Source organism: Acinonyx jubatus, chromosome E4, assembly GCF_027475565.1.
Source record: "Acinonyx jubatus isolate Ajub_Pintada_27869175 chromosome E4, VMU_Ajub_asm_v1.0, whole genome shotgun sequence".
Taxonomy (NCBI): domain Eukaryota; kingdom Metazoa; phylum Chordata; class Mammalia; order Carnivora; family Felidae; genus Acinonyx; species Acinonyx jubatus.
In genome coordinates, this window is record NC_069395.1 from 25159620 (window position 1) to 25229209 (window position 69590).

A 69590-nucleotide genomic window follows, 5' to 3' on the forward strand; every position below is an offset into this window, starting at 1 on the left:
ACTGTACCCAGATGCCCCAGCCCCCCTACCCCACATAAATGCTGACAGCAGAGATGGGTATGTGTACAAAAAGCCTCCTTTGCCAAATACCTGGGCGAACCGAGTTCTCAGCCTGCGTGGAGAAGTGGGGGGGTGGTGACTGCAGGTTCCAAGAAGGATAGAAGAGGTGGGAGCCGGTAAGATGGCCCAGAGGCATCTTAAGAGTTAGAACGGTGGCCGCATGCCTCCTGGAGAGAATATAGCATAGCAGTTAGCTGCTGCTGAATGCATGTTAGTGCTTAAAAGGGCTCGTTAAAGCCAGTCTCGCTTTGAGGGTTGGAAAGACCTCTGAAATTATCCTTCCACTCAGAAATGGAATTCTATTCATGGCATTGCTCAGCCTAAGCTTTAGCACGTCCAGGCTTGGGGTCGAGTGTGAGATGTGTGTTAAAACTGAGCCTTGGTTTCCTCCTCTCTAAAATGGGGAGAACAGGGGCGCCCGGCTGGCTCAGCCGGTAGAGCATGGGACTCTTGACCTCAGAGCTGTGTGTTCAAGCCCCATGTTGGGTGTAGAGATTACTTAAAAAAAAAAAAAAATAAATAAAGCAGGAAGAATCATGTCTCCCTTACTGTGAGAAAATGTAGACGGAGTGCAACACAGGAGGTGTAGATATTAAGAATCTGGTATAGCAGATTCTCAATAAGTTCTCCTCCTCCTCCTTCCTCACTGCAACAGCACAAACTGCTCTATGGTTTTTTACACGAATACAGTGGCTAGCAAAATATGACCAGCAGCATCAGTATGTCCTGGGAAGCGGCTAGACGCGAAGATTCTCTAGGGGCGCCTGGCTGACCCAGTTGGCAGAGCATGTGACTCTTGATCTCGGGGTTGTAAGTTTGAGCTCCCCGTTGGGGTGCGAGATGACTTAAGAGCAAAATCTTAAAGAAACGGAAAGGCAGATTCTCACTCCTGCTCCAGACTGGATCAGAAAGTCTGGGGGTGCGGCTCAGTCATCTGTTTTAATAACTGCCCCCCCACCCCAGGGTATTCAGATGTGGCTACAGTCTGAGAATTAGTGCTCTCGAGTCACAGAGGAAGAGTCTAATTCCCATTCTACAGCGAGCCATTCACTATTGAAGACATCCTTCACGTTCTTCCTAAGTTTCACTGTCCCCAGCAGCATCCTCTCAACTTCCTTCAGCCATCGGTCGTTGGCCATGTATTCCAGACCCCTCGCCAGGCTTCTTTCCCTTCATGCCATGCTCTGATTGTTAGTGACCCTCATAAAAATGGGGGCTCGTTGCACTACAGTCAGGGCTCCCGCGTGGTCTCAGCTGCACACAGCGTGACGGGTTTGCCGCCTCCTCCTCTCTAGAAACTTTGACAGCAATATATTGAGTGCCCACTCTGTGCCAAGCACGTGACATATAATAACTTGTTGTTTACTCTTTTTAAAGTAGGCTCTAGGCCCAAAGTGGGGCTCAAACTCATGGCTCTGAGATCAGAGTCCCGTGCTCTACCCACTGAGCCAGCCAGGCACCCCTTGTTTACTTTTTTTTTTTTTATTGAGGTTAAACTTACGTACATTAAAATGCACAAATCTTTTTTTTTTAAGTTTATTTATTTTGAGGGAGGAGAGGGGCCAAGAGAGAGAGAGGGAGAGAGAGAGAGAATCCCAAGCAGTCTCCGTGCTGTCAGCTCAGACGTGAGATCATGTGCTCAGACGTGAGATCGTGTGATCAGACATGAGATCAACTGTGAGATCATGACCAGAGCCAAAATCAAGAGTCACAGGCTTAACTGACTGAGTCACCCAGGCACCCCTAAAATGCACAAGCCTTAAGTGAACAGAGTGAATTTTTATATGTATACATACTTTGGTGACCACTACCCAGATCGAGATATAGAATATTTCCAGCACTCACCCCAGAAACAATAGCGTGCTTGCTCAATATTGTGTCTGTGAGAGCCTAAGTTCGTTATTGTTCTTTCTTTAAAAAAAAATTTTTTTAATGTTTATTTTTGAGAGAGAGTGTGAGCAGGGGAGGGGGGCAGACAAAGAGAGAGGGAGACAGAATCCAAAGCAGGCTCCAGGCCCTGAGCTGGCAGCACAGAGCCTGACGCGGGGCTCAATCCACGGGCTACGAGATCATGACCTGAGCCGAAATCAGACGCGTAACTGACTGAGCCCCCCAGGCACCCCTATGTGCGGCTGGTTTACTGAAGTCCTATACAGTACAGCACACATGAATAACGGGAACGTGGGAGCAGGACAGACCTGCACTGGGTTCTGGCCCTGCCCTTGACGGTGTCGGCTCAGGGCTCGACATTATAAGCCTGATTTTCTTCAACTGTAGCGTATCACGTTCTTGCTGGGTTGTGGCGGAACGACATGAGAACACATTCGGGCCTCTGGTAGATCACCGAGGCCGGCGCTGTCTACACCTCCCGGTTGCCTTCCTCTACCCTGAGTCTCATTTGCTTTCAGTGCGGGTTCCTCTTCCCTGCGGGCACACTTTGGGTCCCAACTCAGTCATTCAGCGGAAGGGCAATCCCTCCAGCTGTTCCGGGGTAAGGATGACACCTCACATTCACTCATAAAGTGTGGTTACTAATTGTCATCCAAATCACCGAGAGGCATACTGAACGCTGACCGCCCCCCGCCCCACTAATTCACCTTTCGTTTCGGAGCTCAGGCGAGCTGCTTATCCCGCGGGGAGCTTCCCACCCACCCACTGCTACCCCGGGGACCTGTGTTCTCTCCGTCTCCACTTACCACCCTTCCTGTGATCACCAGCTGGGGTGTCCTTAACGCGGATCAACTGTCAGCTCCCCGAGGACGGAGGCTGGGTCACACATGAACCCTTCTGTTCTCAGGGGCACAGCACAGCACCTGCCTGGTACACAGCAGACATTCAGAAAATGCCAGTACACGAATTTAAAGTTTACGATAAGCTTGACTTTATGAATAAACTCTGAGACAAGCGATCACATTCCTGGGGGATTTCATGAGGGATGTACCATTCATCTACTTAATTAGCAATTCTCAGACTTGTCTATATATTGGAATCACCTGGAAGCTGAAGAAAGTCGGACTCTCTTGTGGGTGGAGTCCCGGGTTGGTATTTTGCAAAAGCTCCCCAGGGCTTTCTAAGGTGCAGCCAAGGTCGGAAACCACTGCTCTCCGGAGAATCTACATTTTACCACCAAAGGCTTGTCTGCATATCCTGGCACACCTTTTAGGCCCCTCATTAAAGTGGCCTCATTGAATTGTGTTTGGGCTTTATGCCTCGCTTGAGGGCCCTCAGGATATGTTAACGGAGTTATGTTTGGTAGGGATGTTGTTGCCGACGGAGCCCTAGATGCAGATGCACAGGAGAGAGTTCTGCTGGGCGTCAGCACCAAGAAAAGCTGTGATTCACCCGAACATTCAGTTCTTTTTTATCGTACGGATGCTGGGAGTCATTTAATTAACACTAGTTCTAAGCTGGTAGTAGCTGCTGGAAAGCTCATGGCCAAGGGCATGGTCCACCTCGGTCACCTATACAGAATTTTATGGTATATGTATTGCGTACTGACCTGGTTCCTTTTTATTGTCCGTCCTTTTATTCTCCTTTCCCCATTTTTTCCATGGTTTTTTTTTTTTAGTTGAGACATAATTCCCATACCATAAAATTCACTCTTAAAGCGTACGAGTCAGTGGTTTTTAGTATATTCACAAGATTGTGTGACCTACACCACTACCTAATTCCAGAATGTTTTCATTATCTCAGAAAGAAACTCTATCCCCGTTGCAGTCACTCTCCCTTCCCCCTGTTCTCAGCCTTTGGCAACCACTGTCTACCTTCTTTCCTTATAGACTTACTTCTTCTGGACAATTCGTATAAACGAAATCATATAACGTGTGGCCTTTATGTCTAGCTTCGTTCATTTAGCGTGTGTTCCAGGCTCTTGCATGCTGTGACGTGCCTCAGTACCCAGCCCGTTTTGTGACTGAGCAGTATTCCATTGTACGGATACACCATATTTTGCTTTTCCGTTCATCGGTTGATGGATATTTGGGTTTCCACTTTTGGGGTATCATGGATAATGCCGCTACGAACATTCAGGTACAAGTTTCTATGTGATCCTACTTCGGTTCTCTCGGGCGTCTACCTACCAGTGCATTTGCTGAGCTCACATAGCAACGCTCTGGTTAACTACTTGAGAATCTTTTCTCACATAATTTTTTTTTTTTTAATCTTGTTGTACTGTATACGTCTCTGTAAGCCTTTACAAATCCTCCCTTTTGGAACGAGGCAGAGTACAAATAAATAAATAAATCCCAAAGCACTCCCAAGCCATCTGTTTAATAATCTGTGCTAGAATTCTGCCAGGATTCTATACTGAGCCGTTTGGTCTATGGTTTCCAGAAATACCTTCTGGCTCTTTGTGAAAATCAGAACGCTTTCTCATCTCCAACGTTGTCGACGTTTATCCTGGTCATTTTTCAGTCTTACCTGCAAGGTACTTCATGACGCAGGTGTCTAATTCCCTTGAATCTGGCCTCTGGCACTCATGTGCTGGCACACAAGCTCTCAGTGCCCGCCTTCTCATTTATCCCGTGATGCAATTAAATTTTTATATCCAAGTACTTCATGCGTAGGGTTGAAAACACAGTTGAACAGAGGAGCCTACGGTGCACAGCCCTACCTCATCCCTCCTCCCCCCTAACTTCGCCCCCCAGAGGCGACCACTTCTACCTCTGCTGTTCTGGGAGTGATTTCCATGTCTCTAAATAATACGCCTATGCTGCTGTTTCTGGATTTCTCCATTTGAGATATCCTCTATTGATTTGTAACTAGGAAGGATAGGGAGGTAGTTCACATATATCATCCATACAACCCTCTTCCCTGCCTCCTCCCAACAGGGCTAGACAGCTGTTTTTATTCAGTTCCTCTAAATAAAATGAAAATAAATCTGTCGACTACCTTTGCTGCTTCAAGTAACACATTTATTTCTCATGCCGTCGGCTATTGCCAGTTTGGACTCACTATTTTGTGGGATACGGATACCGTCTCTCCTGTGTTTCCCCTGTGGCTCTCCTTCCCACCTTCTGTCTTCTGAGCATTTACTTGAAATGCTCACATGTTGCTGACAGGATATTCTAACTTTCTAGCCATAATCAGGTCTTCCTGCTTTGCCTATAGGTTGGTTTTAATGGTTTGAATCCAGTCAATGATGTGTGCATTTGTGACCATGTAAATATTGTCCGTGGCAAGGGCCAGCAATGCCTTGTAATTGCATTTCCCTTTATTTGTTTTAGTTTATCCTAGAGTCTCATGTTGACTTCCTTCTTCTTCTCATTGCCCTTCCCTTCTTCTCTTCACTCAACAGTATCATTTTCTTGAGTTTGTTTTACAACTCTGAGATCACGAGTCATTTGCTCTTCTAAAGAGACAGCCAAGCGCCCCTGGGTGAATTGCTTCTCCGTCACACAGCTGTCTGTCTCTTCCCTGGGACTCCTTCCCTTCACTGATGCCCTGGCCTGGTCCCACTGGTTTCCCCTCCCTTCCACCTTCCCTCTCTTGCCTCCTCTTCTCTCTCTCTCCCTTCCTCCTTCCCTCCTTCTCTTTTTTTCTTGTTTACACTATCATTTTCCCGTACCCCACCTTCAAGTCATTTCTTAAGAAGGGGTGATTTTCTGAGTCCCTCATTTCTACAAGTGGCCTGGCTCCGCCCTCACACTTGAATGGTAATCTGGATTGATATAGACTTCTGCATTAAGAATTGCTTTTTTTTAGGCACCTGAGTGGCTCAGTCGGTTGAGCGCCAGACTCTTGGTTTTGACTCAGGTCATGATCTCACTGTTCATGGGATCAAGCCCTTAGATGGGACTCTGTGCTGACAGTGAAGAACCTGCTTGGGAGTCTCTCACTTCCTCTTTCTGCCTCCCCTCAAAATAAATAAACTCAAAAAAAAAAAAAAAGAATTGTTTTTTCACACGATGTTGAGGGCATTGCTGTAGCCTTAGTTAATGGGAATCCTGAAGCTAGTCTGATTCTTTTTTTTCAAGATTTATTTTTAAGGGCTGCTTGGGTGGCTCAGTCAGTTAAACATCTGACTTTGGCTTAGGTCGTGGCTCGTGAGTTCGAGTCCCATGTCTGCCTCTGTTCTGACAGCTCAGAGCCTGGAGCCTGCTTCGGATTCTGTATCTCCCTCTCTCTGTCCTCCCCTACTCACACACTGTCTCTCTCTCTCTCTCTCTCTCTCAAAAATAAATACATATTTTAAAAAATAGATTTATTTTTAAGTACTTTCTATACCCAATGTGAGGCTCGAACTTACAACCCCGAGATCAAGAGTCACATGCTCTACCTGTGAGCCAGCCAGGTACCCTTAATTCTTGTATTTTTAGAGACAAACTTTTTCCCCCTCTAGGGAAACTTTTAGGATCTTGTGTTTGTCATTGCTATTTTAAAATTTCACCATGACAGATGTGTGGATCTCTTATTCATTTGTGATTCTTGGTGTCCCCTTTACATTTGAAAATTCTTTGGTTTTGGGGAATTACTTTGGTTTTTTTTTTTTTCTTTTTTTTCTAAGTAGGCTCCTTGCCCAACGTGGGGCTTGAACTCATGACCCTGAGATCAAGAGTTAGATACTCTAGGGGTGCCTGGGTGGCTCAGTTGGTTAAGTGTCCGATTTGGCTCAGATCATGATCTCACAGTTCGTGGGTTTGAGCCCTACATTGGGCTCTGTGCTGACAGCTCGGAGCCTGGAGCCTGCTTCAGATTCCATGTCTCTCGCTGTTTCTACCCCTCCCCCACTAATGCTCTGTCTCTCTCTGTCCCAAAAAATAAATAAACATTAAATAAAAAGTTGGATACTCTACCGACTGAGCCAACCAAGCGCCCTGTTTTGTTTTCTTATTTGAGAATTTTTTTCCTTTCCATCTTCTTTGTACTTTTTTTCTGGATAGACTTTTATCCAGATATAAGAGTAATTCTCTAATTCTCTACCTTCCAACACCTTTTACTGAAATATTTATTTCCATAATCCTATTTTTATTTTTTTAATGTTTATTTCTTTATTTTGAGGGGGAGGGGAGAACGTGAGCAGGGGAGGGGCAGAGAGAGAGGGAGAGAGAGAATCCCAAGCAGGCTCCTCACTGTCAGAGCAAAGCCCAATGAGGGGCTCAAACTCACGAACCTCAAGATCATGACCTGAGCTGAAGTCAGAAGTCAGATGCTTACCCGACTGAGCCACCCAGACACCCCTCCATAATCCTATCTTTAATTTCTAGTAGCTCACGTTTATTTTCTGGTTGCTTCTTTCATCGCATCTTGTCCTTGTTTAGGGATGCAACAGGTCCTCAAATCCACTTGAAAATACCTGTCAGTTATTGAAAGCTTTCTTGTGTTTCTGTTTCCCAAGTTACTTCTCTTTCTTATGGAGCATCCTCCCTGCCCCTAATTATTAACTTTTGTTTCCTTTTCATATCTGAGACTTTTGTCAAATGTCTGATGATCTTTGTCTTTCTGTATTTAAGAGTGAGGCTCGGCTGGCCAGTTGGCAGGTTTCCTTTCTTTTGGGAAGGGAGCCTGGGTCACACGGGGGGATTCCAAGTAGCAGAAGTGGAAGGCCCTCCTTTGTGGTCACTGAACCTTCCAGTTGGGGATGGAACCCTGCTGCCCTATGTGTTGCTTAGGAATCGGGTCTTCCTAGACTGTTGGCCAATCCTTCTCTTTTCAGCCATGGCTGGGTCTCCTGACTCCCCTGGGCCGTCCAACCCCACGGCCTCTCTGAGGCCTGAACTCCCCTGTTGTCCTGCTGGGACGATGTGGGGTTCCTCGCCTTTGCCAGCAACCACTCTTCTCCCGGTCCGCTCCCATACACCCGCGGAGAATGTTCACCTGTGCTGGCCTTCCTCCTGTTCTCTTCCTCATTAGGAGAATGTGCTTTTCGTCACTGCTTTATTGTCATTTTGGTGTTGGGGGGGTGGTCACAGGAGGGACAACGCACATGTGTGGCCAGTAGTCTGTCTTTAAACAGAAATCTTCAATTCCCTCTTTTTCCGCTTTTGGTTATTTATTTTTTTAAAGTAAACTCCTACCCCCAATGTGGGGCTTGAACTCATGACCCTGAGATCAAGAGTCACATGCTCCACCAACTGAGCCAGCCAGGCACCCCTTCAATTCTCTCTTAATGTGTCCGTTTTATGGTTTTCAGACTGAGGGTCACTCTGTCTTTTTTTAAAAAAAAATTTAAAAATGTTTATTTATTCTTGACAGAGAGAGAGATAGAGAATGAGTGGTGGAGGGGCAGAGAGACAGAGAGAGAGAGAGAGAGAGGAAGACACAGAATCTGAAGCAGACTCCAGTCTCCAAGCTGTCAGCACAGAGCCCGACGCAGGGCTCGAACTCACGAACCTCGAGATCGTGACCTGAGCCAAAGTCAGATACTTAACCGATTGAGCCACCAGGTGCCCCTAGAGAGGTGTTCTTATGCAAAATGACATATGTGCAAAGTTATTTATCGCAGCACTGTTCACTTACGCAAAACATGGTGGAAAGCCCAAATGACTGAGTAGAGACATAAATTAGAGACAGCCATATAATGGAATATCATGTAGTCACAAACATGAGAACACTTTATGTATTGATAGGAAATGGTATCTAAGATATATTTAGTAAAAACTGGGGGATGCAGAATAAGTGGCTAACACTCTTGTGACATTTGTGTAAAGGGGAAAAAATAAGATGTGTTTGTGTTGTCTATGAATAAATTCCCTTGAGGTTTACAGCAACAATCACATCTCTAAGGAGGGGAACTAGCTGCTGGGAGATGGGGTGAAAGGGACACTTTTTTTTTTAAATTATTATTATTATTATTATTAATGCGTATTTATTTTTGAGAGACAGAGACAGAGCATGAGTGAGGGAGGGGCAGAGAGGGAGGCAAACACAGAATCTGACACAGGGCTCGAACCCATGAACCGTGAGATCATGACCTGCGCTGAAGTCGGACACTCAGCCGACTGAGTCGCCCAGGCTCCCCAAGGGACACTTTCACTATAAATGCTCTTGGACCTTTTAAATTATGGAGCACACAGATGTGTTGTCTATTAAATATAAATAAATTAAATTTAAAACTCCCCTTTGTACCATCTCAATTTAGTTTTTTAAAAAGCACACATACTAAATTATTATAAAATAATTGTTAATCTATATTCTCTGAATTCAGATTATGTTCTAATGTAACATAACCCTTTAATATGAAATATGTATTTTGCTATATAATATGCCTGTATATTACATATTGTATTTATCATACTTATCCTCTTTTTAAAGTTCTCTTTATAAAAAAAGAATCTGAAGGGAAAACATCAACATGTTAACAGTGGTTATTTCTGGGTAGCTGGCAGATGAGTGATTTTAATTTTCTTCTCTCTTCTTTTTCTGTTTCTCCCCTCACTTATTTTAAATTTTTAAAAATTTATTTATTTTGAGGGGTGCCTGGGTGGCTCAGTCGGTTGAGCATCCGACTTTGGCTCAGGTCATGATCTCCCAGCTCGTGGGTTCGAGCCCCGCGTCGGGATCTGTGCTGACGGCTCAGAGCCTGGATCCTGCTTCGGATTCTGTGTCTCCCTCTCTCTCTCCCCTTAACCCACTTGTATTCTGTCTCTGTCTCTCTCAAAAATAAACATAAAAATTTTTTTTTAATTTATTTATTTTTGAGACAGAGACAGCAAGAGTGGGGGAAGGGCAGAGAGAGAGAGAGAGAGAGAGAGAGAGAGAGAGAGAATCCCAAGCAGGCTCCGTGCTGCCAGTGCTGAGCCCGACGCAGGGCTCAATCTCAAGAACCTTGAGATCATGACCTGCGCTGAAACCAAGAATCGGGCACTTAACTGAGCCACCCAGGAACCCCTGCCCCAATTTTTAATGATAAAGATATATTCCTTCTAATGATCAGGAAAAAGCCATGTATGTTCCCCCTCCCCACTGTTTGCAGGAATCCCTTCAATGTGCACGTTGAGGCCCCTGTTGCATTTGCATCCTCCTCTGTGGTTCCCCGTCCCTCCCCCCCACCCCGCACCCCTGGGAGGGTTTATGACCCGTGAACACGGCCCCTTGGCTGTTCTCCCCTGTCCTGCAGTAATGCGACCCAGTCTGTCCAGCTCAAATATCCCCCCTCCCAGATAGAATCAGGGGCACCCTCCTTTGTGGCCGGGTAACCCACCATCCCCCTCTGCACCGGCTTCCTCATGTGTGTGGCCCTTGTCTTATGAGTCACCGTGCTTCCTGGTGCAGCGCAGGCCCTGACTCACCCCGAGTGCCAGGAAAGTGTGGGCCTAACGGCTGTTCCCTCATGGCTTCTTCCACCTTCTGCAAGATGGAGGTACTGAGAGAATTACTATTGGCCACAGTCTCTGCTTTGGTGTCTCCTTTCTGCGTGTCAGAGTTTCTAGGGTGTGAACTTGGTGTTCTGCCTGACCTGGCCGCAGTCCTTGTTCCCCTCCTCGCGGGGCCCCCCTACCCAAGTGGCATTCTTCAAACGGGGACGCATCTTCCAAACCAACAAGGGGTGCTGGACCCACTCCCAGTGGTCCGGTGTGAGGAGACAGGGCTCTCCCGGGGTGGCTCGTCTGAGGAAGTAGAAGAGTCCCCTTCTTCATGTGCCTGGAGAACACGGGGCTGGGAGGCGAGGTGACATTTGCGGCAGAGACTTGTCCACGGACCCCCCCACCCCCTGCCCTCCAGGAGCCTTCCAGTCTTCCTGCCCGCCCCTATCTGGAGGGATGCTGGCCAGAAGGGATGGGGTGGGAGCCGGAGGGGTGACTGGAGCAGGGCCCTGCTGCCCGTCTCCCTGCCTGGAGGACCTGAATTTTCTTTCCGTTTTGCAGAAGAAAGTTGCTGCCAGAGAATCCCACTCCTTCCCGGTTTCCCAGAGTCCAGAGACCCAGTGGTTCATAAACTGCGCCCCCGCCCCTGTGCCCCCCATCTCTCACCAAGCCCTGCCCCCAGTTCACAGGGGAGCTGAACCTAAAGGAAATGACAGCGGAGAAGATGTCAAGTTCCTCTCCCGTCCATTTTTGCCCTGGCTTCAGGGATGCTATTTGAGACCTTGCCCCTAATCTGGCCACTGTTGTTCTCACCCTTCTTCCCCAGATTTCCCAAGAGACTGAGTCTCGGCCTGAGAGTCTGGACACTGGCTCCTTTTGCAGCATCGCCCTCGGATGAGAGCGCCACGAAGGCTGGAGGCGGGGCGCACATGGCCCTGGGTGGACACGGGCAGTTACTGATGGAGTCCAGACCATTAACGGTCTCCTGTGTCCGAAACCCTTCCATTAATAGGCGCTAATGGCTGATATTTACCGAGGACCTGGTACGTCCCAGACATGTTCTGAGTGCTCTCCTGCGTTAAGGAAATGGATTCGTTGACCACATCTCTGTTTTGCATACAAGGAAACTGAGGCACAGAGAGGTAAAGCAGGTGACCCAAGGTGAATGGTCTAGCCAGGATCTGAACCCTTTGGCTCCAGAGCCTGTGCCCTTAACTGCAAGGCCAAGCTGCCAGGGGAGAGGCCGTCTGCCAGCCCTGCTCTGCCTCCTTCCTGCAGCTTCTTGTGAAGCGCACACGTTCCCGGCGAGGGCCCAAGGACGCTTCGTCCACCTCCTGGGTGTGAATTAGTTTAGCAGGTCCTTCCCCCACCACAAGGAGTTGGCTGCGGGCCTAAGGATAACCCTGGGCTTCTCGCGGGGTGGGTGGGGAATGGAGCCTCAAAAGAGGGCATGCGGGTCAAGAAAGAGCAGGCAGCGTCCTCAGAGCCGCTGAGGGTGGTGGAGAGGGGGAACGGTTAGGTCCCCCAGCTCGGTAGGGACAACAGCAGGGAGACAAGAGGAGGAACAGTGAGGGTAGAGTGAGGAAGGGCCTGAGCTGGCCCCTCAGAGCCAATGTGTTTAGTGTGACCTCCTGGAGAGGAGCAAAGGGGCTTGGAGGCGGATGGACAGGGGAGTGGACAGACAGACAGGGCAGTGGAGGGGTGGCAACAGCCCTCGAGGCCTGATCTGGGTGTCAGGGTCCTGCGGGCCATAGCCTGAGCCCTGACCTTCCAAGGATGCCCCGGGCCACTCCATCAGAGTCCAGAGTCATGATTCTGAATTTGAACCCCCCACACTCAGCCCAGCTCTTGGCTCCCCAGGGGCATGAAGTGTGTCTGTGCCAGCTGGAGGCCAGATGCGGCCAGGATCCTTCTGTTGGAATTGCCTAAAAACCTAGAATAAACTTGTGCCACCACACCCGTGCTGTGGACCATTCAGGGCCTACAGCATGCCCCCTGGTCTTCATGGTGATGCGGGGAGGTGGCCCAGACTATCCTCATCTAGCCTGTGAGCACTTGTGCTCAGGGAGGTTGCCACTCGCTCGGGATCCAAACCCAGAATTGCACACACCGAACGTGACGCTCCTTCCACTAACCCACAGCTGCCCCGCCGGGGCTCCCAGCCAATGCTGTAGCTATGGGGCCTTCCTGGGATCCCCGCAGGAATTCCTTGCCTTCCAGACCCTTTGCGCACTGCTTCCCAAACCTCTGTTTGCTTCAGAATCGCCCGGGGAGGGTATTTAAGAGGCAGATTTCCAGAGTTCACCCGGCTCCGAGATTCTGACTGTGGAGTCTGGGTTGGGGCCCAGGGTTCTGAATTCACAGCACACAGCAAATAATTCTAAAGCAGGAGGTTCCTGGAGGCACCCAGCTCTGAGAAACCTGTACTATTTGCCAGCTCAGGATCTCAGCTGTCTGTCCCAAACCCTTTCCCATGGCAGAGGTCCATAAACATCCAAGGGATGAACGAGGACCCCTTTATCCCTGATTTTGTCACTCAGGTTTCTCTTGTGGGCTTAACATGTTGTAAAGGGCGACGGGAGACTTTTCTAGGCTGCAGATTGGTCATCCTCATAGGCTCCAGGCTGCTTCTCCTGGGTTTCACTCCTCAGGCAAGGGACATGTGCGTGAGGTGAGGCCACCATGAGGTCGTGGCAGGGGCATCGTGCTGCACCCACATTTTCAGACCGGGTTGGTGCTCTCTTTGGCTAACGTCACAGAAGGCAGTCCAGACCCCAAGGCAGTGTTTCTCTGATTGTGCCCCAGCAACTTCAGAGTCACCTGTGTTGTCTGGCAAAAAATGCAGATTCCAGTCACCTGACCTTGTTCTGTTGAGGGGTGGGGTGGGGGACGGGGCCCAGAACTCTGCATTCTTAGCTAACACCCCAACCAATTCTTATGGACGCGAACGGTTGAGAAATCCTGCTGTAGAACGTGGATTTTGCAGCGTCACGGACCTGGGTTCAAAGCTCAGCTCTGCCACGAAATAGCTGTGTGTGTGTGGTCTGGAACCAATTCCTTAACCTTTGTGAGACGGTTTCCTCATCTGTAAGAAGCGGGTTACTATGCCGGCCTCTTGAGGATTAAATCAAACCGTGGGAAAATCGATACACAACACCCGGCATCGGGGAACCTCTCCGGGGGGCACACCCAGCCACGTGGTAAAGGGGGGGCGGTGCACAAATTAAATGCCTTCCCTGGGAGGGAAGAGCTGGGCGTACACCCAGCATTACTCATCCATGGCAAACGCCGAACTGTTTTAACACATTTCTGACCCGCGTTTCCTGTAGGATGAGCTCCATGAGCTTTCCAAGGTGACCAGATCCGGTTCCCGTCCTCAGGTGTGAGCCGTCCCAAGTTGGAGTCAGGTGATGTAAACAGAATAACCGTTCAATTTGGCCCCTCGTAGGCAAGTCCTCCATCCCACCCTCGCCCCCAACCCCTTTCCCCTCCACTTTACATTCCCAAACCCCTCTCGCTGTGGGACTAGGCCCTCTCTGCAAACCACAGGTCAGCCAAGGTCCCTGGGACCTTTAGTCTGGTAGCCGGCTGCCAGGAGTGGGGAGTCTGGGAGTCTTCCTTGCCTTGGCTCCCCGAGTCTGGCCCATCCAAAGAAATGCCAACACTTGTGAGAAGCTTCCATCATTCATAACGGGTCAGTTCCCTCCGGAAATGTTCCCCTGCTCTGCTGAAAGCCTGCCAGGCGACTCGGTGACGTCCAGCTCTCAGCCCACACAATGGGCACGGGCAGAACAATGTGGAGTCGGAAAAACATCCCGCCTGTCCTTAGGCTCACATCCTCCTGGGAGCCCACCCCACGCCCATCCCAAGGCTCCCAGAGCTAGTGGGAAAGGGTGGGGGGAGAAGGAGGGGTGCAGAGAGGGGCCCGGAGCAGCTGTGGAAGAGGCAAGGTGAAGAGTGGCTGTCTTCCGAACCAGCTGGGCGAGTCAGATTAGAAGTCAAATCTGCTTATTCTGGCTCCCCTGCCAGCTCTAGGGGCCAAGGGCTCAACAGCTCCATACTGGAACGGATTAAAATCGGAGCTGGCAAAAAACTAGTTCAGTGAGGCAAATAGGTGTACCTGATGGGAGACCTTGCTTTGTCACTTAACTAACCGTGTGCAAGGTGTTAAACCTCCCAGGGCCTCAGTTTCCACATCCGTGAAATGGGGTAATCGGCCTGCCCCTGTCTACCCCACAGGACGTTTTCAGAGCAAAATGGGCTAGTGTGCATGAGAGTGCCTCAGTCATTGCAAACAAATTCACCACCTGGTGTTGTTCGCCTCACAAAGCAGTTAGGGTTGGGGTGGCAGTGACGACTGCCCAGACAGTTTACAATCTGAACCCTAGGAAGACACTGAAACCCGAGTACAGAACGCAGGCTGTTAGAATTTCTAGATCGTGAGGCTTGGGGGTACGACTGGTTGGAGGCGGAGGGTGTTGGATGACTTACCTCGAGGTCACATTACCCTATCAAGCTCTGGTTTTACTCAGGTTGTGTGTATTTGGGTGACGTTTGGGTGATGGGGGTTATGAGAGGCTGAGACCCCCTGAAGCCCTAGTGTCAGCACTTTGGTGCCGGCAGAACTGAGCACACAGAAAATATTCATGGGATGGATCACGGAAGACTTCCTGGAGGAGGGGAGTTTGAGACGTGCTTGAAAGGAGGAGGGAGGGAAATGATTCATACAAAACACTGAAGTGGAAACAGGTTGGTGTAAAATCTGGAGCAGAGGGGACACTCTAGGGCATCTGGGGCCCCCCTTCACTTTAGGGACAGGGGCGCTGACTCCCAGCAAGGGGAAGCACCTGTCCAAGGCCCAGTGAGTCTGACTGAGCCGGAACTGCTGAGGGAGGTGGAAGGAGAAGTCCAGGCAGAGGGAACACGGACAGATGGACTCTGGAGGTGCAGAGGCTTGAGAAAGGAAGCCCCTTCCAGGAAGGGTGGGTCCTTGGCCCAGCAGCACGAGTGTAGATGGTCACACTACAGAGCGGATGGTCAGACACAGGTGGAGAAAGAGGCTCAGTGGCTGGGGAACATAGGGCTTGGGAACCTTGCGAAGATGCCGGTAGGACCATCAATGGGAAGATTCCTGATGGATCAGACGTTTCATTTTTATATTAATTCATGTTTCTTCATGACCCTGACTCGAACCTAGAGTATAAAGGTGCAACTCACTTTATGAGTCTTGTAACACTCACAGGTACTGCGGGGGCTGAGGAAAGGGAGGGGAGGGAGGCTCACGGCGGGCAGGGTGCTCCCACCCTCTGGGATTATCACCCGGGCATCTGTGAGGAGCAGATAAACGAAGCCCACTTCGAAGCCATCATTATTATTCCTGCAATCGGCTTATCTCTCCCTGACCAGACGTTGAGTTCCTTGAGGAGAGAGCACTGTTTACTTATTTCTAAATCTTTAGTGTTTCACAGGGTTGCTTGGGCCAAGGAGATGTTTAATAAATGTCTGTTGAAGTAAACAAAGGACATTTTTTTAAATTTAGTCAATTTGTTAAATTCACAGCACTCTGCCTGGAACATAGATGTGTTAGGATAAGGGACGTTGGAATTCCCCAGCTCTGATGGCAGTTCGGGAGGAAGAGTGGCTCCCCTAGGACAGAAGGGGTTTTATTCATCCCTGGACTCCCCCCCCCCCCGCCCCCGCCACAGTACTTCCTCCCTCTAGTGCTCCCTCATGGCACTCACTGGGAAAACAGAGGGTGAGTGATGTCTGCTTTTATCCTGGGAGACAGGTAACAACGCTAACACTTAATGTGGTGCTTTCTATGTGGCCAATAAATTCTGAGTGCTTTCCGTGTATGAACTCGTTAAAATTTTTTTTGATGTTTATTCATTCCCGAGAGAGAGAGAGAGAGAGAGAGAGCACAAGTGGAGGAGGGGCAGAGAGAGAGAGAGAGGGAGACACAGAATCTGAAGCAGGTTCAGGCTCCGAGGTGTCCGCACAGAGCCCGACATGGGGCTCGAACTTGGGAACGGCGAGATAATGACCTAGGCCGAAGTCGGATGCTTAACCAACTGAGCCACCCAGGCACCCCTATGTATTAACTTGTTTAATCTCCACATTAATCCTACACTCACCCTATTTTACAGATGGGGAAACTGAGGCATGGAGAAGCCATGTTATGTGGTCCCACAACCAGGAAGTGGTGGAACAGGATTCAAGTCGAGGCAGCCAGACACTAGAGAGAGCTCTGCTCTCGACCTCTGCCCTGCTTGTGAATCCTGACCTTCCCCGCTACCTTGTATAGTGAAGCTGGGCCGTCCTTTCCATTACCAGGTGGAACTCTTGGCCAGAGGCATACAGTCACAGGTGGTTGAGGATCACCTCTCTAACCCCTGGCCCCATCCCCTCTTCCCCAAGGCAGCCTTCCCACCCTCAACAGCTCTAGCTTCTGGAACCCCAGGTTTGTTCATTCCCACACCCCAGAGTCAGTCCCAGCTCTTGAAAAGCCAAGGTAGTCTGGTCTTAAAGCGAGTGACCTGATTGGGAGGGTGACCCAAGCCTCCTGGAGTCCAGGGGGAAGGAGGTTTGCAACCCACAGCCACGGTTTACTACATTTTTCTCGGCCACTCTGAGCAATGCTTCTCACCTGTGGGCCAGACCTTGCTCCCCCGCTTGGCACAGTGGAGACCCAAAGAGTAGTGTCAGACCAGGTATGGATCTGGCCGAACCAGATGGCCCCTTCCTCTGCAAGCCGGTAGGACTTAGGAGAGGCAGTGCACGCCCCCAGAGCTCCCAACAGGTGCTCCCCCCAGCCCCTGCCACAGTGCTTCTAGGGACAGAGCACTGGCTACCTCAGAAGGCAGCTGACCCACTTTGAGTGACACCTTGACCCAATGCTTTTATTGTAAACTTTTCCATGCTTCCTTCCCCAGCTCTGTGGAGACAATACTCTGGGCTGAGGTCATCTTCAAGGCTTGCAAAATCCTTGAGATGGAAGGTGCCTAATACATTGTTGAAAATAACAGATCTTATCAAGGGTGAAGAAAGCAAGAAACGAAAAAGCGGCCAATTCTAATGCCAGGATTGGGATCCCGGGGGGAAGGAGGGGGCTGGAATCCCTGCTGCTGGGGACCAGGGTGGGCATGCGCAGCGTACCCATGCCACCATTTACCGAGCACTGGGTGCCAGCCCCAGGGTTCTCTTGAACCCTCACAATCCTGTGAAAAAGGGTGATGCCGCAGAGAAGGAAACTGAGGCACAGAGGGGTGTAACATGCCCAAGGTGGCCCAGCTTGCAAGCAGCAGAGATGGGATTTGAATCCAGGCCTGTGTATTTTGGAGCCCTGGATGTGTAAGACTCCGTCTCAGGAACCCAGGACCCAGCTGACCCCTCCTCCAGGGAAAACCTGGATGGCATAAAAAGGTTTTGTTGTGTTTGAAATGTTAAAGAAGAAAAGAACAAAAAGAAAAGGAAAAAAGAAAAGAAAAGAAAGAAAAAAGAAAAGGAAAGAAAAGGAAAAAAGAAAAGAAAAGAACTTGGTAAATTTTAAAAGACAACTCTCCTTCCCTCAAGTAACTGAGATCTCATGAGAGGAAGCCAAGACCACATCCTAACTGACTCCGACTCTGAGCTCCCCCAAGTAGGGTCTAAGTCAGGGTCAAGTTTGTATCCGGGTGGTACTGGAAACAGAGCCTGGCACATTGTCAGGAGCCCTCAGATGAATAATGAATGAGGGAAGGAGGCAGGGAGGGAGGAGGGAGAGGGGAAGGAGGAGGCAGAGGGGAGGGGGAGGGGTCAGGAAATAGGAACAGGGCAGAAGCTCCAAGCAGGGAGGAGTGCTGCCTGCATCCAGGAGGACAAAGCCACGCGCCTGCCACGCTCTGGCTGCACCCCCCATGGCCGCACAGCCACTGCCACAGCGCCCCATGCCCCCTGCTTGTGTCGACGTCACTAGAAAAGGGATGAGGGTGAAAAAAAGGGAAGCTTGGCCTCAGGAGAGCTTTTCAGGGATTCGGGCTTGGGGAGGCCGCAAGATCTTCTTCCTCAGGGAGAAGGCCAGGTCAGCTGATGGCTCCCCAGGGTTAAGTGTTCCCCCCCAAAGAGGAAGGGGGAGGGGCAGAAAGAGGGCGTGGCAGAGGGGAAAAGGGAGCGAGAGCCAGGAAGAAGGAGGGAAGGAGGGAGAGGGGAAGAGGCTGATGGGCGGGGGAGGCGCCGGCAGGCAGCGTACCCTCTGCCCCGTCCTGTCCTGTCTCGGGCGGTGGCACACCCTCACCGGAGCTGAGCACCGACCTTCAGAAAGGCCGCCAGGCACAGCGGCCTCCGGCCTCCATGTCCTATGCTGCCCTTCCCATTGGTGGATGGTGGGAGGTCCAGAGGGTCCAGAGGAGGAGCTGGCTGGTGGCAGGGGGCGTGTGGTGGGGTGGGGGCGCAGTGACTGTTGGCTAACCCTCTGGTGCCTATGGTGACCTTTGCTTGTAGGTGACCGGAGGGCGAGGGTGCTGCTCCCAGTCCTCAGGACCCCAGCTGTGCATCCTCTGTGCTGGCTGCTGGCCGCCCACATCTCCCCGGGAGGCTGGTGGTGCTGCTCAGGCGGGAGGGCCTGGGTTCAAGTCCTGACAAACCTGCTCACTTGCACATGCTCCATTAGGGTCATCTAAGGAGCTTTTGAAAAACTACTGATGCCTGTCCCCACCGCCAGGTCTGAGCAAACCGATCCGAACTGGAGCCAGGCATTGGCATGTCCTACGTGCTCCCCGGTGGCCTCACCAGCCTGCCCGGCCACTGTGCTCCAGCCTGCCTCCTCCTTGCTCATTCTCAAGTACGCTCCCTTCAGGGCCTTTGCTGGAATGCTCTGTCCTTGGGGGTCCACCTTCCCCACCCCCCCTCAAGTCACGGCTGCCCCTGATCTTGTCAGAGAGCCCCTACCCCCGGCCGTCACATCTGTCCTGACCCTGCTCAATTTTGTCCTGTCACACTTCTGACCTCTGGATGTACCATGTGTGTATCTGGGTGACATCTTTCTAAGCTCTTTGACAGCAGGGACATGGCGGTTCTTTCACTGCCCCATCCTCAGGGCCCAACATAGCGCCTGGCACTCAATGAGCACTTGACAAGAAGGTGTATGGAGACACCTTCTCTGCCAGCAGGCCTGAGCCCCTGGAAGGTGAGGGCACCTCATGCACCTCGGCATCCTGGGCCCAGCGACCGATTCATGGTGTGAGGATTTGCTCCGGAGACAGAAGGGCTCATGAGTGCTGGGAGGCCTCAAGATGGAAGCAGGGGTCCAGAGGGATGGAGGTGGAAAGATGGGCCACAAGGGCACTGCTTCAAGGAAGACAAGGAGGTCTGGCGACGGCGCTGACACTCAGCGGGTCCAAGCAGCCGAGCGGGGCGAAGGGAGTGGCCGCCTGGGGGACTGGACCAGACTGGAGGGGCAGGGCGACTGGGAGCCCACAGGAAGGGAAGGGTGGGGCTGCGGAGAGCCAGCCCCTGGTCCCACCCCACCCCTGCAGCCATCCACAACTAGGACCTTTTGTCAGGCAGCTGCAAACTACAAACGCCCGGCAGAGCGGGCATGGTGAAAGGAGAGGTCAGTTGAGACCCCGGGATCCCTGACCTGCTCCAGGAGCAGATGGTGCAGTGGTACCAGGGGGGATATGACTCGCTAAGGGGTGCTTTTGCCCAGGGCTCCAGTGAAACGGGCAAGCTCCTGAGCCCTAAGGTATAAGGACATGATGGCGGGGGTGTCCAGGAAACACGTGCCTGTGTTGTTTAGCCTGGTCGCTAGAGAGCCAGGTGATGGCGCCTGACGCCCTCTGCCCCTACAGCTCATAACCAGACTCACCGGGCCCTCCAGCTACCTTCTCCGGAAGCACTTCTGCACTGAAAGGTTTGGAGCGCTAACTACATACGAAGCCTGGTGCGAACCTGTCGCTGGGGACCCCAGGCTTTCTTGGGCAGCTCAGAGTGCCTTGATGCCCCCCCCCATAGACCTCCAACATACCCCCCCACCCATGTGAGCCTCCACAACAGACAGAACAGCTGTCCCCCCCAGGAACTCTTAAAGGGGCAGGCCCCTCTGTGAACTGGTGGCCATCGCTGCCTGCCCACAACAGTGGTCTCGCGAGGTGCTCCAGCAAAGCAGCGGCAGCCTGGAGTCCTGCCTTGTGTTGGCTCCCCTGGCTCCGAGGGCCCCACACTGTCCACACCTCCTTCTCTCTGCTCCTTTCCCTCCTTGAAGACCAATGGCTGGTATGGCCGACAGACCTGGGATTCTTATTTGCTTGATGACTCTGGGGAAGACAGTTAACTTCACTGTCCTCACCTGCAGAGCAGGGAGAGCGACGGGGCTGTTGTGAGGGGTCAGTGAGATGCTTCCGCACGTGCTTGGCACGTAGTAGGGAGTCTCAGCAATATCAGGTCTGGGCTCTTTCCAAACTCAGCTTTTTGTTTTGTTTTTGTTTTTTGGTGTGTGTGTGTGTGTGTTTGAGAGAGCTCACTGAAGGGGCAGAGAGAGAGAGAGAGAGAGGGAGAGAGTGAATCCCAAGCAGGCTCCGTGCTGTGAGTACAGAGCCCAATTCAGGGCTAGATCTCACAACAGTAAGACCATGACCTGAGCGGAAACTAAGAGTCGGACCCTTAACCGACTGAGCCACCCAGGTGACCCCCCACTCAACTTAGCTTAAAAAGTCTGACTTGGGGGGCACCGGGATGGCTCAGTCAGTTGAGTGTCCGACTCTTGATTTCAGCTCAGGTCATGATCCCAGGGTCGTGGGATCAAGCCCTCTGTTGCTTAGCATGGAGCCTGCTTAAGAGTCGCTCTCTCTCCCCCTCTGCCCCTCTCCCTGGCTCACGGTCTCTCTCATATTCATATATTCATATATATATATATATGAATATATATATATATATATGAATATATATATATATATATATGAATATATATATATCCCTGATTCCCACCACTACGTCTCCCAACAAGCACTAACTGTCCTATAGTTTGGTGACCGGCTGCCTGAAAAGGGTGAGGAAGTCCAGGGGGCAGAAGTGGTGCTGGGCTGAGAACTTCTGGTCCGCCCCTTACTTTCATGACCTCGGAAGACATCACCCAACCTCAGCATTTGCTTCCTTCTCTGAAAGCAGCCACGCCAAGGATGTCAGCGGATTGGAAAGTGGTTATGGCTGGCTATGAGGCCACTGGACAGGGAAAGTCAGGAGGTGCGGTTTGGGGCTGGCCTTCTCCGAGTGCTCTTGGGAGAACAAGCCTGGACGCTGACTTGGAAGACAGAGCAGGATGCTGGGAACTTTGGAAGATGTGTGTGCAAGAAGGTTGCGTGTACCCGAGGTGAGAGGCGGTCTGGGCAGCACAAGGTGGTTTCAGGGTTTGTGGACACTGCTGCTGGGCTGGAGGACAGAGGTGCTCACCCTCGTTCTGTGCCCTGGCCTCGGCCATTCCCCATGTCAACCCTCTCTTAAACCTCCCTCCTTCCCTCCCAATTAGTCAGGAAGCTGTTCAGTTGGGGGAGCAGGAGGGTCAGCTACAGCAGCCGGCACCCCTCCCCGGGACTCCCTCTCTGGCTGGCTCCACCCCTCCAGCCACCACCCTGGGCAGAGGCCTCCTCCGCTCCACCCCACAACACCCAGAGCTGACTTCCGGCCCTGGAGGCGGCAGCATCCGGAATCCAGCAGGAAGGGTGCAGGGAACCCCGCCCAAGCCCAGGGTGGGCTCAGAGATCCACACAAACCAAACTCTCTGTCCACTTTATATATATATACATCTACAAGCACGCCCCAGCCGCACTCACGAGGCCTGGAGAAGGGCCTTCAGTCGTCCATCTTTGGCATCAATCTGTCAAAATCAGCTTTTCGGTACAGACTGCTCGCTCGTTTCTGTACAACATGAATTAAATATATTATCTGTCTTTGTGCTGAGTCACAGGACATTCACAGTACAGTGGGGGAGGAAGGGAGGGACTTGTGGGGAGGCCAAGACCCTCCAGGGCTGCCCCTCAGGCTGAGGGGTCGGGCTGGGCAGGGGTCTTGTGTAGCAAGGCCGGGCCTGGCCTCCTCTTGGCCTTGCCATTCGAGATTCAGCCAAGTGTTGAGGAGACCTTGGGGATACAACAGGCGTGCTCTGAAGGGGTGGTGAGGGCGCCTTCTTTGGGGCTGCGGCCCCTCATACTCCCAGCCTCTCAGGATCAAAGCCTGTGCGTTCTATCCCACCTTCCTCCACCTCAGACCGTGGCATTTACACCCTACCCTCTGGGGAGAGGGGTGGGCAGAGGTATGGGGAGGCTGGTGCCAGGATTGGGTGGAGCATGGATAGGGACACAGGGGTGGCAAGGAGGGAACGGGGTGGGGGGGGGCAGGGGCTGTGCTAGCCCCAAGGAGCCGAGGCCGGCCTGGCACCAGTGTCAGGGTGACCTTGCATATCTGCGTGTCACCTCCAGGACCCTGGCCCAGGGCCGGCTGATCAGCACCCGGACTCGATAAGCAGGAGCCGCTCTCAGGAAAGGGTGGACAGGCAGGAGCTTGGGTCAGAGCTCCAAGGGCAGTGAGTGCTCTACCACCTGCCAATTTAAGGCAATCCCGTTCAGACCAGGAAGAGGGATGGGAGCCAGCTGAGGTGACAGAGTGAAGCTGGTGGTACCAGGCCACCTCTGGACTCAGCTGGACTCCAGCAGCATATGGGGCCTCTGGCCAGGAGAGGGGATGGGAACATGATGAGGGTGTGGAGAAGGGGGGTGGGCTGCTATTCTCTCTGTTGCTCCAGGGACACCCTCCCTTTGAGTGGGGGGGGGGTGGGCTTTGGCACACACATTGGCACGCAGGACTCCAGGGTCCTAGACGAGGTTCCGTGCCGCTTCCTGCTCTCAGAGGGGAAGAGGGTGAGTGAAGTGTGGGCAGGGGTGGGGGGGGCACGGTGCTGCCCATGTCTTGGGCACGGTGCTCAGTCTGGCCCCTGGAGTCTCCCGCCTCTGTGGGTCCCACGCTGGTGCCCGAGCACTTCAGGGTGAGACAGGGTCTGAGGTCCCTCCCCACCCCCTCATCTCCTCCTAAGACAGCGGCTCCTCCGACTCCAGGGCCGGTGACAGACGGTGTGGTGTGTAGGTGAAGGCTGCAGGGGAGGCGTGTGGGAAGCAGGAAGAGGAAACAGCCGTGGCCAGAGGTCTTCTGGGCCAGCCATCAGCCCTTGCTCCTCAGTCCTGCTGGGGCCACGCAGGCCCCGTCCTGCCTGTGGTTGTGCTCACTGTGACCTCTCGTCTCTCGGGCCGCAGCAGGGGGGTCACGGCTCAGAAGATGCTCTGCCTCCGGCTCTTCCCTCGTCCTGGACAACAGAGGGGAGAGGTGGGGCTGCAGAGAGGGGCCTGGGCAGAAGGGGGCCCGAGATCGGGAGGGACGGCCGTGCTCCGGTGCCACTCTGACAGAGCCAGCAAAAGTATGGTCTCAGAAGCCAGCAGGTCCTGGGTTCAAATCCCATCTCTGTTACTTACTAGCCGCATGAAACTGTGACTTCACCTCCCCTATGCCTCAGATTCGGTGATTATGGGATTATTCAGCATTAATAGTACCTACTTCAGGGCACCTGGCTGGCTCAGTTGGGAGAGCCTGTGATGCTTGATCTTGGGGTCGTGAGTTTGAGCCCCACGCTGGGTGCAGAGATTACTTAAGAAAATATATATACACACACACAAGCACCAGCTATAAGGGGTGTTTTAGGATGGACTGGAATAACGCACCTGTCACCCCCTCAGCTGTCCCAGAGACATGGTATGGAGGTGACAGTATTCAGAGTGTGAATGTACCAGAGAGAGCACGCACCTTCATCAGGGCTTTGTCAGTGCTGTGTCTGGGGTGGGAGTTGACAAGGGACACCCTGGAGGAGGAAGCCTGGGCAGGAGATAGGGAAGCCAGCCCCTTCCCCGCTCCCCACAGGCTCCCCGAAGGAAGGCCCATGTTGTGGAGGCCATGCTGATTTCCCCGCTGCAGGAGGGGCTGGTGGGCCCCATCTCTGTTCTTCCGGAGGGAGGAGCAGCCTGCCTGGTCTACTCCAATAAGGGGAGTGGTGGGGGAGCCCCTACCTGGCTGCTGAAAGGCCAGGCCCCGGTAGCCCGGGTCCTTCTGGAGCTGAATCTCCTTCAGGGAGAAGATGGAGGCAGCTGTGACGAGGGAGGGAAAAGGCAGGGAGAGAGCTGGGTAGGGGCGACCTTCTCCTGGAGCCCGTGGCCCCCCACACCTCCTGGCTGGGGAGCCCCTTCATTCAGGACTGGGCCTTTCAGGCGGTGTCTTAGATCCCACAGTTTCTCCCCTTAGTGTCGGACAAGAACCCAAGGAAGGGAAGCCCCGGGCCCAAGGCTGCTCGGCTAGACTGGGACCTGGGGCCTCTTTGCTCCAGCTCCTCCGCCCACACCTACTGCCCCTTCTTTGGTTCTGGGACGACTCTGGTCCCCCTCCCCCAGCCTCCCCCAGACACTCACTATCTTCGAGCTGGTGTACACGCTCCCCCAGAGACCGGAAGTAGGGGTGGCTCAGGGCAGCCTCTGCTGACATGCGACTCTTGGATTCATACTGAAAGGCAGAGGGTAGGCTATTGGGCCCTGGCTAGGGACTCTGGGCACCCCTCTGGGCAGGGCAACTACTGCACTAAATTAGGTGGCCAGGATTCGAGGGGCCGCAGTCTAACCCAGGAGCCCCCGGGGTCAGCCGCCAGCCTCCAACTCCAAGCCAGTCCTAGGTCTCCACTCTTAGGGTCTCCAACTACCAAGAGAAAGACAGAAATGGGACTTCCAGAGAGTGACCTCCTCTTGGGATGGAAACACAGATGCTAAAGCAACCATGACCACAACATCAATAATAGAAATATTAACATGGGATATCACCAACTACCCTTCACTGCGTATTTACTTTACAACAGGTCCCAGACTGTGTTCCATGATCTCAATTTGTCCTCGTGACCATCTTCAAAACTACGAATTATTAATTCCTCTTTGCAGTTGAGGAAAAGGAAGCCCAGAAAAGTTCTAGAACTTGCCCACGGCTACACTGCTAGTAGGTGGGTCTGAACTGAGGTTCGAGTTCAGAGCACACCCACTCCCAAGTCCCTCTTGGGCCTGGGTTGGGGCGACAGGGTGGAAGATGGGGGAGACGCCTGAGCTCTGGCGGAGGGCCCACGTGGGGCATGGGGGTTCGGCGCTATTTGGCTGCCTGGGCCCGTCCAGGCGCACACTCACCAGGAGGAGGCTGGTCAGGAGGTGGATGCCTTCGGTGTCCAACCTGCACGAGAACGGAGCGGGCACAAGCCTGATCTGGGTGGGTGTGTGTGTGTGTGTGTGTGGCCACCTCCAGAAGGGACAGCTGGGACCACGAGCAGGCCAGGAGGTGTGGGGAGGCACGGCTACCTGGGAGCGTGACTGATGAGCGGCTGGGGGAGGTATCGTGGGAAGTTGTAGGCTCTGAACTCTGACAGGGCCAGCACACCGGGCCACGTCTCTTCCGTAGGGGTCCCTGGGGAGATGAGAGGGGGTGGGAAGGGCATGGTGAGGGGCCAGAGCCAAGGGCGGCTTGGAAAGGTGCAACGAAGGAGGCGGGGGCAGAGAATGGCCGAGGCCACAGGGGTGGCCGCCCGGTTGAGAGCGAGGGGGAGCCCCTCTTCCCAGTCCCTTTAGGCGCCTGGGCTGGACAGAGTCCTGGCGCCCCCTGGTGGCGAGAGGGAGGGAGCGGCCGGAGACTGACCGAGGAGTCGGAAGATGAGGTGTAGTTCCTCCTTGACCGTGGAGCCGGGGAAGAGGGGCCTCCCCGTGGCCATCTCGTAGTGGATGCAGCCCACGCCCCTGCGGGGAGCAATGGGCAGGGGCGGCGTCAGGCTGGGCCTCCTCGCACCTGCCCTTCCTAGGGCTGCTCCACCAGGGCACCAAGGATGCCCTGCCTGCCACGGTGGCTCGAATGGTCATGGCTCTGGGGTGGGCGGCCCGGGACACTGGAAGCTGGCACAGCCCAATCCGCCACCGTGGCCTCTCTCTGGGGCTTCTCTCGGCTCTCCCCTCACGCTGTGGAGTTTGCGGCTGCACCCATGTGGCATCCTTAAGCAGTGCTGTCTCAAGCTTTGTCCACGTGTGCCCCCACCGGAAGAGGAAAGTCCATAAATCCACTCTCCTGGGGAACCCCTGGCACAGAGCACAGTGGCCATTCATCGGAAACCTGTGTTTTAGCTTTAAAACTGGGCTGATTTTTCATTTGACCCCAAATCATACGCGTGTTAATTTTCACACAAAAACAATATATCCTTTCCGAAATTTTCAGTAGAACCGACGCTTGGGGGAGATTCCTCACGTTTACTCTGGAAGGCCTCCCGTACCCTCTGGTCACCTCCTAGGGGTCCCTGGGGGCATGTTTCAGAAGCATAGCCTTGGAGGGTCTGTTTAGAGCCAGGGGAACCCCGGGGTAGTCCAGACTTAGTTTTTCGTATCCAGCTACTTCAGCAGGATGTCACATGGCTTCTAGTCAAAGGTTAGGCAGTTCTTTGCAGAGGGACTTGAGGCCGCAAAAGGGAATGTGGGGGTGTGAATCCCCCTCACCTTGGCCCCACGGCGCTCACTCACCACATATCGATGGGGGTGGAGTACTCTGTGGACCCCAACAGCACATCGGGGGGCCTGTACCACAGGGTCACCACCTCATTGGAGTAGGTCTTCGTGGGCACCGACTTGGCCCGCGCCAGGCCTGGGGACAGACATGTCGCTGAATCTCCCTCCCCCACAGCCCCCGCCTCCCGAGGACACCGTGCCAGATCCCCCCTCGCCCTGCCGGGCCGTGGCCCTCACCGAAGTCAGCCAGCTTCAGCTCCCCCCTCTCGCTAATCAGCAGGTTCTGTGGTTTCAGGTCCCGGTGCAGGATCTTGCGGCGGTGGCAGTAGGCAAGGCCCCGGAGCAGCTGGAACATGAAAATCTGCGGGAGGAGGGGAAGCGGACGGTGAGTGAAGGACACAGCGTGTCCCACGTGGGAGACCCCGCGTCTCTGCCCCACGGCTCGGATGGGGATGGGGCAGGGACGGAGGGGCAGCGAGGTGTCCGGAGAAGAGCAACCTCGTGTTCTACCCACGCTGCTCCCCATCCTGGGCTCCGTCCGTCCCAGGGGATCACATCCGCAGAGGAGGGCATCAGGTGTGCTGGAGGCCAGAGAGTTCTCTGGCCTGGGAGCTGGGGGTGGGGGGGGGGTGGGCACGAAGGGCCAGGAAGGGCCTGGGCGGGGAGGTGTGCCCTTGATTCTTTAACAATGACCAGAAGAGGTCACTCATCCTTTTACGCTTATCCAGAAGTCTCCTTTTATCCATACACTCATTTGACGGATGGGAAAGTGCTGCTCGGAGCTGGCGAGGGGACTCTATGTCAACAGCTAGATGGTGGTAGAGGGTGTGTGTCTGCACTGGTGGGGTAGAGAAGTGTGCTTACCCCGAATGGCAGTGACCTTGCACACCCTCATACATTTGAAATTTTTTTTTAACGTTCATTTATGTATTTTTTGAGAGAAAGAGACAGAACGTGACAGGGCGAGGGACAGAGAGAGGGAGACACAGAATCGGAAGCAGGCTCCAGGCTCCAAGCCGTCAGCACAGAGCCCGACGTGGGGCTCGAACCCATGGGCCGTGAGATCATGACCTGAGCTGAAGTCGGACGCTCAACCGACTGAGCCACCCAGGCGCCCCAACCCTCATACACTTGAAGGTCTGAGCAACCTCAGCAGCTGGGCCCCTATTGGTGAGCGTGGGTTCCCACGCTGGGCTTGAAAACAGGTGGGTGCCAAGATAGGGTGTCGGAGGGGAGGCGGCCCTCCTTGAGGCCCTCACCTTGACATTGTGCATGCTCATGAGGTTTCCACAGTGGTCCAGATACTGCTTCAGGTCACTGTCCTGGAACACAGAGCCTGGCTCAGCCCTGACTTGTCCTGACCCCCGGCCGGAAGCCCCTCCCTGGGCAGAGCCCAAGGTCCGAGCTGTCCTTTAAGCCCCCCTGGCCCACTCCTGCATGGGAGCATGTGAGAACCTGGTTCTAGAACCAGGGGGCCTGGGCTGCCCCCTCCCGCTGTCCCCACCCCTACCACAGAAAGAAGAAGCCGCTAGCCCCAGCCCAACTCACCAGGTACTCAAACACCAGGGTGAGAGACCGCTCCGTGTGGATGAGGTCATGCAGCGTCACAATATTGGCATGCTTTAGATTCTTCAGAAGAGACACTGTGGGGTGACAGGCCCACCTGGGTCCCTGGGGCCCCACAAACCCCTCATTCCCTCTCTTCCCGCGATCAGCCTCGGGAGCCCCCCCACCCCCCAGCAATGACCCTCTGTCCCCAAGCTCCCACTGGGGATCAGGTCAATGAAGCCCTCCTCCCAGGAGCCCCCAGGAGCGCAGGACCCTAGGACGTTGTACCCTCTCGGATGGCGGTGCAAGGCGCCCCCTCCTCATGCTCCAGCCGGATCTCCTTCAGGGCCACGAGGTTCTCTGTCAGTTTGCTGCGCCCCTTGAAGACTGTGGCATAGGTACCCTGGGGACAAGAACCCCAGCCGCACCAGCCACACTCAGGGCCCACAGTCCTCTGTCCAGCACCCTCCCCCTCGTGCCTCCGCTTGGGCTGGGCCCTTCGTCCTTCTTCTCCTTTCACTGTTATTCTCTGTTTCCTCCGAGGGCCACCTCTCTATGACTTTCTCCCTCCCTCCTCCCTGTTCAGGATGCACTGTCCTCCCCCGAGGCCCCCAGTAGGCTAGGTGCCCTTCTATTCTAACACCAGTTTTGCCCTTCCTCGTGTCGACGTTTACAGGTCGGTCTCCTCTTTGGGTTCCGGGAGGGAGAGGGCTGTGTCTGTAGACCTCCGCCCACCCCAAGGCTCTGACACCAAGCGTGGTAACAGAAACTGCGGACGGCACCCAGTGCTTACCATGTGCCGGGCACTAAGTGTGCACACGAGCTTATTATAGTAACCTGTTCCGGCCTCACAACCCTAGGCGGCAGAGCAATTGCATCTCCATTTCCAGAGGAAGAAACTAAGGCAGAGAGAGGTCATACGACTGGCCAAGGCGACAGAGCTAGCAAATGCTAGAGCAGGGATTTGAATCCAGAGAAGTACTTTCAGGCAAAAAAAAAAAAAAAAAAAAAAAGGCTGGATTATGCCCAGAGCCCACGGGCCACTGTGTCCTCAATGTCCTCCAGGACCTGGGCCCCCCTCAATGCCTGCAAAAGGCTGGGCCAGACTGGCCGGCCAAAATGGTATGCCTCTGTGGGGCAGGGGCAATGAGAAGGCAGGGAGGGCAAGGAAGACGCTGACCCTGCTCTTGAGCGTCCTGCCTGGTCTCTTACCTCCCCCAGTTTGTCCAGTTTCACGTATGTTTCCAGTTTCCCAAAGCCGATATCTGACTGAGAGGGAGAGACACAGGGTCCTGTGAGCTTCAAGGCCCCAGAAGCCCCACATACATGACACCCCCCCAACCAGCCTCTGGGAGGGAAGGGAATGAGACCCCCATTGGTGAGAGGGAAGAACAGAGGCTAGTGGGGATGAGGGCAGCCACGAATCCTGCCTCTTGGCCTCTCCCCTCTATCCCTGTGATAAAGGAAGGAGCCTTGGAAGTAAGAGTTCCCTCCTCCCCTGGCAGTGGAGGGTGTGGAGCCAGGGCTGGGGCACATGGGACTGCCACACACCTTCTCACTGTCTCCACCTTGCTCAGATGACCAGCTCCCCCTGTGCAGGAACTGTGCCTTTCAGGACCCAGTTCAGAACCCGCCTCCCCGGCAGCCTCTCTCATCAGCATACCTTCTCTAGCTCAGTGGTACCCGACCCTTAACGACAAGATTTCTTGACCCCACCACCCGGAGTCTAGTTCTGTAGGTATCTGGAGCAGGGACCAGAGTCCATGTTTTTTGCAAGATGCTCCCAAGGAAATCTGATAAGCGTCCGCGACTGGAAAGCACGGGCCAGCTGGTCTATGGATCTCACCCCAGTGGAGATCCTGGGGCCCAGAGAGGGCTGGGGGCTCAGCCCCAGGCCAGGCGGGACTCCTCTAGGGAAGGGAAGTTGACCAAGTACAAGGTTTGTGAGTCTCCTGACGCCAGCAGGTGGCGCTGGAGGTCCACAGACTACTGCAGGCCTCAGCTGGGACCCTCAAAACGAGGACTGATGTATCCAAGTTGGGGAGAGGATGGTCCACCCTGGTGACCTCTGACCCTTTTAGGACTCACCAGGGATGCTCGGCGGGACATGCGGCTGAGCGGTTTGGGCAGGTCTGGACTCTCCAGCTGTAGCTTCTGCAGGAATTCCTGGGGCAGGCGGATGTCCATGGGCAGAGAGAGCCTCTTACTGATGTCCTACGTGGCCAGGATGAGACAGGGACACTAGCATTTGCTCCAGGTTACCTCGTGCTGTGGGACCCTCGCCTTTCCCCCAGGGCCCGGCTTTCCTGTACAGCAATCCCAGCAGGGCCAAACCATGGACTGTGGCCCCAGGCTCACAGCTGCTTCAAAGATGTGCTCAGAGACGTATGTGAACACACAGGGGTTGCTGTGTGACCTTAGGAGGTCCCTTCCTCTCTCTGGGCTGCAGTATAACCATCTACGGAATGAGGTTCCTACAGACGCTGTGATTCTGTAAGCCTGTTTTTCATTTACTTGGGCACATGCATACGGGTCACAAGAACAATAATCAAATTGTCCAGCCCTTGCCATGTACCGGGACTGTTCTATGCACTTGGTATATATTAACTTGCCTAATCTCCACGATGGCCATTTTGACACAAGGAGACTGGTATGCAGTGCTTGAGAAACTTGCTCAAGGTCGCAGAGCTGAATAGTGGCGGAGCTGGGATTTGAACCCATGAAGTCTGGCTCCCACGCAACCACCCTCCTTGGGCATACGTTGTAGACGCGTCTGTCACCTGCACAGGGCAGAGCCCTGGGCCCCTCACCTCCATGGAGAAGCGGCGCTGATTCTGCCGCCGGTACTGCATGCCCGGGGACAGCTGCCCAGGGTCCTCCCCGCTGTCTGTCGGGGAGAAGGTGCTGGACGCCGGCTGGGGGTCTCTGCCGAGAGGACTGAGCTGCAGGTCTGCGAGCAGAGGCATGAGTTGCCCACCCCGGCCCTCTGCCCCGGAGGGAGGGGAGGGGTGGGGAGGGGAGTCTGCTGCCCCACCTCTGTCCTTCCCCAGCAGTGAGGGCGTGGTCAGGACGCGCCAGGAGGGGCCGTGGGGGAGCATCAAGGATGGGGCGGGGTGGGGGGGCAGACACCTCACCCTCATTGCGCCGGTTGTGGAGCTGGTTGAACTGCTCTGTGAACTCGGTCAAGGACTCCTCGATGGTCTCTGTGCGGGGCACGGATAAGGAAAGACGACGCTTAAAGTTCTTCATCTTGTTCATGGTCAGCAGGGACCAGGCAGCAGGGCCTAAGACGGGAGAGGGGAGAAGGGCAGGTGAGGACACGGCACCGGGTCCGTGCTGACACCAGATGTGAATTCTGGGTCTTGGTCTCCGTCTGCCCCTCGAGCTCTGGGGCCCTGCATCCAGAAGCTGGGGTTGCATCTTCTTAACCAAAGTTAGAGCCCCCAGAGGGGAGGACCTAGCAGCCCTCTTCCTCCCCAGGATCCCCTGCCCCCCGGGGGAGACGGTCACACCATGAATCAATCAGTATAGCAAAGTACTGCTCATAATAGCTGCACGATGTGCCAGCAGGACCCTGGGGGCCTCACCGGGGCCAGATGGTAACCTTTTAGCTGCTGGAGGTCTAGAAGGTTCTCAAAAGAGGCCTCGAGTGGCAGCAAGGGGACCGGAACTCGGTGACGCTCAGGCCAAATAGCTCTTTACCAACTTGTATGTGAGAGCCTGAGTATGCGAACAGCCAGTAAGCCTTACTGATTGACGCCCACAAGCTGGACATCAGCTCTGCCTACAGCTTTGTGACAGACTCTGGCCCCAACTCCCATTTCATCGTGCTACTGACACCTGGAGGTCCCTCTCTGGCTTGTCCTAGGTCCCTGGGAGACAGGAGAAGAGAAGGGAGGGACAAGGGAGGGGACATATGCATCTGAGCGGGCCCGGCCCCATCTCTCCAGCTGGAGGGAGGTCAGGAGCAGCTGAAGGTCTCAGGGGAAACACAGAAGTTTGCCGGAAAAAGAGGGCCCCAGGGACAGGAGGCTGGGCCTGTCCCTCGCCAGAGCCCCGAGGGCAGCAGGGTGTCCACTGCAGAGAACACAATGGGGGAACAGGGTGGGCTGCTAGGCTCACCCCCAAGGCCCCTGTCCCAACCAGAAAGGGCTCCCTCCTTGTGGCTCCCCAGCCCTCCTGCCCTGTGAGTGAGAGGACACCCCCAGCCACCCAGTAAGACTGCTTCTTCCTACAGACACTTTCTTCCCTATCCTGCCCTGAAAACCAGAGCGGGGCTGGCCCACCTCGCTTCCCCCAAATCACCCCCTCCCTGCTCTCCTCCATGATTTCATAAGCTCTCGGTGTGGCTGCCCTCATCCCGCTCTGCCCACACCTCCCTCAGCTGCAGGGGGACTGAGAGGCCTCACAAGGGCCCCACTGACGCCTGCCAAGAAGACACCCAGGGCCAGTCCTGTGATGGGAGGGGGGCACCCTGCACCCTCTCCCAGCTTTTACCCAAGCACCAGGCACAGCCCATCCCCAAGGGATGCTCTCCGCCCCGTCACTAGCCAGTACCCCGTTGCCAAGGCAACCAGACCCCTCCGGAATCCTCCCGGTTTAAGGGATTATGGGTCAGTAACATGTTTGCTTTGCTTAATGATCATCCTCTGTCCTCAGCCAGCCTGGAAAGGGTCCCTTCCCTGGGCCTGCTGGCTCCTGGCTGCCCCCAAATGCACCTGAGTCGTGGCCCTGCAGCAACCCTGAGCCCAGAGACTGGGGGTGGCCAGGCCCTCTTTCCTCAGGCCAGCAGGTCTCAGCGTAGAGGTCTCAGGTCTGCACTGCCTACCGAGCCCATCTCTGTCAGCGGGTCCTGGAGGCTCACTTAGTTCAGTGAGGACTGAGCAAATGAGGACTGAGCACCTACTGTGTCCAGGCATTGTGCTAAGGCACGGGGGTCACGATGGCGAGTAAAGTGCGGCCTGTGTTCTCAAGGAACTCGGGCTGGTGACACCTTTGATGAGAAGGTATCAGAAGCTCTTCTACCAGCTTCCTTGGCAAAGCCCAGCAGGCTTGGACTTTCCTGTTCTCCATCCCTAAGCTCATTCCTGCCAGCCAACCTCAGCTGCTCTTCCATGGCTCTTTGCCATCTCGGGCCTGCCTTCTGCTTTTTAAAAAAAAAATTTTTTTTTGATGTTTATTTACTTTTTTTGAGAGAGAGAGAGAGACAGAGACAGAGCGTGAGGGGGGAGGGGCAGGGAGACAGGGAGACACAGGATCCGAAGCAGGCTCCAGGCTCCGAGCTGTCAGCACAGAGCCCGACGCGGGGCTCAAACCCACGAACTGCGAGATCATGACCTGAGCCGAAGTCAGATGCTCAACTGACTGAGCCACCCAGGCGCCCCGACAAGACTAATTTTTAAAAATCAATGTCAAAAGCTCATTCTGATTAGTTTACAAAGAATAACATTAAGGACGGACCAATGTATTTTCTAATTACATACGTTCTATTAAAATCTGTCATCATAGAATAAACGCACAAAGGAATTTAGTCCGTTGAGGCAGAGCTAAACTCCGTATTTTAATCCAGATTCTTACACTTTCTAGGTTATCAACACATTAACACAAAACTATAGTGCAAAATTTTAAGGATCCGAACAAAGAATTTATCTTAGTTTTAAGGCAAGTCAGAAAAATTTTCAGTTGAGCAGCACAAGATTTATCAACCTTAATAAAGATTTAAGTAACACACATATGAAATACAACATAAAAAGACTACTTTTTCATGGCATTAACAGTTTTCTGTCGGTATGATGTCCTTAAGACACCTGCACAAAGTGGCAGAACTGGGCACACCATAATCATCATAAGTCCCCATCTATAAATTTAAAAACAAGCAGAGTTACTATTTGTGAGTCCCTCAGTGGAGTCCAATGACCACTCACTGATGGGTGTCTATCAGGAAAGGTTTTGGTTTTTTGTTTATTTATTTTTGAGACAGAGAGAGACAGCACAAGAGGGCAAAGGGCAGAGAGAGAGGGAGACACAGGATCCGAAGCAGGCTCCAGGCTCCGAGCTGTCAGCACAGAGCCCAACGCGGGGCTCGAACCCACGAAGCGTGAGATCATGACCTGAACTGAAGTCGATGCTCAACCGACGGAGCCCCCCGGGCGCCCCTGGTGCCTTCTGTAGGACTCACAGACGGGAAGCTCCCAGAGGGCAGCCACCCCACTTCACGCTGTAGTGGCAGCCAGCTGAGGGCGAGGGGGTGTCCCGCGATAGTAGTTTCGTGATAGCGGCGGCATATGGGTTCCGGGGACAAGAAGATCTAGACGCGTCCTACCTGTGGCCTCCCATTCCCAAGCAGGACAGGAGAGCGGAGATGTCCCCACCGTACAGGTCCATTGTTTACCAAGCGGGCTGAACATTAGCAGCACCAAGGGAGTATTTTTAAAAACTCAGATTCCTGGGTCTCACCCTCAGAGTCTGGAACGGAGAATGGGGACTGGGAAAACTAATTTTTTTTTTTTTTTAAAGAAGCATCCCCAGTGCTCTGGACATGGAGCCATGGTGAAAAGCATCCGATGTCCAGGTAAGGGATGGTAGTTCACCCCGGTTTCCAGCTTCTGTGCTGATGGGGAATCCTCAGAGCTGGGGAGGTGCAGGAGGGCAGAAGGAAGGCATGCCGAGTAAAGCAGCAGACCCCCCGCCCCTCCCTGCCAACCACCACCGCACAGAAGGGAGAGGAATGTCTGCCCTGCAGACTGATGCCCCAGGCTTGGTCATCGTTACCCTAGGGCCTCGCGGCAGTGGAGGGGGGGCAGTCACTTGGCTCCTTGAGGTCTGAGCTCTGCCAAGAGGGACTAGTCACGCCCCCTCCTAAAAACAGGGCTCCCCCATAAAGCCGTCCTGCAGTCTGGGATTTATGGGATGGCATGCTGGGTTTGTGTTCAGGAATCCACCAGTAGCTGCCATAAATCTTATGCCCTTGCTCTTGTCTGTAGGGAAGGGGGGCTCATTAAAGGCCTTCGGGGAGGGAGGCCCCCAATTTCTGCAAGACTCGCACCTGCTCCTGCTCTCTCCTCACTTCAGTTAGGAGCCAGGAGCCACCGGCTTGGGTCTAGGGTGGGGTGGAGGGTGGGGTGGGAGCTGGAAGGAGGGTGAAGCAGAGGACGGCTTCTCAAGCAGGAATGCAGGGCCACGCGATGCGGAGGGATGGGCACCGGCTGTTCTCCACCCACTCGGGACCCAGAGGAAGTGATTGTCACTGTAGCAGGAGGGATAGAGGGCAGATGTAAGGATGGACTTTCTGATGGTGACAGTGGAGCAGGCGGCAGGGGTGGTGGCCACAGCAGAGAGTGGACGTCTCTCTCTGCTGGGGACAATCGGGGCATTGAGCCGGACAGGGTCTTGGGTGTGACAGGGCAGACGGAGTGGTGAATGGTTAGTTGTTCCCCAGCTCAAGACATAAGATGCCTCTGTCGCTTTTCCCTTGAGAGAATCGGCTCTTCAGATTTGGGGGTCAAGGGGGAAGGGAGATAGGAAAAAGGCCTGTCACCTTGGTGCTGTCTGCCCCTCACCCCCATCTGGGGACAGAAGGGCTCAGTGTGACCCAGCCTGCGGCCGGCCCAAGGCCGGGCACAGTGTGGCCTTTGTCCCTGGGCCAGGGAGCCATCTGGGGCTGCCTTCGTGCAACTGGTGCCAGGGGAGGAGGGGGATGGGCGTGGGGGATGCTGGCCTGGCTGGGCTGTCTGGGGGGGGGGCATGTTGAAGCAGAAGGGCCCCCCTCAGGAACTGTGGGGTAGACCCTCCACAAGCAGATGCCCAACTAGGCCTTCCCTCCTGCACCCCCTGCCAGGGAAGCCTAAAGCTCTCAGCCTACCTGCTGTCACTTCCTCCCGGGCATACACCGGCCAGCCCGGAGCTTCCTGCTGGGGCCAGAGAAGCGGGCAGCACAGGAGGAACCGGCCGGGAGGAAACCGACACTTGCCCAGAGGCCACCATGCACCCAGTGATGAAGGGCTGAACTTCTGGAATGTCAGCCGCAGCACTTACAGATCCACCACTGCAACCCCCTTGCTGGCCCAGGCAGGGAGGATGCTGAGGCTCCAAGATGAGAGCTGACTTGCTCAAAATCATGCGGCAACTTCCTGGTCATTGCCGAGCGCACAGACTCCGTGACCACACGGCTCCTTGCTTCTCTTAAGGGGAGCTCTCCCCACCCCACCCCTCCCTATGGACGAGGCTGTGAGTGCTGTTTCCTGTTCCAGGTCTCTCCCACCCCCGCCCCGATTTAAAAACCAAATTCAAATCCTGGTGTTACATTAGCAGGGCTGGATGGTGGCAGTGATGTTCTATGATCTCTCTTAGCTTTGGTTCTGGTCCTTCATTTGACAAGTATCTATTGAACGGCTACTACATGCCATGCCCTGTTGTAGACCCTGAGAATCCATTTATGAAAGAAACAGACATAGTTCCTGCCCTCATGGTACTTATATTTTAATGGTGGGGAGCAGCAGACAAGCAAACAAATACATAAATGCACAGGATGTTAGATGGCGACAAGTGCAATGGAGGAAAACGAAGTAGCAAAGAAGGATGGGGTGTGGGGGGGTGGGGTGTTGCAACCTGAAACAGGGTGGTCAGGAAGGCCTCCATGGGGAAGCGACACCTCAGGAAGAATTCCAAGAAGGTGTAGGCGAGGGAGTTAGTCACGCCGAACCTGGGGGGGAGCAGATCAGTGCGGAACAGGAGGTGCAAAGGTCCTGAGGCAGAAGTGTTAGTGTGCTCTAGGAACAGCAGTGTGGTTGCAGAGGAGGCCATGGACGAGCACGGAGCAGATGGTGTTGGTCCCCACAGGGAACAGGAAGGTTCTGGCAGATGACTGACATGATCCCACTTAGATTTTAACGGGTACCTCTGGCTGCTGTGTTGAGAACAGACCGTATGGGCAAGGAAGGAAGCGGGGAGCCTAGTCAGGAGGCTCCTGTAGAGATCCAGGTGACAGATGGTGGTGGCTGAGACCAGCGTGGGAGCAGTGGAAGTGGTTGGCTTCTGGATACATCTTGCAGGTGGAGCCAAAGGGATTTACGAACGGATTTGTCCAGGGGGTGACAGAAGGGAGTCAAGCGGGACCCTGAAGGGCTCTGGCTGGAGCACGTGGAAGGATGGGGTGGCCATCGGGGCAGGTGAGCAAAGCTGGGATGGAGGTTCTGGAGGGAAGCCCAGGAACTGGGTTTGGGGCAAGTGTTGATGTCCAGTGGGCACCTGTGTGCAGGCACGGAGCACCCGGACACGGTGCAGCCCGCACAAGGAAGACACTAGGAGATGTCAGCTCTTCTCTAGTCTTCTCTCAAGCCCCTGCTAAGATGCAAGGATGTGCCGGAAGAGAGGCCCCAGATCAAGCTCATCAGACACGTCCCTCGCACACCTCTTTACAGCCTGTGAAGGGCTCTGAGACCCCGGATGGAAGAGGGGCAGGAGGCAGGAGCCCGCCAGCTATCTGCAGGCCTGAATCCCCTGACAAAGAGGGACAGGCCAGGCAGGCAGGGTCCCCCCCCCTCCCCCCACCCCTGCTCAGACTGATACAACTCTCCAAAGCCATGCAGGGCAGAGGACCCCGGTCCTCAGAGGGGAGAAAGCTCCCCACAGCAGGCCAGGCCGGTCCACAGGCCCTTTGCACAGGTAGTCCGGACACAGCCTGCTGCCCCCGACCCCAGGACAGCCTCTCCCAGCCCCTCCCGCCTACCACCTGCCGGGCCCTTACTGGGAAGCTATGGAGGCAGAGAAGGAGGTTGGCAGAGCATCCAGGGAAGCTGGGTAGGAACGTCCACCTCACGGAAGTGAGACTAACGTGGAAGGCAGGGGTCAGCTCCATCCCTTAACCTCCAGGGAGCCAGGCTTTGAGATTCCTCTCAGCAAACCCTTCCGAGAAGCCCTTTGCCTTCTCCCTAAATAAAGCCCCAATCTGCAGCCTGCACCCAAGGTCCTTCGATCCAGCCCCCTTGCTCCCCGGCTTTGCTCTCCCCGCTCCCCACAACCCTAGCTCGGCTCCAGCACCTGTACCCCCTGCACACGGTTCAGGCCTGGGGTCTTCCAAGGCTTCCCCGAACCCCCAGGGCCACCGGGCGGCCCTGTGATGGACACAGTCCGAGAACGCGCATAATCTCCCAGGGCCACAGTGAGGACTTTTCAAGTGCCTCTCCCACAAGGGTGCTCTGCTCTCTCTGCCCGGTGCCGGTGACATACAGCAGACAGGCACGTGGTAAGCACCTACTGGGTTCCAGGAACAAGTCAGATGCTTCTCCCAGCCCCTCTTCTGGTTTCATCCCGTTTTCTTTTCTTTTTTAGATCCCTGTCTCCGTGGTCCCGGGGGCAGGGCTCCAAGGACAGAACTCCCAACTGCCCACTTTCTGGAGCCCAGAGGGTCTGAGCCTCAGTCTCAAAGGCTGCCCACTGGCCAGGATCCTCAGGGCACCCTCTGCTGCTCGCTCCCTGCCCCCAATCCCGGTCACTCTGCCGCTTTGGGCGGGTTTCAAAAGAACAAGAGGCCACGGCCGAGCAAGTTTGCAGCCGTCATGAGCTGGGACTTCAGAGACATGCCCTGTTCCCAGTGAGAAGCGTGCCTCAGGGAGCCCTGCAGATATTACCTGTTCTGCCCTCCTCTGGCTGCCCCTGCCCTGCACAGCGTGGGGCTTCGGTTTCTCCAGCTTGTGACAAACCTCAGGCCCGCCAGTCACCCCACGGCTGCCTGAAGTTGCTGCCACAGCAGAAGCCCCGGAGCCCCCATCACGGACCTCACCCCCGCCCCAGCTCCGGCCTGGATGGGAGGCTGGGAGCCTGGCGCGTTCTGGGTGGCCAGCCTCGAGGAGGACAGATAGGCCCACAGCCGCCCTGCCAGTGAACAGACGCTGCCCGCAGCCTCTGTTTGGAATGCAGGAAGCAGGCGGGGAAGGCCTTCCGGGAGCCAGCCGAGCTGACCCGCAGGAAGCATGGTCAGGAGGTGAAGTGTCTGGGGCTCAGGGGGGGCCTCTGCTCTCTGGACAGATGCACCATTTACCCCTGCAGGGTCCCACCTGATGGAAGTGTCCTAGAGTGAGGGCCACATGCTGTCCAGGCCTGCTCTCCGAAATTCTCTGCCGCTCGGAGTATGGAAGAAACCCCAGCTCTCCCACTTACCAGCACCGTGACCTGGGAAGACCCCCCCATGCCTCAGTTTCCTTGTCCGCTAAGTGGAGAGAATACCTAATCCCCGATCCAACTGCCAAGAAGCTGCCAGACTTAACTTTCTTCGCTACTTTCTGACAATATCACTCTCCTCTTTAAAATCCTTCAAAATAACATTGCCCTCAGACAGAAGTCCAAACTCCAGGGCCCAGCCAACTAGGCCTCTTGTGTTTTGATCTGTCTCCTTCTGGAGTCTCGGCTCTCACCCCTCCCTGGAGGGTTATGGAGTTAACCTCCCATATGGAGGGTTGGTAAGACTGCTTCTAAACTCCAGTGTTGCTTTCCCTGGAAAGTCACATGTGACCGCACCTCCTTCCTTTAGGTAAAATGGGATGCTTCCTCCCTGTTGCTCCCATTCCAGCCTGTGAACATCTGTCCCTAGACTGTGATGTCCTTCGGGACAAGAGCAGGGGCTCTGTGAGCTGTTTTCCCAGCATCTTACACAGGGTAAGGAACCTACAAGGTGCTCAGTCCGTGTTCGTGGAGTGAATGAGACCATCGGGCCACTGCACCCCAATGGCCTGTTTCAAGCTCTTCCCTCTGCAGCTATGATGGGGACGAGGCCCGTTGTCCTCCCTCCACCCCCCCCAAGGTCCCCTTGAACCTCCAGGGTGCTCTCTCTGTGTGAGGCATATGTGATTCTCTTCCTACACCCAGCCCAGCCAAGGCCCTGATTCTAAGTGGTTCTTCTCATCAGGCCAGCTCTACTCTAAGCAGGTAGGCCTCGAGCACAATGGGGGTGAGCCTGGCCCTGCCCTCCTTCTGGGCACACCAAAGCGAGCCCTTCGGCCCAGTCAACCAGCCCTAGTCCCCCGGGGACGTCGCTCCTCCTTGGTTCTCCTGACTCTCAGTGGGAACTGGAACACGGGCAGGACTGGTGGGCCAGGGACTAGGGAAAGCCAGGGAAACGCTCACATCTTCAAGGCCTGACAGAGGCGCAGACTCTTCCACGAGGCCCTCTGCGACGGTCCTCCCTTCTCCTCCAACCGGAAAGCCCACTGGCCCCAGCCTGCGGCATGCCAGCCGTCCCCAAGCAGAGCACTTGGCACCCTGTACTGTTCCTGTTCACCTGTCTGCTTCTCCAGTTTGCCTGTGAGTTGTTAGGGCAAGCACTGGGACTGACTCGTCATTTCATCCCCAGGGCCTGGCACTGAGTGAGCCCTCAAACGATCAGTGAGGGAGTACCTGGAAGGTGTGAGTTCTGAGTTCTAGGGGCTGTTCAGAGACAAGAGAACAGCCAGGAACAGCCAGGAGACTGTCCGTTGCTCACTGGCCTCGAGGCCTCAGCTGTAACCGGACCTTCCTTCTCTAGCCCTCCACTGATGGCAGTGGTGGGGGCCAGGGGGCCACTGAGGCATGGGGGGAAGCTGCCTGCCCCACGACAACTCCCTCAGTGAGGTTTGCAGAGGTCTCTACTTGGGCTGATGACCCACCATGATGGCTAGACTGGTGATGGAGAAAGTCCTAAGGCGGGGGGGGGGGGGGGGGTTCCAACCAAACACCATCGATTGGGGCCTACAGGGCTTGTGGGGAAGGGGGGATGACAGGGCCTGGACCCTCCTCATGGGTTCCCATCCCTCAGGGACAGACTCCCAGTGCCTCACAGGTCAGGTGCATTATCCGGGATCAGACCTTGACCTTGACCCCTCCTGACCCCCTGACTGCCCACTTCTGGCCCCTCTGTGTGGGCCCCACACCAACCCTGCTGATATTCACTCTCTGTTGCTCTCTTTGGCTTCTTACGGTTCAAGGAATGGAGGCTCATGTATCATCTTCTCGTATTTTCTTTTTGACCCTTTTTGAGACCCAGCTAAGTCCAGTCTGCAATCTTTAGGGAGGCTCTGAATTTGCAAGTGATACGATGGGACAAGGTGCCCTTCCGCCAGTTCTAGTCCTGGCAGAACATCCCAGACCAGAGGCTACAGCAAGGGGCAGTGTAGGCAAGACCTGTCCCCACATTGTCCTGCTTCCAGACCGGGCCCGCCTCCCCTGCCAGGTGAGAAGCCCGCTCCTTTCAGCAGGCTCCATTAAAGACCCTCAAGGATGGGGTGCCTGGGTGGCTCAGTCGGTTGAGCATCCAACTTCGGCTCAGGTCATGATCTCACGGTTTGTGGGTTCGAGCCCCGCGTCGGGCTCTGTGCTGACAGCTCGGAGCCTGGAGCCTGCTTCTGATTCGGTGTCTCCCTCTCTCTCTGCCCCTCCCCTGCTCATGCTCCGTCTCTCAAAAATAAATAAATGTAAATAAAATAAAATAAAGACCCTTAAGGAAGGTCCCTCAGCCACCTAGCCCAGCATTTTCATTTTTTTGTTGTTTTTGTTTTGTTTTTTTAGATTTAGTTTTTAAGCAATCTCTATACTCAACATGGGGCTTGAACACACAACCCTGAGATCGAGAGTTGCATGCTCCACCGACTGGGCCAGGCGACCCCAGTCTAGTGTTTTCAAAATCCCAAGGTCTGGAACCTTTTCTTCAGTCCCAAAGGAAACAGCTCACACCTGTGTCCTCTGCATTTGCTGAAGTTTAGAGGCCGGTGCCCACCAGCTTCCACACGATAAAAAGGAGGAGAAATAAGGCCTATCAAGTTCACCCACCCTGTCCCTCATCCACGGAAGAAGCCCAGCTTTCATGGTGGTCTGTCACGGGATCTTTGTTAACATCAAGTGCTAGCATCCCTGGGGACCTCTCAGTCTCAGGAGCAGGGAGGGCAGGAGGGGAGGCTTTCCCAGCATCTCTCGACTCTGTTCCTATTTATATTCCACTCCCAGTCGTGCCCCGTCCCCCCCCCCCCCCCCAGGTCTGGCCCACATTCCAACAGGACCCTCGGCCAATATTTCCCAACCTTTAGGGCAAGCTGGCCTCCTCACACTCAGCAGGTCTTCCCTCCCACCAGGCTGGGCCCAGGCGGTCCCCTCTGCCCAGACCTCCTCCCACCCCTCCCCGCTTCCGAGGCGCCCTCCGAACATCTCACAGTTGTTCAGCTTATCCTCTAAATGCCCCCATCAGTGGCCCCTGCTGCCTGGAGCTCAGGCTCCCCCACTGGTTTCTCCTCGTCACTCGCTCCTTCCACAAGTACCTGCTCCGGGCCAGGCACAGTCCCAGGCTCCACGCCCCGTCTTCCCCTCCCTCAGCCTCCCGGCTCTCCTCCTGCTTCTCTCTGCCCCTTGCGTCTGTCAGATTCACTTCCTCTACCTGTCCCTCAGTGCCCGGGCTCCTCCGGCCCTCTGTTCTTCCCCTCCACACACTTTCCTGGTGACCTCATGCTCTCCCGTGGTGGAAACCACCAGCCACGTGCTGATGACTCCCAGACCCACAGCTCTGGCCCCAGCAAGCCCCAGAGCCTCAGTGCTACCTGTAGATCTGACCACCTGCCGGGCCACCGCCGGCTGGATGTCCCCCCACCAGGGTCTGAAATACTAGAATAAACCTCACTGGGCCCGGATGTAGCAAATAGTTTGAGATGTGTTGTTAAGTGGAAAGGGCAGATGTGTACCACTGGTAAAGGTGTGTGTGTGCTAGATAGGCACGTGTCATACGTATACACTTACACATGTGGACTTGTAAATACGAACACTAGATACAGTCCAGAAAGATGCAGGTTAAAATGCTAACGGGAGTGAGCTCAGGGTGGCAGAATGGGGGTGACTGTCGCATCTTCTTTTTGCTTATTCGCATCTTCCAATACTTCCACAATGGCCATTCATTGCTTATGTTAAAAGAAGTAACACTTCTTTTAAAATAAAAAGAAAGTATTTTTAGATTGAGATTCCGAAACTGTTTAGTGCAAGCCTTGGGAGGGCTATAATTATCTGGAACAGGGATTGGCCAACTTTTTCTGTAAAAGGCCAGAGAGTCAATATTTTAAGCTTTGGGGGTCATATGGTCTCTGCGGCAGTCACACAACCACCCCCCCCCCCCCCCGCCTTGTAGAAAAGTATCCAGAGATGGGGCGCCTGGGTGGCTCAGTCGGTTAAGTGTCCGACTTCAGCTCAGGTCATGATCTCACAGTTCGTGGGTCGGAGCCCCGCATCGGGCTCTGTGCTGACAACTCAGAGCCTGGAGCCTGCTTCAGATTCTGTGTCTCCCTCTCTCTCTGCCCCTCCCCTGGCTTGCGATCTGTCTCTCTCAAAAATAAATGTACATTTAAAAAAAAATTTTTTTTTAAATACCCAGAGACCAGATGTAACCAAGTGAGTGTGGCTGCATTCCAGTAAACTTTGACTCGTGGACAGTAAAACTTGAATTTTATGTAAGTCTCCATGTCTTCGAATATTATTTTCTTCTTCTGACTCTTCCCCAACCATTTAAAACCGTAGAAACTATTCTTAGCTCACGTGCCATACTGCAACAGGCTGGACCCGGCCGAGAGCCAAGTCCCTTGTCCCCGAGCATCCAGTGCCTGTGTGACACTTGAATCCAGCACCCCCTGCTTTGAGAGGTTTTTTTTTTTCCCCTCATTATCTGGCTGTGGGGAGGCCTTCCAGGGTTTCCTGGTTCATCTGAGCCGTGGCAGGGACCAGGTCCACAGGCCTCCACTGGGGAAGCCCCTGTCCGTGCTCCAGAGTTTAAAAGAACGGCAGAGAGAGTGTCCCTCCTGGAGTCTCAGAGTACAGCTCACCTGATCAGCACGACCGGCAAAAGCTGGAACCACAAACCAGCGGTCTTGCATGGAGCTTTAGAAATCCCTTGATCTGTGCCCTCATTTTTCAGGCGAAGGCAAGACTCAGAAAGGGGAATGGGCTGCCCAAGACCACTCAGGCTGAAGAGGCCGAGTTGACACCAGAACTGAGGGCCTGTGACTGTAAGTGCAATGCCCTTTTTGCTCCCTCAGGGACTGCAAGGACCTGCCCAGAGATAGCTCTCTCCGCACAGGGCAATATCACCTAGACAATCATCAGCCCACCCAAGGACCCGCTTGCCTAGGGAAGAAGCCATGTCAGGTATGGCCTCAGCCCAGAACACGGCACCCAGCCCAGCCACATGGAGGGTACTGCCCACTGGGCTCCGTGCCACGAACAGGGAGAGGCTCTGGGACCCCTCGTCTGGCCTCATCCCAGAGGTGGTCTGGAGACCCAGCACTGCTGACGTTACGAGGGATACCCTCCGGCACAGGACCTACCTCCTACCTGCTTCCAGGCACCGAACCCTGCCACGGACACGGGGAAGGACCCAAACCGGTCACCCAGCAAGGGGCTCCTCTGCTGGATGGCTGGGGCCAGGGGAGAGAAGCAGCCCAGTTCCTGAAGGGACCCCCAGAGGCAAGAAAGGGTGGGTTTCTTTAGGGAGGCAAGATGTAAGGACAGAAACCATCCTGGAGTTCTGCTGGAACTTACCACGATAACAATAAAAATGCAGAAGGTGCCTGGAATGAGGGAGGGTGGAAATGGCTTAGGAATACTGCCCTTCTGGATTTGAGGCCTAAGCCCTGGTTTCTACAGGGGCCATGCAGAGGCCAGGCTACTGAGAACTGCTACGCGTGTCCCAGTGACTCCGCTGGCCACCGCTCCTCGATGACGACACGAGGTGAGGCAAAAAGCTAGGAGTGCTGTGGCCACGACCCCACGGACATCCTCGTAACCACACGAAGTAATACTGCGACTCTCCCCGTTTTCTAAATGAGGAAACTGAACCTTGGGTGAACAAGTCCCTTCACCTAGACCCACCGCTCACTGAACAGCAGGGGCAGGATTTGACCGAACCTCAAAGTCTGTAAAGTGCCCCCACCCACGCAGGACATTAGACGGCACTTGTAAAGAATGAGTGAAGGCATCAGCCGTTACGAAGTCCTCTTGTCTGTCCCCCGGCCCCCCCTAATTCCAGGGAAGACCTGAACGTCGGTAGGTGCGGTGGCAGCACAGGGTGAACCATCCGCGGTTCCAAGAAAGAGGCTCTCACCACCGTCCCTTCAAAAGTTCTGGCCAGTGTCTCCGCCACCAGGGTGCCCTGTCTCAGCGGGGACACTCATGCCTGCAGGGAGCTTCAGGACCCTTTTTGGTTGTAAGCTAAACCTCTTCCTTGCCTGCCCACCCCTCCCCCTCTGCAGACGAAACTGGGAAGATTTCAGAAGCAGATGGGCTCTCCTTCAGACAGGAGTTCTGGCTGAGACGCGCCTACAGCTTTCCTTCTTCCTTCATCTGCTGCCGCACCACTGGCCAGCTCCTGCCGGGCCTGGCCCCCAGCTCTGGGGCGACCCCCGGGACCCCAGCCCCCTGCCCCAACGGCCAGAAGCCCAGCCTCAGCGCTGGGTTCTGTGGGTGTGCACGCCGCTGTGGGGACCAGGACGAGACAAGACTAACCGTGGCGTGTTCCCACCCCCTGGAAATGGCAGAGTGCCCACTCAGCAGCTCACGCCAGGAGGGCAAAGGCAAAGGGTCCAGGGTGGGGGAGAGAAGGGGTTAGGGCAGGACACAGGGCTAGAGAAGAGAAATGTGACTTGTTCCCAACGAGGTAAAGCTGATCAGGTGAGTTTGGACCCAGGCCAGCCACTCCCTCAAGGACAACAGAGCCAAACAGAGACGGTAATTAATTAAGTAGTGAGCAAGGGTCTCCTTACCCCAGGAAATGGAGGCCCCGCCAGAGGCCTGTCAGAGCAGGAGGCTGTTGGTTTTCCAGCTTCCGGTGCCCCCCTCACTCATGCTGGGAACTAGAGGGCGGAGTCCCTACCACACAGACTCCTGGTCCCCTCCTGGCAGGTTTCCATCCAACCCTTCTTTCCCAACCTGCAAGAGCAGAAACGATGTGCAGGGCCCAGCCTGCTGGAATTAGGAAAGCCTGCCTCAGTCTCTACCCCAGAGCCAGGCATGGTGTGATAACTAGGAAATTTCCTTCCCAAATAACCTTCCACGGTACAGCTAGCAGTCATTTAACATCTGCTGCGTGCCAGGCACTAGGAGTTGTTTTATTTAACTCATGTGACAATCCTCCTTACGATGAGCCCCATTTCACAGATGAGGACACTGAGGCTGAGAGAAGCTCAGGAGTTTGCTGGGGACAGGGGAGTCACACAGCTTGTATGTTCTGGAGCCGGAGTCCAACAAGACCCTGGGTTTGCCCTCCCGTGTAGGTCTCAAACTCAGGGAGGAAAGGAATCGGGAGGGATAGACGGACATGCCGGACAAAAATCCCAGACAGGGTGACCCCCGAAAGAAGAGGCATGGCTGGGGTAGCAGCTGAGAAGACAAGCCAGGCTCCACCCTACAGCATGGGGCGTGTTTGCCTGGGCCCGGCCGGCCGACGACAGAGTCTGGGTCTACAGAGAAAACAAGTACAGCCGTAAAGGCAGCTCCACATCCCCTGGGCCCTGGGGGGTGGCTTCCAGGGCAGGCGGCTGGATCCCAGGAGATCTCAGACCAAGAACCCACTTGTTCCTCAGATCTGGTGCCTTGTCTCCTGCGACCCATGGAGAAGCCTGGCTCCGCCTGGCACAGGACAAGCAGGGGGGCCTCATTTACTCGGAGCACCACACCCATCCTTCCTTCTCCTGAGGACTGATGTCAAACCAGAGAACCCCCAGAGTGGGCTGGGATCTCCCTTGATGGGGCAGGGACTGCGAGCAGGGAGCTCGGGGTCGGATGAAAGAAGGCTGGATCCCACTTATGTGGGACTCTGGGAAAGTTGGCCCCTCAGACTCTCTGTTTCCTTGCCTGTAAAACGGGGCTAGTAATACCTACTTTATAAAGCTGGGTAAGACACTGCTTGGCACCCAGTAGATATTCTATAAATGGTAGCCATCAAGGCATTCAGAAATCGGATGTAACTACTGAAGTCTACTCTGGTTCCGGGAAGCCCCGTGAATATGGGAAGAACAAAGGCTCCAGGCTCCTGGAAGGGCATGGGCAGACAGCGGGGAGAGTCCCAGAACCCTAATGGGCAGTGAGGTTGCAGGGGTGGGGGGAGGTCTGCCTCACAGGTTCATCAGTCCAAACAGGAGGTGGCTGGGGCAGAGTCATCCGAGACAGTAGCTTTGCTGTGGCAAGGTGACCCTCTCTCCAGACCGCCTTCAAGATGCAGACCCAAACCCAGAAGACACTGTTGCCTGGGCCCATCCTTGCCTCCCCTCCACCCTCAGCCATTTTCCCAGCCCCCTCCCAAGGCCACACTAAAGGTAGGGGCTCTCCCAGGGCCGGCAGTGCCTGTCAGCCCGGCCTCCCAGCATCTTGGAGGCCTCTGCTCCCTCAGGCCAGCGTCCTGGAATGTGCCGTGTGCCCATGCCCAGTGGAAAACGCCACCGAACATGCTGTATCTCACAGGGTACTGACCAGGAGGGGCAAGCTGGTGTTGGTAGTGAGTCACAGCGCCCAGGCCGCAGCTGGGGAACTGCTGAGGGTTAGGCTGGGGGGAGGGAGGAGATTGGGGGGAGCTGACCTCCCCCCACTCCTCACACCACCCTAACTTTGCAGCCCCCCACCTTCCCCCCCCCTCTCCCCCACCGCCTCCCTGTCAGGAAAGGGTTTGGAGAGCCTTAAAGAGGCCACTGGTGCCTAGGGGCGTGCTGACCCCACAGCACAGAAAATCAGTCACTGTCTCAACAGCCGGAGGCCCACAGGGCCTGCAGACAGCTCCAGGGAACCCCTGCCACCAACAGGGAGAGGGGAGAGGCTTCCAGCCCATTCCCGATTTCAGATCCCCGATCCTCCCCCTCCAACCTCCCCCCCCCCCATTCAGCAGAATCCTCCAGCCACATAGCGCAACAGGCCGCCCGCCCTTCCCCACCGCTGTATTATTAACCCTTCGCCCACGACTGCTGCGGGGTGGGGGCCGCTGCCCCCGTGGTCTCCCTGGTGGGCAGAGAAGAGGCAGCAATCCCCAGAGGCCCCAATCCATCCCCCTCTCCCCAGCGCTGGAACCTGCAGGGCTTCGCGTGTCCTTCCACCTTCACCCCAGGGCTCTGGTCTCCCACCCTCCAGCCTGCCACTCTGGAAAGTTCACCGGAGCCCAGAAAGCCCTTCAAGGCGCGATCTGGCCCCACATTCGCGGGTTCTCCCGTCACCCGGAGACTCCTGACCCTTGCCCTTTCCAGGAGGAAGGGCGACTAGAAAGCGCCTGGTCGGAGCCTGGGTGGAAAACTTTGCTTCCTAGGGTTCTGACCGGAGCCCGGGGGCCAAAGTGAGTCCCGGCGGAGATTCCCTGGGTGGGGGGTGGGGGAAAGCTGCGGCTGCAAAATAGCGCACCTGGAACTTGGGAGGGGGCCGCACGGGGCATCACCCACACCCGGCACACTGGCCCCTACGCCTCGTGATCTCCGATCTCCCCGCGGCGCTCCGGCATTTCCCTCCAACCTCTCGCCCCAGGGCAAAAGCAGACCGGCGCCTTTAAGAGCCGCTCCGCTTACCTTTGCTCGGTTTACCCGGCGCCGCGGTGCCCCCTCCTCCGACCGCCCCCTTCCTCCCCCGGCGCGCCGCCCGCCCAGCTCTCCGGACACGGCGCGTCGCCCGCGGGACTCACCGCGCGTGTCCTGGGGGCCGCGGCGCGCCGGGTCCCGCCCGCGACGGCCGGGGTGCCGCGGGGCTGGGCGCCGTGCCCTGCGCCCTGCTGGGGTCCCTGCCCGGGCGCGGGGCTGCTTCCCCTGCTCCGGAAAGGTGAGCGGCTCCCCAGAGGAGCCGCAACCTGAGCTGGAGGAGGAGGAGGAGGAGGAGGAGGAGGAGGAGGAGGAGGGAGAAGGGGAGGGGAAGGGAGGGTTGGAGGAAGGTGGGGAAAAGGAGGGAGGGGGAGGAGGAGGAGGAGGAAGGGAAAAACCCGGCCCCCGCCAGAGTTTTTCACGTGTACAAGTTGACTCCTCCCCCGTGCCTCCCCGCCCTGCCCACAGCCGCTGCCAATCCCCAGGGCTCCCTCTGCCCGAGTGCCCACCCCTTTCTCCCACTCTGGGAACCAGGGTCCAAGTGCTTCTTCCGGTTTCGTTCCTTAGGCCTGGCCCCTGCCAGCCCTCTGGGGCTGGCCCGGTTAACCCCGACTAGGCGATGAGACCCTCTGGACTGGAGAACCCCAGGACTGGGGCCAGACCACCACGGGTGATTTGCTGACAGTGCTTTTCTGGAAAGGTAGCTTTCCCACCGAGGCTGATCCTGGATCCCAGCCCCTGGCACCCCAGGAGCTAATGTGCAAAGACTGATCCTGTTGGCTACGTTTGCCTTTTGCGTTCTTGGCGACAGTAGCCCTAGGGCTCTCCCAACGGTGGGACTTGTCACTAACGTTTTGGGGCAAAACTCCCACCTGGTTTCCCCACCTCTCCAGGGCCTGAATGAAGCTTCCCTACTAGTCATCACCGCCACTGCCTACCCGGGAGGGTAATTCAGTTTGTCCTTTTGGAATGAAACTCTGCAGGCCGACTGAGATTCATCCAGGAACCCTTACAGAATAGCCAGTGCCGGTCCCGCTTTCATTTTACAGAAGGGGAAACTGAGGCCCAGAAAGGTGATTGGACTGGCCTACAGTTCCACAGAGTCAGAGACAAACCATGATTGGGACTCAAGCCAATGACCACACCATCTAACTTCAGGGATCGAAGGAAAACTGGGATGGAGTGAAGGGCACACCTGTCCCATCTGGGCCCCGCCCAGCCCTGCTTCCTTGTGGGGGCTATCAGAGAGCAGGTGGTACCTCAGACCGTAGGGGCACTGAATCAGAGAGATCTGTGTCCTCGGCCTTGCCAGTGGGCATGGCCTTTACAGTCTGGGGGTCTTGACAGGGGGTGGGGGGGGTCTTGAGGAGGGTGGTCCACAGTGTGGATGTGTTTCCTTTCTGGAGGACGTGGGCCTACCTACCGTCTGCCCCCCAACACCAGCCCGCATCCAGCCGGCAACACGGATCTCTCCAGACTCCATGGGGGCTGGAGATGGCAGAAAGAAGGAAGACCCTGGGCCCTTGCAGTAGAGTGACTTGTGGGTCGTCAGCGGGGGCACACCACAAAGGGCGTCCCAACTCTGCCACCTGTTTTCTCTGCCAGGGCATGAGATTTCCCGGGCACGCGCACTTTAGGAAGAGAAAACTGCCTGGTGCCGAAGGGGTGCAAAAAGTGGATGGATCCATAGCCTCCAGGCTATGGGAACAGCCAGCTGCCTGGCTCCATAATCCATGTGTATGATAACACAGGGGGCAGAGAGGCCATGCAGAGGCAGGGAAGGGACAGGGAGGGCAGGGGAGAGGGCTATGGCTAAAGAACTGTGCATACTGGAGGGTTCAAGAGAACGGGGCCAAGCTAGAGTTTCAAGGAACCAGGGGAATGGATGGGGTCCAGAGGTTTCAACAAAAGTTTTCTGAACATTTCTTATATGCCAAATAATAGCCAGAATTCCGGGCACCAAATGGATGGAACACAGGCCCTGCCCTCCGGGAGCTCGCGATCTAGATCTGGGTTGTCTATCTAACCCAGGTTAGAGCTGCGGCTGCCTGGAGAGTTTGTTTTGCTGCTTGAGCTGAAGGTCCAGGGATAAGAAGACAGTGGAAGGCAGGAGGGGGGTTCCGTTTTCTCAGGAAGGGTAACACCTGTGCAGACTTCAGGGGTGAGAGGCCAGAGCTTAGAGTTGCCGGGGCTAGAGGTGATGTGCTAGAAAGAGGCAGGTGCTGGGTTCTGAAGACCCTCCTAACATTCGCCCTGTCCCGAAACTACGGGGCAAAGTGGAACATGTCAGAGGAAAGAGAAATCACCAGGTCTGTGTTATAGGATGATCCCTTGGACAGCCAAGTGGAGGCTTGACAGTGGGATAAAATCTGGAGGTAGAACCCCCAATTTGCAGGCTGATCCTGATGATGAATGTCGCAGGCTTAGACTGGGGCAGTGGCAGCAGGGACAGAGGAGGGGGCTGACTTGAGAGACGGTTTGGGAGCCAGGATCATGGAATTTTGTGCCTATTTGAGTCTAGGAGATAAGGGAGCAAAGAATGTCAAGGTTGGAGCCCCTGGTGTGATAGACCAAGCTAGAAGCTTCTTCGGGTTGCCTTGATTCATACAACCTCCTTTTATTGGTTGTGTGACCTTGGGCAAATGACAACCTTCCGGAGCCTCGTTTTGCAATCTGTAAAACAAAGATACTGAAATCGATCTTGCGTGGTCATTGTATATATTAAAGATAATGTATGCCAAAGCGTAGGGCTTAACTCGTAACAGGAATTCAATAAATAGTAGATGTAATTATGATTGTTTCTCCTTTCCACAAACATTTGTTGAGCACCTGATATGTGCCACGGATTGTCCTAGATCTTTGGGACGTAAGTCTCATTCCCTAGTCACGTGTAGCTCACCATCTAGTGGGAGAGAGCTATGCAGAGGATAGCCATATAGCCAAGCAATACGGGCTGGTATGGGCTGGGGCAGAGGAGGAAACTGTGCCCAAAGAATGAAGGACAACTTCACCGAGGAGAGATGACAGCTTAAACCACGTAGGGCCAGCTATCGGCTCAGAGGCTATCATATCGTCCCCGTCTCCCAGACAATGGATTGTGTTTCAGAATCTGAAATGTTCCGTTTTGAAGGCATTTGACATGCTCCTCGGGGTTGGGAGAAGGGGGTGGACTACAGATGAGTGTCTATATGGACCCAGGGAGTGGTACATAGAACCTTGGCAACCCCAGGGCAGGGCATGAGCAGATGGGCAGATAGAAGAGGGGGACCAGGTAAGCGTGAACGTGGGCACGTGGCTGGAGCTTGCTAGCTGGGTAGGAGCCTATATGTGTGTGCACTTGGGCCGTCCTGATTTTTCTGCTCCCTGTCTGTACCCTTCTAAAAATTCCTTGCAAAACCATTTGGTGTCCTCAGCCTGCCTCCCATGCCAATTTTCTTTCCATCCATCTCTTAACGAGCCCAGCTTGGTAGAAGCCGCGCTCCCTGGTCCTCCACTAAGGAAGGACTCCTGCCTTGCTGTCCCACCAAGCAAGACTCTGGGCTTTCCAGCTAGATGGACTGTTACATCTCCGATTTTCCCATCTGTGACATGGAGATAGTAACAGTCCCCTTCTCGTGGAGCCGTTGTGAGGTTTCAATGTGATGTGAAACTTGGTGGACAGGGGATGCTTATTTCCCTTCTCTGCCCAGTAACTGCCTCCTTGCAGAGGGTCAGACGAGACTGTCAGCTGGGGATGTCCCCTGGCACACCGGCCTCTGGGGCCCCACGCTATAGGCCTTCCCCTCTGCTAGCCTAAATGGCATCCCTGGGTGGCCCTGGTCACCCTAGGGTATAGTGCTGGCAGGATGACAATGGGGGCCCAGCAGCGGCCCAGCCCGCTCTCCCACTCCAATCCAGTCTCTCCTCCCTGCTGCTGATCACATGCCACTGCTCTGCAGATAGGACAGGCGTCCCTGGGCGCCCGAGGGCTGGCGGGGAAGCTGGAAACAGCTCTCCCTCACAGACTGTGTGGGCAGTGCATTCGAATAGCTTCTGAAAAACCAAAGTTCAAGCCCGCCCTACTTTCCCCTGGGAGGCTCAGCATCCAGACAGGGAGACCAGCCAACGGAGAATCTCCTTTCTGCACGTTGCTGCAAACTCTCCTCCCTTCTGGTGCTACCCACACATGCGACACAGTCTCCAAAAGCACTGCAGGGACACTTGGGAGGCCCGGAGACCCGACTCTGCCCCTAAGGTGCCAAGAGCCGTTTCGTTTATCTGGGCCTCAGTTTGCCTCCTCTGAATAATGGGGAATAATGTGAGTGCTGCCACTCCGGAGGGTTAAATGAGAGTGTGAATGCGAAAGTTTACTTTGTGAAAACACCTGCCTGTGCATGAGATCATTAGTGTTTGGCCAAAGAGACCTTCTTAGGGTTCTCAGGAGACAAGTGAAGACAAGAGAAATGGGAAACTCAGAACAGAGAGAAGTCTTCCCCAAGGACGTCTGTGACCTCAGCAGGAGGAGGGAGAATGGCAACACGGAGCTTGGCCCATGGACCACCCCGCTGTGGGCTAGCTCCTTACGAGTGTGTGAGTCCGTAGGGGCGGCAGGACGTGGCCTTGGTCAGCCGATGCTTACTCCTCCCCTGAAGAAACTCAGACCATTGTTTTCCAGTGACTTATGGAGAGTGAGGGTGACTAGGGTCAGTGTCACTTACCTGGTTCCAGTGTGATGCCACTACAGAGCCCGGGAGCTGCCACTTTGTCACTGCACCAAGCATCACGTCCTCTCCTCACTGCTTGTGTTAAATGCACGGGCGCGCATGTACTCGTGCGTGTGTGTGAACACACACACACGCACACACACCCCATGCACAACCACTCCAGACTTCCGATGGAACAACAGCTGCGTCCCCAGAAGGTTCTAGAACAGGGTAGGCATGTAAACAGAGTAAGCCAATCGCAGCCCTGTTGACCCTAGCAACCATCAACCCGATTAGAACCCCCACCCCCACCCCGAGTCCGGCAGTGCCTCCCAAACACACCATATACACACACAACCTTCAGGTTGCTGCATTGCCATGGCAACGAAACCATCACACAAAGCAGGGAAAATGGGAAAGTGGCCCTTAGCAACAAGACCGGACCAGTCATTGGGGTGAGCACGCCAGCAGCACTGGCTAGCGTGAGGTCACGATGTGGAGAGGGTCCCCATGCAGGGAGGGGAGGAAAAGAGGGCTGGTGTGTCTGGACTTCGAAGCCCAGTTTTTAGCCCTGGGCCTCCGCTCGCTCACCTTTGACCTGTAGGGTCACAGATGCCTTCTTGTATTTTAGTGTATCCCCAGTGTGTGCCTGTATTATCGCGTTGCAATTACTTTTTAACCAATAAATAAGGATAGGAACTATAGATGATCTTTTCAGAAAACCTCCAGAATGTTGAGACTCCTGGGGAAAAGAAGACTTCCGATTGATCCTCAGAGAGACCCTAAAATCCAGCTCGTGAGTTCCTCGTAGAGTTGGGCCTCGATTCAGTTTGTAAACATTTCCTTGGTATCTACCCTGTGCCAAGCCGGGTCAGCCAGGCCCTGACTTCAGCCGTGGCCGGGTGGGCTGGGCGGGGCCTGCAGAAACGTGTCGGTGGTGAGAGCGTCCTGGAGGTCTGTCGGGCGGGTCTGGAGCAGGTGCTTATACGAACAGCAGGCTGCCTGGAGGAGATTTTGCTCCGGGCCAAGGGAGAGGGCTGAAGCTGGGACCCTGCGGGCCCCCTTGGCGAACTGGCTTCTGACGTCCATACCTCATCATCCTCCCTTCAGCCAGCTACCAGAGAGACCTTAATTCAAAATGAAAATTTGACAATGGGCTCCTCTGCCCAGCTTCTTCTTCCCGTGGCTCCCCAACAGCCTTGGGTCCCCTCCTTCAGAATCTGATGACAGCTGAGAGACTCCCTTCCTAGCATCCAAAACATACATGCCCAGCATTTTCCATTCATTTTGGGGAGCTATGGGCCTCTTCAAGCTCCTTCATGGACTTGATTGGGGGGGAATAGCATGTGAAGTCCCGTGTGGCCAGCCTCTGCCTCCCTCATCAGCTCACTTGGCTTGCCCCGCCCCCGCCCCCGGTATATAACAGGCCACACCAAACAATGTGCACTCCCCTTGCGGGCACTGCCATACTGGCCTGCTTCATGCCTTTGTGCCTGTGTTCCCACCAACTGGAGAGGCCTCTTCCTTCACCTGTTACCTGGTAAACTCCTATTCATGCTTCAAAACCCTGTTCAGGAGTCAACACCTCATAGTTTTTGATGCTGACCAGACAGGCTTGATCACTCCATGGTCTGAAGTACTCTCATTACCTGTCTCCCACTACATGGGGGATCTGTGTCTGTCTTCTTTATCGAGCTTTGAGTTTCCTGAGGCCACACACCACTTCTTAGCCTTTATGTCCTTAGTTCCTAGCATGTAATAGGTCTGGGGAACCAAAATAGCAGGACCAAGTCGGCAGAGGAAACAGAGCTGACAAAGGAGGAAAGTAAGCAGACAGGAAGTTAGGACAGGAGCCAGGAGAAGAGAGGCTATCAAGGAGGAAAGAGGCATCAGAAGCTCGAGGTCAAAATGGTTAAGGACTGAAAGGCATCACTGAGTTTGGCAACCAGGAAGCCGTTGGTAGGGTAACCAGCAGCCCCAGTTTGCCGGGGACTCCCCCGGATCTGGAATTGGAAGTCTTGAGTGAACGGTCATGGTTGGCCACCCTGCAGGTTGGTCATGGTTGGCGACCCTAACGAGGGCAGTGCTAGAAGTGAGATTGGGGCAGAAACCTGCCTGAGGCTGGCTGGAGGACCAATGGCAGATGCGGAAGGACGACTGGGGACAACTGGTGACCGACTGCAGAGCCAGTGTGCTGGGTCCGGGAGGGAGAGCAGCGGGAGCCTGAGGATGGCTCCAACCTCCCAGCCTCTCTCTCCTGGTCCCACTGCCCTGCGGAGAAAGCAAACGAGGCTCGTGTCAAGAACATCGCGTGCCCCTTGAGGACTTCCTCCTGAAGGGCTCCAGGGTCACTACCTCTATCGCCTGACTGACCCTCCCCACCACCTCAATGCCCACAGCACCACTGGCCCTCTATCCCTTGTATCTGTAGTATTTTGTCCTGTAGGCACAACAGATCCAGCTACTCCTGGTCGACTTTTCTTCTAAGCTTTTATTTAAAATCTTCCTTTGGGGGGGCGCCTGGGTGGCTCGGTCGGTTAAGCAACCGACTTCGGCTCAGGTCATGATCTCACAGTTTGTGAGTTCAAGCCTCGTGTGGGGCTCGGTGCTGACAGCTCAGAGCCTGAAGCCTGCTTCAGATTCTGTCCTTCTCTATCCCTCTCCCTCTCTCTCTACCCCACCTCCCTGCTCGTGCTCTGTCTCTCTGTTGCTCTCAAAAATAATTAAAAAAAATTTTTTTTAAATACTATAAAATCTTCTTTGGGGGCACCTGGGTGGCTCAGTCGCTTAAGGATCCAACTCATGATTTCCCCTCAGGTCATGATCTCATAGTTGTGAGTTGGAGCCTGTGGCAGGCTCTGTACTGAGCATGGATCCTGCCTGGGATTCTCTCTCTCTCTGCCCCTGCCCCCACGCCACTCTCTCTCTCAAAATAAACTTTTTAAAAAATAAAGATTCTTGCAAAAAATAAACTAAAGATAAAAAATGATAAGAATCTTCTTTTAGTTTGTATTTCTTTAGTCCAACTAATTAAACTCTGACCTTCTTAAAGGCAGGGGTCACGCGCTCCCTCCCTGCCTCCTTTCCGGAAACACTAATGAAGCACTGTTTATCCAGTGGTCAAGGTGATAGGCACAGTTCCTACCCTCAGGTATCTCGGTCTGGGTTCAGGCCTCCGAAATGCAGAGAAGCTCATACCCCTGAGCAGCAGGAGACAGTCCACACGGGGCTTCAGCGAGTCTGAAAGCCCATAACGTCATCTGGAGTAGAGACGTTCGAATGGACCCCGGTGCCGCGGAATAGTGTGTCCGGATCGGAACAACGCATTCATTAGGAGACACCCGAACTCTGTTTCTCCCAGTTAGATTAAAGAGGAAAGAGGGAGGAAAAACAAGAAGGAGGTTGCTCTTAACTAACGAAGAAGCAATAGCCCCCCACAGCCGTGATCACAGGGCCCGCCTCCGTTGGCCGCCGGGACACCGTCTCATTAGCCAGGGTGCCCAGACACCGCACGCCCTGCTGGAGCCACCTCCTTGCCAAGTGTCTGCTCCATAATTAAACACAAAATCCCCGTCTCTTCAAGGCACTGGCTGCCCCTCCTGTGGGGGATAGGGAGGCAGTGGGGAGGGGCTGAGCGTGGGTGAGGCCTCCCTCTGGCCCTGCTGGGGGAAGGGAAACCAGAGGGGTGTGCGTCGTGAATGGGGATCCCCGGGACCCTCCCCTGGGGAGGAGATGTGGGAAGCTCTCAGGGAAAGGAAGTGAAAGGGCATGGAGCGAGAGGAGGGACCCTGCCTTCTCCCTATCTGACACCAGGACGGACAGAAGGCAAATGGGCCACACGGGCCTTCTGCAGGGTTTCCGAGCTGGACTCCAGAAAGTGAGGTCCTAGAAAGAGGGGTGTTATAAAGTCTTTGCTCCGGGTTTGTCTGAGAACATCTCAGCATCCACGCACCATACACACACACACACACGCACACACATACACACACATACATCCCACATTTACACATCCCACATATACACACACCCCCCTACATACACACATTCCCACCACACACACACACACACACACACACACACACACACTCCACTGGTTTGTAACCAGAAGGGGGCTGACACGGATGGATTCTGGGGGGAGAGGCCTGGACAAGATGAACCCCAGAGACCCTAGTAGCCAAAGTTGGAGTAAGGGGTGGGCTGGCAGACAGGGGCACAGGCCATTCCTAAAAATGTAACAAGATGCACGTAGGAGAAATCATTTGGCAGGCCTCTTAGGGTCAAGGTGAGCTCGCCTCATGCTCAAGACTGCTCTAGTGACAAGATGGCGGGTGGGTGGGAGGACTGAGCACTTTTGCTTTGCTATGTGGGGGGCACGAACTGACTGGGAAAGCCAGAGGGGCCAAGCCTGGCCCAGCAGTCCTTCTCTGCCCAATCCCACCCAAACCTTGGCTTCTCTGCTAAAATCACTTTGAACAAATATTGCGAAGATACCCTGATGAAGAGGTGCCACGTAATTGGCCTGCCCTGGGCACCCACATGTCTCCAGCCAAACACGATCTCCGGCTGAAGGGTAGAGAAGATGCCATGGGGCTTCTGCCCCTACCCAAGTGTGGCTGCTTGGGGGCGCAGCATGAGGGTGGAGTAGAGGCAGAAAGGAGATTGGAGAGAGGACAGGTGCCTCGGGCGTGGGGATGGGGCGTCCACACCCTTCCAGAGTTATCCGGTCCCTCAGCCTCAGTGCTTGGGCCTGAATGACCCGACGCTCCAAGCTCCAAGCCCCGGCTCCAGCAGCTGGATCCTGATGGAGGGACAGGGCCACGGAGCACATCATTCTGCACAGGCAAGAAGGTGAGTTCACAGGGGGCAGAGACGGGGAGACCCAGAGGCCAGCGCCTCTGAAACCGAGGCACAGATAGAAAATGTGGATGCTACACATGTGCAAGGCATTAAATGTCAAAGTGAGCAGCTGGACTGGTGGCCAGCACCCAGCTGCAGCACAGAGAACTAACTGCCCATCATCAGACAAGTGCACCCGTCTGGCCCCTGCCCCTCGCCCCTGGGGGTTACCCCGGCTCGGACTGACCCGACCACCACAGAACTGCCACCACCAATCTGGGAAGGAGGGAGAGGCGAGGACAGCCTTGCAGTGCTGACTCACAGTGCTGGCCTCTGAGGCTAGGCCGCCCTGAGAAATGCCTGGGCAGGCTGTGCCTACGGCCTGCTGGGACCAGCGGGGAGCCCTTTGTCACCACACCAGGTGAACCCAGCCCTGGAGTGGCAGCTAATTTCCTGGGGGCTCCTCCCAGACCAACTTCCCCTTTTCCTGCAGCCTGGGAGGGGCTGGGGCCCCAGAGCAGCCAGGTGTGGCCTAAGGGATGGGAGTGGGGCCTGGCAGATGGGAGGGGTCAGGAGGGATCTGGAACCAGAAGGAATCGGGACAGGCCCGGTGTTGGGGGGTACAACAAGAAGAGGGAGAAAGGAGTAGGGAGCTTGACTCACAATCCTTTTTCTCTGAGGTAAGCCCGTGACCAGAAGGGTGTGGATGACTGGGGCCTCCCAGGAGCACACCCTGTCTGAGTGATGGAGCAGATACCAGGCCTGCTCAGGTCAGACACACCCGAACGATCAGCTAGGTCCAGGGACCCTATACCTGAATGAACAGGTATGTCCAATCAAAATATATCTGAATATGTCGGGTACTATCAGGTGAAAATGTACCTGAGTGGCCAGGCAGTGGTGGCCACAGTGTGGCTGAGTGAACAGGCGTAACCGGGTACAATGCCTGGATCCACCAGGCTGCCCCCACTCACACTAGAGTGCCAAATGACCTGGCAAGAAAGACCCAATCCAGGGGACCGGCTGCTGCCGGTGAACAGTGCAGTCTCGCAGGTTGATATCTAACAGTTCTCAGCACAGCCCGGAGAAGGAAAGGATCGGTGAACAGTCTGGAACCCACAGGCCTACTGTTTGCCCCGGGGCACTTGCCCACAGTCCCTCTGCGGTGTTGATAGGGCTCAGCATTTCTTCTCCAGGATCCCAGCCATTTGTGAACCCACAACTTCGCTCTTCGTTAAACAGCTGGTGACTGAGGCTGATCCAATATTTACTCCTGGAGAGAGGGCAAAGGGGCAGGCGTCACCCCAGGCAGCCCGAGGCGGCAGTTGGCTGGGTTCTGGGGGAGGGGCGATGAGAAGAAGGGAGAAGTTGCTGCGTTTTCTCAGGTACTGGAGGGTTTCTCAGGCCTTAGGTATCCCCGGACCCAACCATCTACTTCCTCTTCCTGCCATGGGCTGGGAGGGACTAGAAGGAAACTTTGGGACCAGTAGTGGATGAGGGGGCTCAGGGTTCTCTTCCTGAGATCAAGAAGGCACTGCCTTCTAGGGGCGCCTGGATGGCTCAGTCGGTTAAGTGGCCGACTTCGGCTCAGGTCATGATCTCGCGGTCCGTGAGTTCGAGCCCCGCGTCAGGCTCTGTGCTGACAGCTCAGAGCCTGGAGCCTGTGTCAGATTCTGTGTCTCCCTCTCTCTCTCTGACCCTTCCCTTTCATGCTCTGTCTCTATCTGTCTCAAAAATAAATAAACGTTAAAAAAAAAAAAAAAGGCACTGCCTTCTTGATCAGGTCCTGCCGCGGTACCCAGTTGGAGGCACCCATGGCAGGAGGCCTTCCTGCAGGAAGGGGACACTTTTCCCTGGAAGGGGATGGGGACAAGGAAAGGAGGGGCGTTGGGCTGAGACCCCGCTGAGGAAGGAAAGCATGCGGGTGCCAGCATCAGGACCAGCAGCTGCCACGCACAGAAGAGATCGGGCCCACCGTGACTCTGTAGGAACCCCAAAACTTAGGGGGCGCCTGGGGGCTCAGTCGGTTATCCGTCCAACTCTTGGCTTGGGCTCAAATCATGATCTCACAGTTTGTGGGCTTGAGCCCCGTGTCCGGCTCTGTGCCGGCCCTGCAGAGCCTGCTTGGGATTCTTCTCTCCCCACCCCCCTCTCTTTCTGCCCCTCCCCTGCTCACGCTCTCTCTGTGTCTCTCAAAATAAACTTAAAAAATCATTTAAAATGTCTAGCACCCCTTAATACATGATCGTTCTTGGCAGGGGTGGCTTTACAGATACTCAGTCATGCAACGCACGGGGTTGGGCCCAGGTGGTCCCACACTCAGAAGGCCCCACGCTTGGTTTAATGCCTCATTGTTGCCTTCTTGAAATTCCTCATGCTCTTTAAACAAGGGGCCCTGCGGTTCTCATTTTGCTTTGGGTCCTGCAAATTATCTAATGAATCCTGCTTATTGGTTTGGGTTCAGTTCCCTGAATCCAGAAAGAATTGACTGTGCCCCGTGCCGGAACAAGCCTCCACCATTTCATCATTTCAGGAGTTTCTATGCCCACGAAGTTTCTCTGCAACAGAGGGTGGTCTCCGTGATGCCACCAGCCCCATTTGGTGTTAAGTGCCCCACAAGGTTGGGAGCCTCCACTCGTCCCAAATCACTTCCTCCAAGAACGCATGGCAGGGCCACGACACTTGCCGAGCCCCCCTCGGCACCCACTGGGGTGATGAGGGCTACAGGCCAGGGAAGAGACAGAGCTCTGAGTAACAAGGTCAGAAAACGACGACCAGGTTAGACACTCCAGACACGCTTGTCCCAGGACTGGAACCCGAGGCGGAGCTGGAGCCGGCCGGAGCCGCCTCCTCCCTCCGACGCAGACTGCTCTGAGGCATCTGACCTCCACAGCGTCTGCCCCTTAGCTGTTTTTAGACTCCTGTTCCCAAGGGGCCCAGCCCGTTTGCTAAATTGGCAGTCTGGGCCCACCTACTGACCCCTGAGAAGCATTGCTGCAGGGGAAATGGAAACAGATAGGCTGGGAGGCTGCCTGTCTCTTCCTATTTGCTCTCAAAACAGGACTTGACCTGGGATCCTTTTACAAGGACACAGGAGTGGGTTGGGGAAGATGAGGGAGAAGACACTGGGAAGAGGAGTGTGGCATCCCACACTGCATGACGGGGGGGGGGGGTGGGAAGTCATAAGCCCCCCCAAAGACCATGACATGCCAGAGCCAGAAGGGACCTCTGAGAAATAGATCAGAGAGGGAAGGTAAGTCACCCTAAGTCACAGAGCCAGGATTGGAAGTTGGGTCGCCTAATGGCAAGTCCGGAGGTCTTTCTGCCTCATCATTTGAATTCAGGATCAGAGACAAACTGGGAGAGTGGGGGACATGAGAGATGGAGAGGCTGTCTTCTTCCCATCCCCCTCCTTCTACACACACACACACACACACACACACACACACACGGTTCGAATTCCTCCTCGAGACTGGTGGGGACCCAGGTCTGGTAAAATGGGCTCGGAGTCAGGAGTCAGCAGGTATGTGCCCTCTGACCCTCCTATTGGCATGGCCTCTGAAATCTGAGTCTCCTGGCCTGGTAAGCCATGCTATGCTTCTGCCAAGGGCCCTTCTGCTAATGGCTGATCTGATGTGGCTACTATGTTTCTGAGTCCCCAGGCTGAGATTGCAGCACCTCTTCATGGGAAGTAAGGAACCTGGGGGATTCCCATTCAGTGTGGCATTTTAAAGTTAATAACATTAACTGCTGATATTTAAGCACTTTCTATGTGCCAAGCACTGTTCTAAGAGCTTTTCGTGTATCAGTTCATCCAGTACTCAGACAGCCCTATGGAAATAGATATTATCATTGTCCTTATTTTATAGTTGAAACTGAAACAGAGAAGTCAAGTAAGTTGCCCAAGGTCACACAGCTAGTAAACATCAGAGCTGGGATTTGAAACTAGGCAGCCTGGGAGTGTGTACCCTGTGTTCCTCCAGCCCTCCCCAAGTGGGTGCTACCCTTCGGGCTTCTAGGTCAGAGCTCCTGGCAATATAATACCTGCTTGATTCCAGGGAGTTTTTAGTTGGAAAAAGCTACATGTGTTTCTACCCACATATACATAAACCCCCCTGATTCAGCTCTCCTCCCCTCCTATACCTGGGCACCAGGCATTTGCCCAACCAGTTGGCAAATCTGAAATTTGGGGGGCCTACCCCTCTCTCCCAAGCCCCTTTCCTGCCCCTCAGAACACCCCTTAAAGGCCTATGCTGCCACCTCCTGGCCACAAAGTGTTAAGACTAGCCCAGGGGTGTTTTTCAGGATTCTTCTCTGATGTCATCCTCTCCCAGGGCTTTGTGACCATCTACATGCTGCTGACTCCCATATATATATAATCATTGAAGGTTTTGTTTTGCAATCTTTATTGAGATGCAGTTGATGCATAACATTGTGCAAATCTGTGGTGTGAGAATGATGATGTGATATATGTATATGCTGTGAAACGATCACACATCCATGGCCTCGTAAAGTTATGGGTTTTTAAATTTTTTTTCAAGTTTTATCTATTATTTTGTGAAAGAGAGAGAGAGAGAGAGAGAGAGCAGAGAGCATGAGCAGGGGAGGGGCAGAGAGAGAAGGGGAGAGAGAGAATCCCAAGCAGGCTCCACATTGTCAGTGCAGAGCCTGACGTGGGGCTCGAACTCACAAACTGTGAGATCATGACCTAAACTGAAATCAAGAATCAGAATGCTTAACCTACTGAGTTACCCGGGTGCCCTCAGTTATAGGTTTTTAAATTTTACTTAAAAACTTTTTTAATGTTTATTTATTTTTGAGAGACAGAGAGAGCAGGAGTGGGGAAAGAGCAGTGAGAGAGGGAGACGCAGAATCCGAAGCAGGCTCCAGGCTCTGAGCTGTCAGCACAGAGCCCAACACGGGGCTTGAACTCACGAACCGCGAGATCATGACCTGAGCTGAAGTCGGCGTTTAACTGACAGAGCTACCCAGGTGCCCCTAAATTTTACTTTCAAATTTGTTTAGTAATCTCTACACCCAACATGGGGCTCGAACTCACAACCCCAAGATCAAGGGTGCAATGCTCTACCAACTGAAGCAGCCAGGCGCCCCTCGTATAGTTACATTTTGAACGTGGGTGGGGGGGAAGGGGAAGTGAGAACGTTTAAGATCTATTCTCAGCCCAAATCTTCATCTCTTCTGAGAGAGATCCAGGTCTGTGTGTCCTGATGCAAAAGGCCCTAATACCCCAGCACCCAGCACCCCGTAATTTCCCCAAGTTCAGAGCTGGAACCAGACACCAGGTGGCCTGGCCCATAACTCAGTTCTCATTGCTTCTCCAACAACATAGCATGAGACACAGACACAATGATTGTGCCCCGGAGGAGGACAAGATAAGGATCACATGCTAGCTGGTGTCAGAGTCAGGTTGTAGACCCAAGCTGGAGTGGGAGCAGCACCCTGCACGCTTTCCGGAGCCGACCACATCGCTGCTGGGGGTTGGGAGAAGGGAAACGCCTTCTCCAGGTAACACACAGGTAAGGAAGGGTAACGTAAACTGAAGGGCTGGTGAACCATGGGGCTTTTACATTTTTAAATGGCCGAACAAATTCAAAAGAAGAATATGTCATGACACCCCAAATTACGTGAAGTTCAAATCTCAATGTCTGCAGATAAAGTTTTATTGAACCAGCCGTGCTCATTCACTTATGCATTCTCTATGATTGCTGCCAGCTACAATGGCAGACTTGAGTTGTAACGCAGACCATATGGCCGCAAAGCTTAAAATAGTTGCTATCTGGCCCTTTGCGGAAAAGTGTGTGGATCCTGAGCTTGGAGTAAAAGGGCCTTGAGCCACAGGATCTGCCCCCTTGTTGCAGCGGAAGCAGCCTGTCCGCTGGGTGGGATGGAGTTGGGGGGAGGGCGGTGGGGGGGTAGAGGATGCGGGATGTGCAGGCTGCAGAGAGCAGAGGAAGGAGGGGCCGGTCAAAGGAGCAGAAGGAGGAGATAGGCTCTTGGGAGACCTTCACCAGAGCCAGCTGCCCTGATTTTCCCATGACAAGACTCCCCAGTGAAGAACCTACATCTTCCCAGCTTCCTGCTAGCTCCCTAGGGGAATCCTAAAGGCGCCCAGACCCCTCCGCACACCCTCTGGTCTGGAAATCCCGGCTCCACCATTGTGAACTGCTGGGCTTACACAATCCCATAACCTCTAAACCCTAGGATTTTCACCTGTGAGAAGGGGATCATAACACAGACCTTGGAGGACTGTTGAGAATTCTACAAGGTGACAAACCTCACAGCACAGTTCCCAGTGCACAGTGGCTTCCTGCCATCTACAGACCTTGCTGCTGTTGGGGCAGGCGGCCGTGCCAGGGCTACGGAAGTGGGTGCACCTCCTAATCGCGCCCACTAGGGGGCAGGAGGGCCCTGCTGGCTGCCAGGAGGGCGTCAGTGGGAGTCGGTCTGCAGCTTCCCCGCATGGGGAGAGGTGTCTGCCCCTGCTGTTTACAAGCCTGGCCTGTGATCAGCTCCTGCTCTCCCTACAGCCTGCTGAGGGCCGGACTGACGCAGAGCTTCCTGCCGGCGGCAGGCCAGGCTTTTTTCTTGCCCTTTCTGGGGCCGGCTGGACTGAGGCCAGGCCAGGATAAATGAATATTCCTTCTCCCATCTATTTGCATATCACCTCTCGTCAACCTCCAGTGCCCCTGGATGCAGGCAGAGCAGGTGGGATGATGTCGTCCCAGAGAGGGCACCGGAGCTCAGAGGGGGGTGGAGGGGGGGGTTGACTTGCCCAAGATGCCACAGTTCATTAGCAGGGTGGCTGGGATTATAGCTTGGAGCGTATCTTCCGATGCCAGGTGTGGCTCTCTCCTGGTCATCTGCGGCCACACTGTCCCTGAGGCTCAACCTGCCGCCACTTCCCTCAGGGTCCTGCTCCTGCTGATGAAACACCAAACGGCTCCTCTGTGGAACTCGGGAACGTTTCAAGTGCTTCCCCGCACGTGAGCTCATTTCAACTGAGAACAGGCTCTCCCAGGGGGTTTGAGGCAGAGACTGTTGGGTCCAGGGGTTTGTGATACAGTTGGAAACGCGAGGGCACACTGGTACATACACACGCGGACGGGAGGCTCAGCTGCAGACTGTGACAGAGAGGTTGCTGGGCTAAAGTGGTCGGGGAAGGCTGTCGGGAGAATGGCCCTTGGGGAGGCGCAGGAAGGAGAGCGGAGAGGCAGAAAGGCTCATGGTCTTTCAGGGGCTGCAGCGAACCAGACGGGGGTTCTGGACCAGGCAGCAGAGTAGAGGGGAATATGGGAGCCCATAAAGTTAGAGGCGGCTGCTTGGCAAACAGCCTTGAATGCCAGGCTAAGGGAGGTGGATTTGGTCACGTGGGCAGCGGGGAGAGCAGAGAAGGCTTTTGAAGGAGGGTAGGACAGTAAGCGCTGCGGAAGTTTCAGGAAGGCTGATGTGAAAGTGATGAGGAGACTGGACATATCGGGAAGGAAGCAGAGGTGGATGCTTCTGTGCTACAGGCTGAGGGCCACCAACGGCACGGTGGAGAAGGCACGGGTTCCAGGTGAACTGCCAGGGTGTCGAGCCCGATATGATGTGGGAGGGCGAAGGAGGAAGACTAGCCCAAATTAGGACCAGCTGGAGAGCCACATGGTGTCTACGAGTGAGGGGGCAATGGTAGGGACAAGAGGACGAATTCTTTTTATAGGAGGCAGGATTTGAGGACATGAGGTAGAAACGCTCTATGACCACTTCAAGATACCCTAGTGCCCCACTTGTCTGCAGTTTCACTTACCTGGGGTCCAGAAGCAGATGACCCTCCTTCTGAGTATCATCAGAAGGTCAACAGCAGCCTAACGCTACGTCCCGGTGCCCACGTAGTTCATCACGTGGCCGTTTTGTCATCTCACATCATCACAAGGGTGAGTACGGTACAGTAAGAGATTTTGAGAAAGAGACCCCATAACTTTAACTACGGTGTATTGTTATAATTGTTCTATTTTGTTATTTTTTGTTAATCTCTTACTGTGCCTAATTTATCTTTTTAATTTTATTTATTTACAGAGAGAGAGAGTGAGAGCGAGTGGGGGAGGGGCAGAGAGAGGGGAGAGAGAATCCCAAGCAGGCTCTGCGCTGCCAGTGCAGAGCCCGATGCGGGGCTCGAACTCACAAACCGTGAGATCATGACCTAAACCTAGGCTAAGAGTCGGACGCTTAATGAACTGAGCCACCCAGGTGCTCCTACGGTGCCTAATTTATACATTAAACTTGATTGTAGGTACGGATGTACAGGAAAAAACATAGTATATGAGGGGTCGGTACTCTCTGTGGTTTCGGGATCTGGGGACGTAACCCCCGTGGGCATTGGAAGAGAGGGCTTGAGACACAGATAAGGAGGGAAGTAGCCACATGGACATGACCTCTGGAGCTGTGAGAAGGAGTATGGATGCCAGGTGGGCAGGGTAGGGGAAGGCTGAGGCCCAGCAGGAGAGGGGGTGATCAGGGGAGGGCCCAGGGGCAGGCTGTCTGTATGGGTCTCCCGGGGTGGGGGAGTCCCCTTCTTCATCCCAGCAGCTCCTGAGTGGGGCGACCATGGTTGGTTCAGGGGGAACATTTGTCCTATGTCAGGCCAATCAGAGAATTACAGCACTTTTGGTGGACATGCGGGACAAAGATCTTTCCATGTACATGAACAAAGAGGCATGTGGGACCAGGAGAACTTGACCCCCATCTGGGAGCCCCAGGGAAGCCAGCCTAAGGCTGAGGAAGACAGCGGGAGATGGAAAGAAACTTGGCCCTTGGGGACATCCTAGAGTTGCCCCATGGATCCTTGCCTGAACCACTGGTGAATGAATAAGTGTCCATTGTGTTTGAAGGCAGTTAAGATAGAGTTTTCTGCTTCCTGTAAATGGAAGATCCCTTATTCACAGGAAGGAGGAGAACCTGAAGAATGTCACTTGTTAGTAATCAAGGGAGAAGGTTTCAAAACGGAGGGAAGATGAATAGTATCAAATGCTGAGGGTGTCAGGTCAGAGATGGCTTTTCAGCCAAAAATTGGGTGACAGAAGAGGAAACAGTGGGTCAGACAGGTTCCTGTAGGCAGACTCACAGCTGGGACTCAGGACTCACAGTCAAGTTCATTACCTCAAAGGGCAAAGGGCAGCTGAGTCTTGGAGAGCTATTCCTGGGGGTATTCCTCACTAATGGTTTTGATATACTCCCCGCCAGTCCCTACTCAACTCCTTTCCAGAAAGTTCTGGAGGCTTAATGGCCAACTCCCTGCCTTCATGCCAAACTTCCAGTCAGCTAAGTTCTACCTCAGACAAGAAAACAGCTCGTATTTTTGACACTCGTTAGACAAAGAGGGACCACATTGCTTCTTACTCAACCACCCCAACTTTCAGCTGAGTGCGACCTGTCGGCCCTCCCACTGATGGGTGCTTGTCGGTGGGTCTGTAGGGCATCTGGAGGTGACACACTGGGCGAGGAGAGAAAGGAGAGAGGAGGCAGACGAGCAGGAGTGGCTGCACGGGCACCCGGGCCCCCTGTCCCAAACGCGGCCCCTGGGCTGGGCTGGGCTGGGCTGCGGCAGGGCCAGGCTCTTCCTGAGCCGATTACCCTGTGGTCTAAGTGAGTAGAGCTGCTGAGAATGCTATTGTAGCAAGAGGCTTACCGAAATGCAGACACCCAACCCTGGCATGTCCTGACACATAGACGGGGGGAATAAGCAGAATAAAGCTCCCAGCTCTAAGCTGCCCTATTGTCCAGCTTGTTGCTAAAATACCTTGCTGAGCTTTCTGCCAAGTGCCCCGCCCCCCTCTAGAACAGCACTGTGTGGCCCTATGGGCTCCCCCTCGCGAACTGGTGGGGGAGGCTCCCCACGGGGAGGTGAGGGCAGAGGCCTACAGCCTAGATGTGACCGAGGAGACCTGTGCAGATGAGTATGTGGCCCGAGGTCAAGTGGGAAGTCAGTAGGAGGGCCAGGATGGCATCTGGGTCTCTCGATCCCCAGGGAGAGGACCCGGCCGACCTTCCTTCCAGAGCTGTGCCTGCCAGACATGGCTCTTCCCCATCTCCCGCCACAGACCAAGGGGGGCTACCCTCTAGGAACCCCGTGGCGGCTCCCCCCCAGCCACCGGTGCCAACGCTCTCCCCACCCCACCCCTGTGCACACGCGCTTGGGGTCCTCCTCAGTTTGGTGCTGGTGCTGGGTGGAGTCACATAAAGGGAGATAACTAACGTCCCGCCCACCGCTGCCAGGGGAAACCAGAGTGGAAAAGTCCCATCCCACCGTCAGGGGGCAGGCAGGAAGTGGGGGAGGGTCCGTGGACCCCCCATCGACAGGAGGCAGGGAGGGGCCCTGGAAACCGCGGGGCCCTGGAAGGCCAGAGTAAGCACTGGGGCTTTCCATGAAGCTGGTGGCTCTGGGGTGCTGTGGAAGGCGGGGCCGGGCAGTGGCTGGGGTGGGGAGGGCAGGGCAGGTGGGAGGAAGTGGGGCCTGGGAGGCAGCGGGCTGTGGGACGCTTGTGTAACTTCCGCACACGGCCACCTGGGTGTCCCAAAGGTACTTCAGAGGTAACGTGTCCCAGCCTGAGCTCTGGCGCTCCCCTACAACCTTCTCCTGGTTCTGTTTCCTGGCTGGAGAAGCACCGGCCCCCCAGGACCCAGCCAGAAATCAGGAGGTCCTCCTCCCCGTCTCCTCTTTCTGATTCCTCACTTCCTGCCAGGCACCACAGTTTGCCAAGTTTACCTTCTCTGTGTTTCTCCAACTCAACCTCCCTCTCCCACCAGCCCCTGCTCCCCTCTTCTCACCTGGATCACAGGAACTGGCTCTCTTTGCACCCACAAACCCGTCCCCCCAGGGGGCCTCCAGGCTCAAACCCCAAAGGGGCTCGCCTAGCCGCTCTCTGTCCCATTTACATCTCCAGGGTCTCGCCATCCCCCTTGGGATCAGGTTGGACTGCTCAGCATGACCAAAAAGGCGCCTGTGGTTTGACTCCCGCTTGCCAAGGCGGTGCGGGATGTGATCCGAGGCACGGATGCTAGAGCCTGACTTCCTGGGTTCAAATCCCACCTGTTACTTCC

General features: G+C 54.9%; 1 protein-coding gene and 1 long non-coding RNA gene across 6 annotated transcripts; one reads left to right on the plus strand and one right to left on the minus strand.

Annotated features, from left to right (window-relative positions):
* Window positions 1–8858: 8858 nt before the first annotated feature.
* On the plus strand, window positions 8859–17807 carry LOC128313040 (uncharacterized). The gene is made up of 2 exons (XR_008293157.1): window positions 8859–16764; window positions 17237–17807. It is a non-coding gene; the product is annotated as an uncharacterized LOC128313040 (long non-coding RNA).
* A 4243-nt stretch (window positions 17808–22050) lies between these two features.
* On the minus strand, window positions 22051–48993 carry CDK18 (cyclin dependent kinase 18). 5 transcript variants are annotated; one of them, XM_053209314.1, is made up of 16 exons: window positions 48970–48993; window positions 31570–31719; window positions 31246–31385; window positions 30524–30649; window positions 29648–29704; window positions 28724–28838; window positions 28436–28530; window positions 28147–28209; window positions 27125–27248; window positions 26903–27023; window positions 26037–26134; window positions 25703–25808; window positions 25535–25577; window positions 24782–24872; window positions 24386–24440; window positions 22051–23631 (listed from the first exon to the last, which is right to left on the minus strand). In XM_053209314.1, exons 2-16 carry the CDS (start codon window positions 31691–31693, stop codon window positions 23490–23492), a joined length of 1500 nt encoding a protein of 499 aa, XP_053065289.1. In that variant the 5' UTR covers window positions 31694–31719; window positions 48970–48993; the 3' UTR covers window positions 22051–23489. The 5 variants fall into 5 exon arrangements, with proteins under 5 accessions (XP_053065289.1, XP_026930674.1, XP_026930675.1 ...); XM_027074873.2 differs by lacking the exon at window positions 48970–48993 and adding an exon at window positions 48809–48952; XM_027074874.2 differs by lacking the exon at window positions 48970–48993 and adding an exon at window positions 48809–48951 and having other exon boundaries at window positions 24386–24463.
* Window positions 48994–69590: the final 20597 nt, after the last annotated feature.

What these genes read in the sequence shown, in the direction of transcription:
- CDK18 (XM_027074873.2), bottom strand. Translation starts at nt 48,839, where the DNA reads ATGCCCCGTGCGGCCCCCTCCCAAGTTCCAG. An exon ending in GGCCCCCTCCCAAGTTCCAG is followed by an intron (nt 31,720 to 48,808) that starts GTGCGCTATTTT and finishes CTCCCGTCTTAG; the next exon opens with GCCCTGCTGCCTGGTCCCTG. An exon ending in CTCATCAGTCACGCTCCCAG is followed by an intron (nt 25,578 to 25,702) that starts GTAGCCGTGCCT and finishes GTTCTCGTGCAG; the next exon opens with GTTGGACACCGAAGGCATCC.